The sequence below is a fragment of the Arachis ipaensis genome, chromosome B7, assembly GCF_059453495.1.
Source record: "Arachis ipaensis isolate K30076 ecotype BB chromosome B7, ASM5945349v1, whole genome shotgun sequence".
NCBI classification, from domain to species: Eukaryota; Viridiplantae; Streptophyta; class Magnoliopsida; order Fabales; family Fabaceae; genus Arachis; species Arachis ipaensis.
The window spans coordinates 109,537,718-109,609,806 of record NC_142442.1 but is presented as its reverse complement, the minus strand read 5'-3'; the positions used below and the strand labels follow the sequence as shown (position 1 = coordinate 109,609,806).

At 39.2% G+C, this 72,089-nt stretch overlaps 1 protein-coding gene and 3 non-coding genes across 4 annotated transcripts; 3 read left to right on the top strand and 1 right to left on the bottom strand.

Moving 5' to 3' along the window:
- The first annotated feature begins 4,489 nt into the window (after window positions 1–4,489).
- On the top strand, window positions 4,490–6,630 carry LOC107608324 (uncharacterized). Its single transcript, XM_088492878.1, has 5 exons — window positions 4,490–4,566; window positions 4,758–4,887; window position 5,503; window positions 5,801–5,944; window positions 6,464–6,630. The coding sequence occupies exons 1-5, from the start codon at window positions 4,490–4,492 to the stop codon at window positions 6,628–6,630; spliced, it is 519 nt and encodes a 172-aa protein (XP_088349004.1).
- Window positions 6,631–16,592: 9,962 nt separating this feature from the next.
- On the top strand, window positions 16,593–16,700 carry LOC148553703 (small nucleolar RNA R71). The gene has a single exon (XR_015893768.1). It is a non-coding gene; the product is annotated as a small nucleolar RNA R71 (small nucleolar RNA).
- A 30,779-nt stretch (window positions 16,701–47,479) lies between these two features.
- Window positions 47,480–47,583, bottom strand: LOC148553702 (small nucleolar RNA R71). Its single transcript, XR_015892880.1, has one exon. It is a non-coding gene; the product is annotated as a small nucleolar RNA R71 (small nucleolar RNA).
- Window positions 47,584–52,182: 4,599 nt separating this feature from the next.
- Window positions 52,183–52,289, top strand: LOC148553701 (small nucleolar RNA R71). The gene has a single exon (XR_015892752.1). It is a non-coding gene; the product is annotated as a small nucleolar RNA R71 (small nucleolar RNA).
- The last annotated feature ends 19,800 nt before the right edge of the window (window positions 52,290–72,089 follow it).

The following is a 72,089-nucleotide window of genomic DNA, read 5'->3' as shown; positions in this document are numbered from 1 at the left end:
TTTGTTTCTTCTATATATATATTTTTTTTATTTCTTTTTCTTACATACTCATATATACACATAAAAAATTTTTCTTCTTTTTGGTCCCCTTTTCCTTGGGGTTTCATGTACAAAGGTTTCAATGCATATGGTTCAATCATTCAATACATGAGTATGTTTCCAAATCCCAGAATTTTCAATTTCAATTACAAATATACACCTTTACATCTACCCAAGTTCCCAAGTACACCCTCCATTGAATGATACACACCTCTACTTACCTAATTTAATCAAGGATCCAAATCTAGGGACATTCATTGTTTTTTGCTTGGGGTTGTTGATGTGCTCTATTTAAGAATAAAAGGGGTTTATCATGGGCTCAAAATTGGTTAGCAATGGTAGATAAAAGGGTTAAGGCCGTTTGGGAAAAGTGTCTATTGAAATGATGGCCTCAATCATGTAAATGCATTCATACACAAAGTAATGGACATATAAAATCAGACAAATCAAGGATTACAATAATAGATAGAGAATAATGCACACAAGAATGGGAAATAGTGGTTAGAAGAGGTAACCACACAATAGGCTCAAAACTCACATGCTTGTGTTCTTAGCTCAATCACTATGTTCCAAAATACATTCTCGAAGCAAGTTTACCGCAAAATTTTTTTTTTCAAAATTGGTAGGGTACCCCAAAATTACAGTTTCTTGGGGAAGAAGTCATTATTTTGACCAAGTAACTCTATAGGAACTAACTATCATGCAAGGGGTGTTTACAAGCAAGACTAACTACACATGCAATGTACTAACTACTAAGCAAAAGGTAAATCCATGGGTGTTGAAAGGAAGAGATTGTTACCTATGGAGATCGGTCGAACGACCTCCCCACACTTAGAATTTAGCACGGTCCTCCGTGCTACCAACAATGCGCAAGGGACGGTCGGGACCGAAATATTTACTATTCCCTTCATCAGAGCTTCCATCACTTAGCTTTGGGGTGCATGTGAATATTTCAGGTTCCTCCATGCTAGGGGTAACACAACGCCGAATCTTCTTGATGTAAGTATATCGGCGTTGGTTGCGCCACTCATATCTATCAATCTTCCGATGTAGATCTTCTATCCTTTGATGGGTAGATCTTTGCTGTGGTTGTGATGATGAGGTGGAAGGAATAGTAGATGAAAGGGCTATGTCAAGGCTTGGGTTGTTCATAGGGAGATGTAAGTATTTTCCGCTTGGGACCACATCGCCCTTAGCCGGAATTATAGCCTTCGTATCCATGTCTTCCCAAGGAACACCCACAGTAGCAACTAAATTAGATACCAATACTGGAAATGGCAAATTATCCCGGGTGTGGACTTGACCCATCGCTTGCTTGATAAGAAGCGGAATGTTCACCGGTCTTTTCGTGAGAACACACCAAACAAGCAAGGCGAGATCCGCCATGAAGGATGACTTGTGGGTGCTAGGTAACACATATTGGGATAGGATTTGGGCCCAAGCTCTAGCTTCTACAGTGAGAAAACGTGCGTCAATACACTTGGGCCTCATCCGTAGTCGACCATGGATCCAAAATGCCTCTAGTTCAGCAATGACTCGGAGAATCGAGTCCCAATCAAACCCAAACTTTTCTCGCTGATGTAAGACCTCTTGGTAGCCATCCATGTCACTTGGTACTGGTAAGACATTAAGCACTTGCTGAATAGCCTCTTCTGAAACTGATACTTGCTTCCGGCGCACGTATACCGCTAGAAGAGAGGGAAGATGGTAGTTAGTGTAGAATTCTACCACCAATGAGAGGTTGACCTCTTGTGGTTTTCTCAGAAGAAACTCTCATCCTCGCCGTTCAATGCGGGATAGAATACAAGGAGCAACCTTGTCCGACGGGATGAGTAGATGCTCAGCATGATTGTTCCTCTCAACCATGGCGGGGAACACAAGTTCACAGAAGCGGTTGGGGAACCTTGAAGAATCCTTTGCCAGTTTGCTCTTCTCGTTTTCATCAATAGGAGCGGGTGCCTTCGCCTTCTTAGATAGGGGTTTAGCTCCGAATGAAGAGTGCGCCTTAGAGTTTGACCTTTGCGGTGCCCTCTATGCGGCCGGTTTCCTTGAAGCTTTCTCCTTGCCTTTCTTGGTGGCCATCCTGAAAAAGGAAGGGAAAGAAGGAAAGCATTAAACCTAAAGAATCATCTCGACAAAAATATGCATGTGAAAGATAGTGCCCAAAACAAATATGGCAATAAAGTAATCATAGAGACATGGATCACAACACTTGGCATGGGATTCAAAAGGGAGTGAAGCATGCAATATGGCATGAGAAGAATAATCTCAAGCATCCATAACAAAGAGCATAAATGAGTGTCTAATTAGCAATTAATAAGCAACGTGGACTCAATGCACTCAGAAGGGAGCAAGTGAATGAGGAGAAAGCACCAAATTGAAGATACATGATTAAAATAAACCAAAATGGCATTCGTGTATTTCCTCAAACACTTGGCGTGCAATTATCAAGCAACGAGCAATTATGAGATACTCAACCAATTAGAAGCTCAAAATGAAATATCAATCATCACACAACATCACTTACTGACAAAGATAATGAAAAACAATCAAGAAGATCTATTAAAGCAAATGAAAACTCAAATCACTACAAGAAAAAAGGTCTATGGCCACGCTTTTATGAGGGTGGCGATAAAATAAAGATTTGGCCACGTTTTTTTTGCTACGCTTCAAAAGCGTGGCGAAAGGTGTCAATGGCCACGCTTTTATGAGAGTGGCAATTGATGTGAGATTTGGCCACGCTTTTATTTGCCACACTTAAAAAGCGTAGCTGTAGAGAGAAAATTTGTTATTGCGGCATTCGAAAAGCATAGCCGTTTCCTAGAAGCCTTTTGGCACGCTTTAAAAGTGTGGCCAAAAGGTTCCCTCGGAAAAAAAAAGGTGGGGATAAATTAAAAAATCCCTTCTTCGTTTAAAGACTCAGTTCACTTAGAGAAAGAGGTTCATTGTGCACTGCCCTAACCCCTTCTTGTTCGTGCTCTGCCCTAACTCCTCCATCAAAAGCCCCAACGCGATGAGACACTCACTGCCCTAACTCCTCCTCCTTCATTGTGCCTCGCCCTCACTCGCCGTGGATGCTCCCCTTTGCCGCTGCTCCCTTATGTCGCTGCAAAACCCTAACCCCCTAACCCCTTCCGCGCCGCTCCCTTCCTGCTTCTTGCTTCTTTGTAAGTCCTCTTCTTTTATTTCTTTTCCTATTTCACCTTACCCCCTCTCACTCCCTCCCCCCCCCCCTTTCTGTTCATTTATTTTTTACTTTTAATTACCTGATTCGTTGAAATCAGGATGTATTGAAGGCAATCTCGTTGAAGCAGAAGTGGGATTTGAACGATTTGCGGGTTCTTAATTCGGAATCTATTGGGAACAGGTTCAGGTTCGAAATGTTTCAGAACTTCGAGTTAAGAATTGGTTTTGGGAAAAAGAGCAATTTTTCTGTGAAATTCCCTTAGTCACAGGCACTGCAGAAGTAGAACGCGGTCACCACCGAGGCGCCGCACAAGGCACAGAAGCAGAAGCACTTCGTCGCCCTCTCCTCCTCCTCCTAAATCGCGCAGTCCCAGTGTCGTTGCGAACCATCACAAGCTCAAAAAAGACGAAGAAGAAAAGAGAAGGTAACTGATTTTTGTTATTTATCCCTTCATTTATTTATCTATTTTGTAGTTTGTGTTCGTGATTTTTTTCCTGAATTGGTTGATAATTTAGTGTGTAATATTGGTGAGAAAATGTGAAACGAAGAGAATTCTATTGGTTGAGACTAGCAATTTTTGATTCGTGCTTGCTAGTTTTAACTTTAATTTATGAAGAATGCATCGCACTGGAAATTGGGTATGTTGAAAATGCGTGATAATTTTAGCAGTTATTCGATGTATTTTAGCTGTTATTCGATGCTTGCTAGGTTTTTGGGGACCTCAAATATAATTTCGAGAGGGTGAGCCTTTGTATTTCTATAGTTAACATGAATATGAAGATATAAATCTGATAGCAGTTTGGAGATTATGTATGTGTGCAGATTAAAATAGGGGGAATAAATTTTCATGGACTTAATTTATGTAAATTTTTTTCTCTTACTCTTAATACTATTTGTTCCTTTGTCAATAATGTTTAATCCCTTCGTCCCTCTGCCTTCGTCCCTCCGCCTTCGTCCCTGCTGGTAATGTATTCACTATCAGTTCTATTAGTTAAAAAATAATGTTAAATAAAATGTTGAAGTAAAACAGACCTAGAAGAAAGTCACATTGAATAAGATGTTGAGTCGAATGCAAGGTGTTTGGTTTTGGTTTTGGTTGATTGCCCTGTTATGAAATTAAAGCAACATTTCGTGCTATGTATGTTGGTTTTGGTTGACTACCCTATTATGAAATTAGTGTAGCGAGTGGTATGTGACTTGAGGGAATAGAGGTCGTTTAAATGTGTATTGCATTTGGAGGCAGGTTGAGAAAAAAAAAAGGACATGGCGTTCCTAGCAGCAGTTTTTATTCTTCCTGCAGGCACTCTTTTCATTCTCTCAGGCCTTATTGTTAACGCAATTACAGGTAATTAATTAAGATCCAATCTGCAAATCGCATTGTTATATATCCAAATATGTGTTGACTTTATTTAACTATTGTCTCAGCTGACTTCTTTAACTATAGCTTCATCTGTAAAATATGTATTTAAGCTTCTTCTTTGATGGATTTATGTCATGTTGATTCATATTCTGTTTTGGTGCCTGTCCTTTATCAGATTCAAGAATCTGACAAAGCAAGAAAGAAGTTCTCAAATGCAATATCTCTTTCTTCCTCCCAATTTCTTGGAGATCAGAACAAAGCTGCAGACGTGGCTGCTCAAGCTACTTTGTCAAAGTTTTCAGTATGTATTTTTTTCATTAATGAATTACTCGTAATTTTGTGAATCTACACATTCAGGTAGATAATAATAAGACATGCACATTGAAGACACAATTGTGTTCTAGGGAGCACGGTTTTCTTTTCAATTTCTTTTTGGCCATTGCAAATATAGTTCTCCATTCCGTGTTTGAAGGCATGAAAATCATTAGTCAGATAAAAACAAGGCAGGACAAAAAATAATTTCTCAACAGCCTCTTGCTAAAACTTTCCAGTGTTTTAGTGTTGAAATCCACCGTCCCAGTGTAAATTGAATAAGTTGGAATCCATTTGTTTGTGTTTTATGTTCAATTAGTTAAGCCATTTGCTATCAATACTAAAAAGCAAGCCATAAAGTTAATACATGGAAATGATGGATTTTGACATATAGTACCAAAAACCCTTAATCATGTCATAAAAAGGACAACAATGGCTAACAAAGAGGCCTGAATAGCTTTTATGCTTTATCAAAGTGCATTATGGTTTAATATAGTTAAGATGAGGTTTTACTTGTCCATAGATTATCAAATTCCTAACCTGATATTTTTTAGGAGATATTTACTTTTGCTTTTTGGATTTTGGTACACTAATAATATAAAAGGGTGTAACACTGTTATCAATCATATACTAACATTAGCAAATTCAATATCTTATATTATCCTTTCAAAACAGGGGCCTTTAAAAGTTGATGTTTAACAAAGTTTATCGTCTTCTATTTTCAGGGTTCATCTGCCATCTCCAGTGCTGTTCATACCCTCGTTTGTGTTTTTCTTCTACTTCTTATTATTATCCTTTATAAACTGTTTGCATTGCATTCATATATATATATATATATATATATATATATATATATATATATATATATATATATATATATATATATATATATATAATTTCAGGATTTCCCGAGAGTTCTGAGGCTGGTGAAGCTGAGCAACAATGGTGTTGTGCTCTTATGCAAGAACACGGGTTTTTCTTTCTCTTCCCTCAAATGGAGGAACCTTCTGGGAGGACATGGTTCAAGCCGTGGTGTTTTTCTTTGTGTTAGTTTCTTAATCTACATCTGCTATTGTGCTTTTAGATATTCTCTCTTGTCAAAGTTGGGTTGTCCCAGAATTGATGAAAAATGAGTAATTGCTTACAATTAGCCTTTCTAGATTGTCTTACAATTCCTGTGCTTTTGGTTGCAGGCATATGTGGAAAAGGTTCACAAGGCCTAGTGAATGCAGTTTAGAAAATTTAGCCACCTAATTTGTGGATTCTATTTTAGGAATTGTTATTTATTGTCTTAGATGTGTATTATGTTTCCTTACACCCAGATTTTTGTTTTAGGATGAGGACATTTTCCTTTGGGATGAGGACCTTGGAGTTTAAGAGTTCCACCGAGATAAGAATGTTGAATACCATCTCTGATTTCTGAAAATTAGAAAAAATATAGTTTGATGCTCTTAGATTGTTTAATTAAAAACAAAATTGGTGGAGATTACTTCTGTTTTATTTTTTTTAAAATGGGCACTCCTATAATGTTACAAAATCTTAATGATTCTCAAATGATTTTTCAGTTATATATCTATCATTAAAAATGAAGGGCTGGAGATTTCACAACCAGCACTTGATCCTTAACTTTCTGAAAGGTCTTGCTGTGGAGATTTCACAACCAGCTCTGGAGATTTTTCAGTTACTTACTATGCTTAGAATTGGGCTTCGACTTCCTTGGTATCCAAATTGAAAGGTCTTACTGAGAGAAAAAAGCTAGAGGACTTGACAATTGGTCCAGTTCTCACTGTAAGTACATGTCTTTCATTTTCTTGAATTTAAAATTAAAATAAGTGTTGGCAGCTTCATACATTTGTGTATTATTCTCCCTAAGATATGATTTGTGGAGAGAGAACTACTCTTGAGTGTAGTAAGTGAGAAGATATGAACGAATTCTAGAGTTAATTGAAATAAGTTATACATAACTATTCTAGTGTTCATATCCATGCTTTTGATTGATGATTAAAAAGGAGTTTATCTGGTGGGGGTGGGAGCTACGAACAATTTGCTGCTTTCAGGTTAAACACACATTCCAAGTTTGTGCCCTAGTTGATATAGGTGTGCATTATTTATTTGTTTGACATTATTGGTAATGGTAAACTGCAGACTGTGGAGTCATATATCCAATAGTATATTAGTTGTTTGATAAATAATTACTCGGAGGTTCTTTTTAATTTTCTTACTTTATTTCACTTCTTTTTTTATTTTTTTTTTATTTTTTATGTGCAGTTTACAACTGAATCAATGTTGTAAATAGAGAAAATTAAATAAAAGAAAAGCATAGCTTAACGAAAAGCTTTTGAAGAGGCATATACTCACAATCATGTTCTTACATACTTTTGGTTGTTATGCTTGCAAGGAGGACATACAAAATTGGAGGTTGTGATTTGAGCAGCACTGCTCCTTCTTGTACCAGGTAAAGTTTTGGTAATAAGCAATTCAATTGGCTTTCTCTTTACTTTCCTAGACTTGACGGAAGATTATCTATTTTCTTCAGGTGGATTAAAATGATGGCTCATATTTTCTCAAGAGCTGCATGGCATTGCGTTTGGTATATGATCCAGGTGGATTGAAATGATGGCTCCTGGATTAGTAATATGTAATTCTAGGATGGTAGCTTGCTTAGAATCTTCATTAGCTTGGGTACTAGTAGTGTTTTTTTGTTTCAGTAAAAACTAGTGGTCTCTTTTGTAACTTCCTATTGATTCTAAAATTTTTTCTCTTATGTAATAATATGTAAAGCAAGTAGATAATGTAATAGTTGTTGTAATGATTTTGATTTTTGGTATTTTGTTAGAGCATGTCATGTGATCAATCACACTATATTTGGTGACAAATTTATAAAGATTGGATTAGTTGATTTAAAATTAATGGTCATTCTATAAATTTTACAATTATCTATGAATTTTACAAGATTCTATTACAAAAATTAGAAAAAGAACAATAGAACCTGAACAAAGTTATAGCTACGCTTTAAAAACGTAGTCATATAGTACAATAGTTATCAACAGCTACACTTTAAAAGCGTAGCCATATCTCTTGTTACTGGCACGCTTTAAAAGCGTAGCCATATCTTTTGCTACTGGCACGCTTTAAAAGTGTAGCGATATCCCTCACTATTGGCACGCTTTAAAAGCGTAGCCATATCTCCAGCTATTGGGACGCTTTAAAAGCGTACCGATATCTTTCACATATACCACGCTTAAAAGTGTGGCAATAGATAAAAGCGTGGCAACAGAAAAGCGTGGCCATAGGTCACCAAAAGCGTGGCGATAGAGCAACCGGCACGCTAGCAGTTGTGACCCTTTCAAAAGCGTGCCGGTAGCTCAAAAAGCGTGGCGAAAAGCTATCGCTACGCTTTTTTCAACTTTTTCTGGTTTTCTTGTAGTGAATTCAACATCCATGGAAAACCAAGAAGAAGGAAGAGGTAAATAGACAAAAAGTAAGTAGTATAAGCATGCAACTAAAAGAGAAAATAAGTGAATTAACAAGAAACATCTAACTAGAAAAGGAGGATATGCAAAGAAAGTAAAAGAAGTGATGTAGAAGCAGTAGAACCTTGAGAAGTGTAAAAGAACAAGGTAGAGTTTTCTTGTTCTGAAAATGAGAAAGGAAGAAAGAGAAGAGATGTAGGGCCACCAGAAGTGGTGGCGGTCGCCGGTGAGTGGCCGGAGACGGTGGTGGTAGATTGTAGAAGAGAAAGAAAAGAAGAGAGGTGATGAGGAAGGAAGAAGAAGGAAATAGGAAAGAGGGTGGGAGAGGGACAGAACAGGGCGCGCCAGCTTTAAAACTGGTTCGCGCAACCGACGCGTGCGCGCACGGTGCGCTAGTGCATCGGTGAAGGTGAGCGAGGGACGTGTACGCGTCATTGGCGCATACGCGTGAATATAGTTGGGTTTCTGGCACAGAATTAGCACAAAGTAGGCCTAACTCTTGGTTTTCTTGTACCAGAGTTGTCATGCAGCACAGGCGCGCGGACGCTCATAGTGCACGGATGCGTGCCTGATGGGGTTGGTTACCGGCGAGGACGCGTGAACTGCGCGGACGCGTCGGTGTGGGCACAGACTAGGCAGAAGTATGGCACAACTCTCTGGCTTTTGTACCAGAGAGTTCATATTACACCATCAGTGCGCGCACGCACAATGCGCTTGTGCGTCGATGGCCAAGTTGCAAGGGGCGCGCAGGCGGCATGCACGCTGGCGCGTGGGTGCCTAGCACGAAATGGGCACAAGGTGGGCATGACTCTCGGGTTTTTGGCCCAGGAGTAAGAAATGCACCACCGGCGCGCGCGCGTACAGTGCGCTCATGCGCGGATGCCCTTTTTCCTCTTCTCTGTTTTTTTTTTACAACATGGAGAGTGCTATTCTAACACATTCTTGGCAAGTGTATAAGCTAGTAGTCAAGAGAACACTTCACAAATTCATGCACTATTCAAAACATAGCATTCTCTCTACTTCAACAATTCATCCATACCAAGATGATGAAATCTATCAAAATATCCTAGTTATCCAACAAAAACAATAAAACTAGTATTCCTAAGCAATCAACAACATCAAGAAGTCACAAAATTCACAAGAATCTAAGGCTAAAAGCAAGAAGGTATACACAAGGAAGATCTTACCATGGTGGGGTGCCTCCCACCAAGCACTTTTCTTTAACGTCCTTAAGTTGGACGCTCAGTCGCTCAAGCTTCTCCTCCTCTAGGTCCATCCATTAGTAGGAACACCTCTAGCTCTTTTGGGAGCTTGTAGCCATGGTATTTCTTCACTCTATGTCCATTCACCTTGAAAGTTGCTTCACTTTTAGGATCAAACAATTCAACTACTCCATTGGGCTTTATCTCCTTTACCTTGAAGGGTCCTTCCCATCTAGAACGGAATTTACCAGGCATGAATCTAAGCCTCGAATTGTAGAGGAAAACCTCATCACCTTCTTGAAAATCCTTCTTCCGGATGTGATGATCATGAAATGCTTTAGCCTTTTCCTTGTAAATCCAGGCATTCTCATACGCTTCGTTCCTCAAACACTCGAGCTCCTCTAGCTGTAATTTCTTGGCCACTCCCGCCTTGGTTGGATCCATGTTGCACTGCTTTACCGCCCAATAGGCTTTATGCTCGATTTCCACCGAAAGGTGGCATGCCTTACCATAGACAATCTGGAAAGGACTCATCCCTAACGGAGTCTTGTAAACCGTCCTATATGCCCATAGTGCATTGGTGCACGAAATTGTGATCATCAATGGCACCAACATCATGGTACGCATAATTGTAATTTCAACTCTTTGTCACAACTCCGCACAACTAACCAGTAAGTGCACTAGGTCGTCCAAGTAATAAACCTTACGTGAGTAAGGGTCGATCCCACGGAGATTGTCGGTTTGAAGCAAGCTATGGTCATCTTGTAAATCTCAGTTAGGCGGATTCAAATGGTTATGGAGAATTGATAATTAAAATATGAATAAAACATAAAATAAAGATAGAGATACTTATGTAATTCATTGGTGAGAATTTCAGATAAGCGTATGAAGATGCTTTGTTCCTTCTGAACCTCTGCTTTCCTATTGCATTCTTCTAATCATTCATACTCCTTTCCATGGCAAGTTGTATGTTGGGTTTCACCGTTGTCAATGGCTACCTCCCGTCTTCTCAGTGAAAATGTTCCAAATGTGCTGTCACCGCACGGCTAATCAGCTGTTGGTTCTCGATCATGTTGGAGTAGGATCCATTGATCCTTTTGCGTCTGTCACTACACCCAACACTCGCGAGTTTGAAGCTCGTCAGAGTCATCCCTTCCCTGATCCTACTCGAAATACCATAGACAAGGTTTAGACTTTCCGGATCTCAGGAATGGCCGCCAATTGATTCTAGCCTATACCACGAAGGTTCTAATCTTAGATTATAAACCCAAGAGATACACATTCAAGCTTGTTTGCATGTAGAATGGAAGTGGTTGTCAGGCACGCGTTCATAGGTGAGAATGGTGATGATTGTCATGGATGATCACATTCATCATATTGAAGAATGAATGGATATCTTAGAACAGAAATAGGCTTGAGTTGAATAGAAAAACAATAGTACTTTGCATTAATTCATGAGGAACAGCAGAGCTCCACACCTTAATCTATGGTGTGTAGAAACTTCACCGTTGAAAATACAAAAGTGATAATGGTGATCATTGGCTTTGGCCCCAGAGAGGGAACTAGAAGAACCAAGATCAAAAGTATGATAAAGTGTGTAAAATACAATAGCAAAAGGTCCTATTTGTAGAAAACTAGTAACCTGGGGTTTACACAAATGAGTAAATGATGCAGAATCCACTTCAGGGCCCACTTGGTGTGTGCTTGGGCTGAGCGTTGAAGCTTTCACGTGTAGAGGCTTTTCTTGGAGTTAAACGCCAGCTTTTGTGCCAGTTTGGGCGTTTAACTCCAGCTTTTATGCCAGTTCTGGCGTTTTGACGGCAGAATTTCTATGCTGACTTGGAATGCCACTTTGGGCCATCAAATCTCGTGCAAAGTATGAACTATTATATATTGCTGGAAAGCCCAGGATGTCTAATTTCCAACTCAATTGAGAGCGTGCCAATTGGGTTTTTGTAGCTCCAGAAAATCCACTTCGAGTGCAGGGAGGTCAAAATCCAACAGCATCTGCAGTCCTTTTTCAGCCTCTGAATCAGATTTTTGCTCAGGTCCCTCAATTTTAGCCAGAAAATACCTGAAATCACAGAAAAACACACAAACTCATAGTAAAGTCCAGAAATGTGATTTTTATTTAAAAACTAATAAAAATATAATAAAAACTAACTAAAATATACTAAAAACATACTAAAAATAATGCCATAAAGCGTATAAATTATCTGCTCATCACAACACCAAACTTAAATTGTTGCTAGTCCCCAAGCAACTAAAAATCAAATAGGATAAAAAGAAGAGAATATACTATGAATTCCAAAAACATCTATGAAGATCAGTCTTAATTAGATGAGCGGGGCTTTTAGCTTTTTGCTTCCGAACAGTTTTGGCATCTCACTTTATCCCTTGAAGTTCAGAATGATTGGCATCTATAGGAACTCAGAATTCAGATAGTGTTATTGATTCTCCTAGTTCAGTATGTTGATTCTTGAACACAGCTACTTTATGAGTCTTGGCCGTAACCCTAAGCATTTTGTTTTCCAGTATTACTACCGGATACACAAATGCCACAGACACATAACTGGGTAAACCTTTTCAGATTGTGACTCAGCTTTGCTAGAGTCCCCAATTAGAGGTGTCCAGAGCTCTTAAGCACACTCTTTTTTCTTTGGACCACGACTTTAACTGCTCAGTCTCAAGTTTTCACTTGACACCTTCACGCCACAAGCACATGGTTAGGGATAGCTTGGTTTAGCTGCTTAGGCTAGGATTTTATTCCTGTGGGCCCTCCTATCCACTGATGCTCAAAGCCTTGGATCCTTTTTATTTTACCCTTGCCTTTTGGTTTAAAGGGCTATTGGCTTTTTCTGCTTGCTTTTTCTTTCTCTTTTTTTTTCTCTCTTTTTTTTCGCCATTTTTTTTGCATATTTTTTTTTGCAAGGTTTTCACTGCTTTTTCTTGCTTCAAGAATCAATTTTACGATTTTTTAGATTATCAAATAACATTTCTCCTTTTCCATCATTTTTTCAAGAGCCAACAATTTTAACATTCATGAACAACAAATTCAAAAATATGCATTGTTCAAGTATTCATTCAGAAAAACAAAAAGTATTACCACCACATCAAAATAATTAATCTGTTTTAAAATTCGAAATTCATGTACTTCTTTTTCTTTTTCAATTAAAAACATTTTTCATTTAAGAAAAGTGATGGATTCATAGGACGTTCATAGCTTTAAGGCATAGACACTTAGACACTAGTGATCATGTAATAAGACACAAACATAAATAAACATAAAGCATAAAAATTCGAAAAACAGAAAATAAAGAACAAGGAAATTAAAGAACGGGTCCACCTTAGTGATTTCAGCTTGTTTTTCCTCTTTAAGATCTTATGGAGTGCTTGAGCTCCTCAATGTCTCTTCCTTGCCTTTATTGCTCCTCCCTCATGATTCTTTGGTCTTTTCTAATTTCATGGAGGAGGATAGAATGCTCTTGGTGCTCCACCCTTAGTCGTCCCATATTGGAACTCAATTCTCCTAGGGAGGTGTTAATTTGCTCTCAATAGTTTTGTGGAGGAAAATGCATACCTTGAGGCATCTCAGGGATTTTATGATGAGGAATTTCCTCATGCTCTTGTCCATGAGTGGGATCTCTTGTTTGCTCCATCCTTTTCTTAGTGATGGGCTTGTCCTCATCAATGAGGATGTCTTCCTCTATGTCAATTCCAGCTGAATTGCAAAGGTGACAAATGAGATGAGGGAAGTCTAACCTTGACAAAGTAGAGGATTTGTCTGCCACCTTGTAGGGTTCTAGGGATATAACCTCATGAACTTCTACTTCATCTCCAATCATGATGCTATGGATCATGATAGCCCGATCTATAGTAACTTCAGACCGGTTGCTAGTGGGAATGATTGAGCGTTGGATGAACTCCAACCATCCTCTAGCCACAGGCTTGAGGTCATGCCTTCTTAGTTGAACCGGCTTCCCTCTTGAATCTTTCTTCCATTGAGCGCCCTCTTCACAAATGTCTATGAGGACTTGGTCCAACCTTTGATCAAAGTTGACCCTTCTAGTGTAGGAGCATGCATCTCCTTGCATCATGGGCAAGTTGAATGCCAACCTTACATTTTCCAGACTGAAATCTAAGTATTTCCCCCGAACCATTGTAAGCCAATTCTTTGGGTCCGGGTTCACACTTTGATCATGGTTCTTGGTGATCCATGCATTGGCATAGAACTCTTGAACCATTAAGATTCCGACTTATTGAATGGGGTTGGTGAGAACTTCCCAACCTCTTCTTCGAATCTCATGTCGGATCTCCGGGTATTCACCCTTTTTGAGCTTGAAAGGGACCTCGGGGATTACCTTTTTCTTGGCCACAACTTCATAGAAGTGGTCTTGATGCACCCTTGAGATGAATCTCTCCATCTCCCATGACTCGGAGATGGAAGCTTTTGCCTTCCCTTTCCTCTTTCTAGAGGTTTCTCTGGCCTTAGGTGTCATAAATGGTTATGGAAAAACAAAAAGCAACGCTTTTACCACACCAAACTTAGAAGGTTTGCTCGTCCTTGAGCAAAAGAAGAAGGAAGAGAGTAGAGGAAGAAGAAATAGAAGAGATGGAGGGGGTTAGTATTTTGGCCAAGGGGGAGAAGTAGTGTTTAAGATATGTGAAAATGAAGGGGTGAAGATGTGTTTATATAGTAGTAGGGAGAGGGTAAGGTTCGGCCATGTATGGGTGGGTTTGGGAGGGAAAGTGGTTTGAATTTGAATGGTGAGGTAGGTGGGGTTTATGATGGATGGATGTGGATTGGTGAAGGGTTGAGGGTAGGATTTGATAGGTGAAGGGTTTTTGGGGAAGAGGTATTGAGGTGATTGGTGAAGGGTATTTGGGAAAGAGTATTATGAAAAGGTGTGAAGAAGAGAGAGAGAGTGAGTTGAGGTTGGTGGGGATCTTGTGGGGTCCACAGATCTTGAGATGTCAAGGATTTCTCATCTCTGCACCAATTAGGCCTGCAAAATGCCCTTTACTGCCAATCTTGGGGTTAAACGCCAGTCTGGTGCCCATTTCTGGCGTTAAACGCCCAGAATGGTGCCAGACTGGGCGTTTAACGCCCATTCTGCTGCCCTTACTGGCATTTAAACGCCAGTAGGTTTCTCCTCCAAGGTGTGCTATTTTTCATTTTGTTTTTTAGTTTGTTTTTGCTTTTTCAATTATTTTTGTGACTTCACATGATCATCAACCTACAGAAAACATAAAATAACAATGGGAAATAGAAATTTAACATAGATAAGTAAAATTGGGTTGCCTCCCAACAAGCGCTTCTTTAATGTTAGTAGCTTGATAGTGGTCTCTCATGGAGCCTCATAGATACTCAGAGCATGATGATGGCCTCTTAACACCAAACATAGTGTTTGGTTGTGGCCTCCCAACACCAAACTTAGAGTTTGAATGTGGGGGTTTTGTTTGACTCTATATTGAGAGAAACTTTTCATGCTTCTTCTCCATGGTTACAGAGGGAGATCCTTGAGCTTTAAATACAAGGGACTCCTCATTCACTTGAAGGACCAATTCTTCTCTGTCAACATCAATCACAGCTTTTGCTGTGGCTAGGAAGGGTCTGCCAAGGATGATGGATTCATCCATACACTTCCCAGTATATAGGATTATGAAATCAGCAGGGATGTAGTGGTCTTCAACCTTTACCAAGACATCCTCTACAAGTCCATAAGCCTATTTCCTTGAATTGTCTGCCATCTCTAGTGAGATTCTTGCAGCTTGTACCTCAAGGATCCCTAGCTTCTCTATTACAGAGAGAGGCATGAGGTTTATGCTTGACCTAGGTCACACAGAGCCTTCTCAAAGGTCATGGTGCCTATGGTACAATGTATTGAGAACTTTCCAGGATCTTGTCTCTTCAGAGGTAATTTCTGCCTAGTCAAGTCATCCAGTTCTTTGGTTAGTAATGGGGGTTCATACTCCCAAGTTTCATTACCAAATAGCTTGGCATTTAGCTTCATGATTGCTCCAAGGTACTTAGCAACTTGTTCTTCAGTAACATCTTCATCCTCCACAGAGGAAGAATACTCATCAGAGCTCATGAATGGCAAAAGTAAATTCAATAGAATCTCTATGGTCTCAGTGTGAGCCTTAGATTCTTATGGTTCCTCATTAGGGAACTCCTTGGAGGCCAGTAGACGTCCATTGTGGCCTTCCTCAGTGGAGATCATTGCCTCTTCCTCCTCTCCAGGTTTGGCCGTGTGGGTTATGTTGATGGCCTTGCACTCTCCTTTTAGATTCTCTTCTGTATTGCTTGGAAGAGTACTAGGAGGGAGTTCAGTAACTTTCTTACTCAGCTAACCCACTTGTGCCTCCAAATTTCTAATGGAGGACCTTGTTTCAGTCATGAAACTTTGAGTGGTTTTAATTAAATCAGAGACTACAGTTGCTAATTTAGAGTGGTTCGCTTGGAATTCTCTGTTTGTTGTTGAGAAGATGATGGAAAGGTTTGCCATTGCCAAACCTATTTCTTCCACCATTATTGTTGTTGAAGCCTTGTTGAGACCTCTGTTGATCCTTCCATGAGAGGTTTGGATGATTTCTCCATGAAGGATTATAGGTGTTTCCATAGGATTCTCCCATGTAATTCACCTCTTCTGTTGCTGGGTTCTCAGGATCATAAGCTTCTTCTTCAGATGAAGCTTCTTTGGTACTAACTGTTGCTACTTGCATTCCAGACAGACTCTGAGAAATCCTATTGACTTGCTGAGTCAATATTTTGTTCTGAGCCAATATAGCATTCAGAGTATTAATTTTAAGAACTCCCATCTTCTGAGGCATCCATTGTTCACAGGATTCCTCTCAGAGGTGTACATGAATTGGTTATTTTCAACCATTTCAATGAGTTCCTGAGCTTCTACAGGCGTCTTCTTCAGATGAAGAGATCCTCCAGCAGAGCTGTCCAATGACATCTTGGACAGTTCAGACAGACCTTCATAGAAGATACCTATGATGCTCTATTCTGAAAGCATGTCAGAAGGACACCTTCTGATCAATTGCTTGTATCTTTCCCAAGCTTCATAGAGGGATTCACCTTCCTTTTGTCTGAAGGTTTGGACTTCCACTCTAAGCTTGCTCAATTTTTGAGGTGGAAAGAACTTTGCCAAGAAAGCATTGACTAGCTTTTCCCAAGAGTTCAGGCTTTCTTTAGGTTGTGAATCCAACCATGTTCTAGCTCTGTCTCTTACAGCAAAGGGAAAGAGCATAAGCTTGTAGACCTCGGGATCAACCCCATTGGTCTTGACAGTGTCATAGATTTGCAAGAATTCAGCTAAGAACTGATGAGGATCTTCCAATGGAAGTCCATGAAACTTGTAATTCTGTTGCATTAGAGAAACTAATTGAGGTTTAAGCTCAAAGTTGTTTGCTCCAATGGCACGGATTGACATGCTTCTCCCATAGAAGTCAGGAGTAGGTGCAGTAAAGTCACCAAGCACCTTCCTTGCATTGTTGGCATTGTTGTTGTTTTCGGCTGCCATGGCTTCTTCTTGTTTGAAAGTTTCTGTTAGGTCTTCTATAGAGAGTTGTACTTTAGCTTTTTTTAGCTTTCTCTTCAAGGTCCTTTCAGGTTCAGGATCAGCTTCAACAAAAATGCCCTTGTCCTTGCTCCTGCTCATATAAAAAGAGAGGAGAAGAAAATATGGAATCCTCTATGTCACAGTATAGAGATTCCTTGAGGTGTCAGAGGAAAATAAAAATAGAAGGATGAGGTAGAGAAGAGAGAATTCGAAATTGCTGATAACGGAGAAGTGTTAGTCCTTTAAATAGAAGGATTTGGGAAGAGGGGAAGAATTTTCGAAATTAAAGTAAAAGATTTTGAAATAATTAAAAAAACTTTTGAAAATTTGGTAAATGATTTTCGAAAACTAAGATTGGGAAAGAAATTAAGTGATTTTTGGAAAAGATTTTGAAATTATAAATAAAAAAGATATGATTGAAAATCATTTTTGAAAAAGATGTTATTGAGAAGATATGATTGAGAAAATATGGTTTTAAAAAGATATGATTGACAAACAATTAAAAATATTTGATTTTTAAAATTAATGCCTTGGCTAACAAGAAATTTGAAAGATATGATTCAAACATTCAATTATTGAACCTTTCTTAACAAGGAAGAAATTTTTGAATCACATCTCTAATTGTTAGCAAGGATTTTTGAAAATAGTAAAAAAATAAAAATGGAAAGAAATTGATTTTGAAAAGATATGATTGAAAGGATATGGTTTGAAAAAGATTTGATTTTGAAAAATTATGAAAATTTGAAAAATATTTGAATTGAAAACAAAATCTTTCCTCTAGTGTCCTCCTGGCGTTAAACGCCCAGAATAGCATCCATTCTGGCGTTTAACGCCAAAAATGCTACATTTTTGGGCGTTTAACGCCCAGCCAGGGTACCTGGCTGGCGTTTAAACGCCAGTTTTCCTTCCTCACTGGGCGTTTTGAACGCCCAGCTTTTTCTCTGTAATTCCTCTATTGCATGTTTTGAATCTTCAATTCTCTGTATTATTGATTTGAAAAGACATTGTTGGAAAACTAAGATTAAACAAATAATGCATGCAGGACACCAAACTTAGAAGTTTGTATACTAAGGACTATAACAATTTGAAAATGCATATGAGAAACAACAAAAGACACAAAATAAGAGAATTTAAAGATCAGAGCAAGGAAATCATCAAGAACAACTTGAAGATCAATGAAGAACATAATGCATGTAATTTTTAGAAGAATGCAATTGACACCAAACTTAAGATTAGACACTAGACTTAAACAAGAAACATAAAATATTTTTGATTTTAAGATTTTATAAATTTTTTTTGTAATTTTTTCGAAAATTAAGTGGAAAAAAGAGAAAAAAGGACTTCAAAATTCTTAATGAGAATTCCAGGAATCATGCAATGTTAGTCTAAAACTCCGGTCCAGGAATTAGACATGGCTTACTAGCCAGCCAAGCTTTCAGTGAAAGCTTCGGTCCAAAATACTAGACATGGCCAATGGCCCACCAAGCTTTAGCAGATCATTACTTTCAGCAGCAAGATTGATAGAAATCAACAAGCTCTTGTGATGATAAGTTGAAACCTCGGTCCAAAAGTTTAGACATGGTTTCACAACCAGCCAGACTTCAACAAATCATCATGAAACTCTAGAATTCATTCTTAAAAACTCTGAGGAACAAAATAGAAATAATTTTTTTTTGAATTCTTTGAAAAAAAAAAAGCCAAAAGATTAAACATAAAATAAAATTGCCTAATCTGAGCAACAAGATGAACCGTTAGTTGTCCAAACTCGAACAATCCCCGGCAACGGCACCAAAAACTTGGTGCACGAAATTGTGATCATCAATGGCGCCAACATCATGGTACGCACAATTGGAATCTCAACTCTTTGTCACAATTCCGCATAACTAACCAGCAAGTGCACTGGGTCGTCCTAGTAATAAACCTTACGTGAGTAAGGGTCGATCCAACGGAGATTGTCAGTTTGAAGCAAGCTATGGTCATCTTGTAAATCTCAGTCAGGGGGATTCAAATGGTTATGGAGAATTGATAATTAAAATATGAATAAAACATAAAATAAAGATAGATATACTTATGTAATTCATTGGTGAGATTTTCAGATAAGCGTATGAAGATGCTTTGTTCCTTCTGAACCTTTGCTTTCCTATTGCCTTCTTCCAATCATTCATACTCCTTTCCATGGCAAGCTGTATGTTGGGTTCACCATTGTTAATGGCTACCTCCCGTCCTCTCAGTGAAAATATTCCAAATGCGCTGTCACCGTACGGCTAATCAGCTGTTGGTTCTCGATCATGTTGGAATAGGATCCATTGATCCTTTTGCGTCTGTCACTACGCCCAACACTCGCGAGTTTGAAGCTCGTCAGAGTCATCCCTTCCCTGATCCTACTCAGAATACCACAGACAAGGTTTAGACTTTTCGGATCTCAGGAATGGCCGCCAATTGATTCTAGCCTATACCATGAAGGTTCTAATCTTAGATTAGAAACCCAAGAGATACACATTCAAGCTTGTCTGCATGTAGAACGGAAGTGGTTGTCAGGCACGCGTTCATAGGTGAGAATGATGATGAGTGTCACGGATCATCGCATTCATCATGTTGAAGAATGAATGGATATCTTAGAACAGAAATAGGCTTGAGTTGAGTAGAAAAACAATAGAACTTTGCATTAATTCATGAGGAACAGCAGAGCTCCACACCTTAATCTATGGTGTGTAGAAACTCCACCGTTGAAAATACAAAAGTGATAATGGTGATCATTGGCTTCGGCCCCAGAGAGGGAACCAGAAGAACCAAGATCAAAAGTATGATCAAGTGTGTAAAATACAATAGCAAAAGATCCTATTTGTAGAAAACTAGTAACCTAGGGTTTACAGAAATGAGTAAATGATGCAGAATCCACTTCAGGGCCCACTTGGTGTGTGCTTGGGCTAAGCGTTAAAGCTTTCACGTGTAGAGGCTTTTCTTGGAGTTAAACGCCAACTTTTGTGCCAGTTTGGGCGTTTAACTCCAGCTTTTATGCCAGTTCTGGCGTTTTGACGCCAGAATTTCTATGCTAACTTAGAACGCCGGTTTGGGCCATTAAATATCAGGCAAAGTATGGACTATTATATATTTCTGGAAAGCCCAGAATGTCTACTTTCCAACGCAATTGAGATCACATCAATTGTGGTTCTGTAGCTCCAGAAAATCCACTTCGAGTGCAGGAAGGTCAGAATCCAACAGCATCTGCAGTCCTTTTTCAGCCTCTGAATCAGATTTTTGCTCAGGTCCCTCAATTTCAGCCAGAAAATACCTGAAATCATAGAAAAACACACAAACTCATAGTAAAGTCCAGAAATGTGATTTTTATTTAAAAACTAATAAAAACATAATAAAAACTAACTAAAATATACTAAAAACATACTAAAAACAATGCCAAAAAGCGTATAAATTATCCGCTCATCATGCATCTCCTAACCGGAGGTTCCAATCCTTCCTTTGTGGATTAACCACTTTCTCCAAGATTCTCTTAATCTCCCGGTTGGACACTTCCGCTTGTCCGTTGGTTTGTGGGTGATAAGCAGTGGCAACCTTATGCAATACCTCATAGCGCTTGAGCAGCGCCTCTACTTTCCTGTTACAAAAGTGGGATCCTTGGTCGCTCACGATTGCTCGTGGCGACCCGTAACAGCACACAATGTGATTTCTAATGAAGGAAATGATGGTATTAGCGTCGTCAAGGCGGGGTAGGTATTGCTTCTACCCACTTTGACACGTAGTCAACCGCTAACAGAATATATAGATACCCACTTGAATTGGAAAACGGTCCCATAAAGTCAATGCCCCATACGTTAAATATCTCACAGAACAACATAGGTTGCTGAGGCATCTCATCCCTTTGGGACGTGTTTCCCGACTTCTAACACTGATGGCAAGACACACAGAACCAGTTAGCATCATTGAATAAGGTTGGCCACCAGAATCCACAATCCAACACCTTTTTAGCTGTCCTTTGTGGGCCAAAGTGGCAACCACATTCGGACGAATGGCAAGCTTCAAGAATAGGTTGAATTTCAGATTCTGGCACACATCTTTGAATTACTTGGTCCACGCCCCTCTTCCAGAAGTGAGGGTCATCCCAAATATAGTATTTGGAGTCACTCCTCAACTTGTCCCTTTGGGTTTTAGAAAAGTTTGGAGGAAAGATTTTTGCAACCAAGTAGTTCACCATTGGGGCAAACCAAGGAAAGCTATCCGACACAGCATACAAACTATCCAATGGGAATGAGTCATTGATCGGAAATGGGTCAAATTTTAAATTCTCAAGGTGGCATAAATGATCCGCAACTAAGTTTTGAGACCCACTCTGGCCCCTAATCTCAATGTCGAATTCTTGCAAAAGCAAAATCCAACGTATGAGTCTAGTTTTTGACTCATTCTTTGTCAATAAGTACTTTAAAGCTGCATGATCCGTGTATACCACTATCTTGGACCCTAGCAAATAAGATCTGAATTTATCTAAAGCATGAACAATGGCTAGGAATTCCTTTTCCGTAGTGGTTGATGCCAGGGCATCATGGCCTGTTTTTCTATGCTTTTTCAGTAGATTTTAATTCAGTTTTCATATAATTTCTGCTGATAAAGGAGCAAAAGCATGATAAATCTCTGCATGAAACAAAATCCCAAGCATAGGTGAATTTTAGTTAATATACATGGTAAATATGATGAAATAGATCACACTAAGTGAAAGTATGATTTTGAGCATTAGTAGCACACTTAGTATAGTAAAGTTTATCTTGTATGTTACTTTGATACACTTTGTTTGTTTGATTTCAGACCAAAAGAAACAGAGAAGAGCCACGTTAGTGGCTATGTTAGCGCCACTAACGTGGCCATTAAAGTGGAAGGAAGGAAAGCTTGGAAAGCTAGTGAGAACGTTAACGCCACTAACGTTAGCAAAAGGCAAGAAGACCCACGTTAGCGACCCCGTTAGCTTCACTAACATGGGCACTAACGTGGAAGAAAAGAGAAGCCCCAACGTTAGCGAGAAAGTTAATGGCATTAACTTTGAAGAAGGAAAGGGAAACGCCTACGTTAGTGGTAAAGGTGAGTGCCACTAACGTTTGCGAAGGCTAGAAGACTCACGTTAGCTTCCACGTTAGTTACATTAACGTGGGGACTAACCTGGAAGGAAAGGGAAACGCCAAAGTTAGTGGAAAACGTAAGTGCCACTAACGTTGGGAAAGCAAAGGAAGACCCACGTTAATGGCCACGTTAGTGTAGTTAACGTGGACATTAACGTAGGCAAAAATCTCACCCGGCAGCCTGACCATGCCTTCTTCAAACAAGAATAACTTGAGCCACAAAGCTCCAAATGAGGTGATTCCAGTGGCATTGGAAAGTAGGATTCCAGAGGTTTCCAAGCATATATGGCACTACATGGTGGACACTAAATTTGAGGGATAAAATCTGCCCCGAATGTGCAAAGATGAACATGGTATCAACCTGTAGTCAGGCCAGCTGACCTCTTCACCTTCCAAGAAGTATAACTCGAGTTTTAGACCTCCAAATGATGCGCTTCCAAAGGCGTTGGAAAGTAGACATCCAGGGCTTTCCAAAAATATATAATAGTATGGGGTGGACATTAAGTTGAGCTTCAGAAACTGGCAATTTTCAGCCCCTGATCGCGGACGTTATTGGCACTCACGTTTGCCAATAACGCCAGCCACTATGCCAGCAACCCTGTCCCCTTCAAAGGAGCATAACTTGAGTTACAGAGGTCCAATTGAGGTGATTCCAGTTGCGTTAGAAAGCTGACATTCAGCGCTTTTCAACGATATATAATACTCTATAGTGGAAATGAAATTGGAGCACAAACCAGAGGCATCTTTTAAACCCCAAAACACCAACTGGGTAGCAAGTGTGTCGTTAGCCACACTAACTTTAGCACTAACGCCACACTTGCAGCGTTAGTATGGCTAACAGCAGCAATAACGCCAAGTCATCTTGGACCTCAATTTGATTAACTTCTCTCTCAAGTCCACTTCAAAGCTCAAGCAAGCAAGCCCACAAGTGTCAACCAATCAAGGCCACAAGAAGCATCTAGAATAGAAATTTTTATTTCATTGTAATTTGCTTTTAATTTCATTTTGTAATTTAGTAGAGTCTATATAAAGGCCTTAGTTTTTACATTCTGATATACTGGAATGGAGAATTGAAGGAAGGGGGAGAGAGTGAAGACCAATTCGAACTTCTGTGAATTGGCACACTCCAAGGGGAGTGGGTCTTCGGACCTCCCCTCCTACACTTTTCTTTCTTTTCTCTTCTTTTCTTCCTTAGGAGTAGTTTTGTTTTCTTTGTACTTTTTATTTATGAATTTTGAAGTTTCAATTTTAGTTTTAATCTTCATCTTTACTTTTCTGCACTATCTTTCTTTTCTATTTTGGTAGAGCAATGATCACCTAACTCTTTTCATTGGGTTAGGGAGCTCTGTTGTAATTTGATGGATCAATATTAGTTTTCATTATTCTTCTTCTATCTTTTCTCTTGATTTTACTAGAAAGCTTTCAATCTTCATCCAATTGAGTAGTTATCTTGGAAAAGAAGCTATTCATTCTTAGATCTCTTCTGAACCTTGGAAGAGGAATGAAGAGATCATGCTAGAAATGCTTTCTCATGTTGGACCAAATTGGGGTTGGATGGGTATGTGACTATAACCCTACCAACACTTGATTTGAAAAAGCATGTGGTATAATCAGTGACCATACTTCATCTCTTCTCATGAGCAATTGACCAAGGAATTGGCTATTGATCAAGATTTGAGAGATTGAATTACAAGGAATTGTAATTTGATCACTTAAGATTTCCATGGAGATCAATGAACGCAATGATTGAGGAAGAGATGAGAATGAACTTGATCCGGAGGATTGCAATATCTCTTGATCCTAATGTTCATTTTATTTTTAGTTCTTACATTTACTTTTCTTGTCATTTTACTTTTCTGCACTTTATTGCTTTCTTTACTTTTATGCCATTTACATTTCCTTGTTGCTTATCACTCCAATCTGATTCGTCTAACTAGGATAATCAATTAACCATTGATTGCTTAATCCGTTAATCTCTGTGGGATTTGACCTCACTCTTTTGTGAGTTATTACTTGACGACAATTCGGTATACTTGCCGAAGGAGAATTTGTTGAGAGACAAGTTTTCCGTGCTATCAAGTTTATGGCGCCGTTGCCGGGGATTAATTGTGATTAACAAACTACCGGTTGGTTGATTACCTAGATTAGACATTTTCTTTTGTTTTGGTTTGTTCATGTAATTATTTTTGTTCTTTGTTTTCTATGCTCTGCAACTGTTTGTGTTAATGCCTCACCAAGAAGCCCCTGTTCGTGACAGCTCTGGCTTTTGGTGATTTTGTTAGTAATACAACAATTCCTTTTACTTAGCTTCTTTTCAAATAAAATTGGCATATGATCACATTCTAAGTTTGGTGTTGCCCTGCAACAATCTGTTTTCAATCTATCTGGATACTTGCATCAATTCTAAGAGAAAGTGTCACACTAAGTTTGGTGTGCCACTTATTTTTCTATGCAATGTATCCAGCAACACCACTTGTTTGTACAATCATAATGCCTTTGCTTCTTTGGCCTGCAGTGTTATCCTTAATTTTTGCTTGCTTAACCGCATACATCACTTACATTTCAGTATGTAAGACGTTCATGACCTATCATAGACCCCACCACCACTATTTTATTTGCTGCTTGAAGACAAGCAATTAGTCTAAATTGGTGTGGAAAGGGAGAAAAGTAGGAGAAAAAGGGCAACAACAATGAAGATGAACTACAAGGTGGTAAAGTTCCTTTTTCCTCTTACTTATTTCCAGTACATTCAATTGCATGATTGTATTCTAATTTCTTTGTATGTATGTGTGCTTGCTCCTCATGAATAAGCATAGTTTGATTCTTGAATTACAATATGTTGCTGTAACATTATGATTGCCATCTTGAATTTTTGTGAGTCCAAAGCAATGAAGTTTCATGATCATAAACAAACAAGGTCATTTAAGAAGAAGTTGGCATGAGCATATAAGTATTGGGAAGCTAGCATGACTATTGTTGCTCAATTACATTTGAATTTATTTAATTGAAGTTTTCATCTAGGATATTTTATGAAATTTTTGAAATCATGAAAACCTTGAAAAAGCAATTGCAAATAAGGCAAGAAAAGAAAAGGGAGAGAATGAAAAAGTTGAAGGCTCTGAGTACCAATGACAATTCAATTGTTAAGTGCTTGTGGTGTTTATGTATCAAGCAAAAAGCTTGAAAACAAAACATTTAGAGTCAAGGCTAGGCTCAAGTGCAAAAGCACTCCCTCAAAGCTCAAGGCTCTGAGCATCAATGATTAGAGAATCAAGAAGACAAGAAAACAAAATGAGCTAAAAGAGTCCTCTGATTAAATGCTTGTGGTGCTTATGTATCAAGTGGTAACACTTGAAAATAAAGCATTTAGAGTTGTAGCTTTCAAATCATGGTGCAAAGCACCTGAGAAGATAAGATAAAAAGAGAATGACAAGCTTGTTCAAGGAAGAAACATACAGAAAAGATTTCATAAAATGAGCTAGATAGAGGCATCAATCATCTGAATTTCTTTTGTGATTGTTGCATGCATAGAAAGCTAGCTAACCATGAACATTACACTGCTACTCTTCTTACCTTGGATGTCAAACCTTATTGCATGATTCTCTTCTTGCTTGGGGACAAGCAAGCTTTAAGTTTGGTGTTGTGATGCCAGGGCATCATGGCCTATTTTTTTATGCTTTTTCAGTAGATTTTAATTCAGTTTTCATACAATTTCTGCTGATAAATGAGCAAAAGCATGATAAATCTCTGCATGAAACAAAATCCCAAGCATAGGTGAATTTTAGTTAATATACATGGTAAATATGATGAAATAGATCACACTAAGTGAAAGTATGATTTTGAGCATTAGTAGCACACTTAGTATAGTAAAGTTTATCTTGTATGTTACTTTGATACACTTTGTTTGTTTGATTTCAGACCAAAAGAAGCAGAGAAGAGCCACGTTAGTGGCTACGTTAGCGCCACTAACGTGGCCATTAAAGTGGAAGGAAGGAAAGCTTGGAAAGCTAGTGAGAACGTTAACGCCACTAACGTTAGCAAAAGGCAAGAAGACCCACGTTAGCGACCCCGTTAGCTTCACTAACGTGGGCACTAACGTGGAAGAAAAGAGAAGCCCCAACGTTAGCGAGAAAGTTAATGGCATTAACTTTGAAGAAGGAAAGGGAAACGCCTACGTTAGTGGTAAAGGTGAGTGCCACTAACGTTTGCGAAGGCTAGAAGACTCACGTTAGCTTCCACGTTAGTTACATTAACGTGGGGACTAACCTGGAAGGAAAGGGAAACGCCAAAGTTAGTGGAAAACGTAAGTGCCACTAATGTTGGGAAAGCAAAGGAAGACCCACGTTAATGGCCACGTTAGTGTAGTTAACGTGGACATTAACGTAGGCAAAAATCTCACCCGGCAGCCTGACCATGCCTTCTTCAAACAAGAATAACTTGAGCCACAAAGCTCCAAATGAGGTGACTCCAGTGGCATTGGAAAGTAAGATTCTAGAGCTTTCCAAGCATATATGCCAGTACATGGTGGACACTAAATTTGAGGGAGAAAACCTGCCCCGAAAGTGCAAAGATGAACATGGTATCAACCTGTAGTAAGGCCAGCTGACCTCTTCACCTTCAAAGAAGTATAACTCGAGTTGTAGAGCTCCAAATGATGCGCTTCCAAAGGTGTTGGAAAGTAGACATCCAGGGCTTTCCAACAATATATAATAGTTTGGGATGGACATTAAGTTGAGCTTCAGAAACCGGCAATTTTCAGCCCCTGATCGCGGACGTTATTGGCACTCACGTTTGCCAATAACGCCAGCCACTATGCCAGCAACCCTGTCCCCTTCAAAGGAGCATAACTTGAGTTACAGAGGTCCAATTGAGGTGATTCTAGTTGCATTAGAAAGCTGACATTCAGAGCTTTTCAAATATATATAATACTCTGTAGTGGAAATGAAATTGGAGCACAAACCAGAGGCATCTTTTAAGCCCCAAAACACTACCTGGGTAGCAAGTGTGATGTTAGCCACACTAACTTTAGCACTAACGCCACACTTGCAGCGTTAGTATGGCTAACGGCAGCAATAACGGCAAGTCATCTTGGACCTCAATTTGATTAACTTCTCTCTCAAGTCCACTTCAAAGCTCAAGCAAGCAAGCCCACAAGTGTCAACCAATCAAGGCCACAAGAAGCATCTAGAATAGAAATTTTTATTTCATTGTAATTTGCTTTTAATTTCATTTTGTAATTTAGTAGAGCCTATATAAAGGCCTTAGTTTTTACATTCTGATATACTGGAACGGAGAATTGAAGGAAGGGGGAGAGAGTGAAGACCAATTCGAACTTCTGTGAATTGGCACACTCCAAGGGGAGTGGGTCTTCGGACCCCTCCCCTCCTACACTCTTCTTCCTTTTCTATTCTTTTCTTCCTTAGGAGTAGTTTCGTTTTCTTTGTACTTTTCATTGATGAATTTTGAAGTTTTAATTTTAGTTTTAATCTTCATCTTTACTTTTCTGTACTTTCTTTCTTTTCTATTTTGGTAGAGCAATGATCAACTAACTCTTTTCATTGGGTTAGGGAGCTCTGTTGTAATTTGATGGATCAATATTAGTTTTCATTATTCTTCTTCTATCTTTTCTCTTGATTTTACTAGAAAGCTTTCAATCTTTATCCACTTGGATAGTTATCTTGGAAAAGAAGCTATTCATACTTGGATCTCTTCTGAACCTTGGAAGAGGAATGAAGAGATCATGCTAGAAATGCTTTCTCATGTTGGACCAAATTGGGGTTGGATGGGTATGTGACTATAACCCTACCAACACTTGATTTGGGAAAGCATGTGGTATAATCAGTGACCATACTTCATCTCTTCTCATGAGAAATTGACCAAGGAATTGGCTATTGATCAAGATTTGAGAGATTGAATTACAAGGAATTGTAATTCGATCACTTAAGATTGCCAAGGAGATCAATGAACGCATTGATTGAGGAAGAGATGAGAATGAACTTGATCCGAAGGATTGCAATATCTCTTGATCCCAATGTTCATTTTATTTTTAGTTCTTACATTTACTTTTCTTGTCATTTTACTTTTCTGCACTTTATTGCTTTCTTTACTTTTATGCCATTTACATTTTCTTGTTGCTTATCACTCCAATCTGATTCGTCTAACTAGGATAATCAATTAACCATTGATTGCTTAATCCGTTAATCTCTGTGGGATTCGACCTCACTCTTTTGTGAGTTATTACTTGACGACAATTCGGTATACTTGCCGAAGGAGAATTTGTTGGGAGACAAGTTTTCCGTGCTATCAGTGGTATAGTTGGATTATGTTGTATCCAGTGTTTTAGAAGAGTAAGCAATGACATAAGGGAGTTTACCATCGCGCTGTGCAAGCACGACACCTACAACATGGTTTGACGCATCGCACTTATCTCGAATGGCAGCGTCCGGTTGGGGCCTCGCACAATCGGTGCTGTGGAGAGAACTCTCCTTAACTCTTCAAACGCTTTCACACATGCACTGTCAAACTCAAAGTCCATATCCTTTTGGAGTAGGCGCGACAATGGTAAAGCAATTTTGATGAAATCTTTGATAAAGTGCCTGTAGAATCCTGCATGTCCCAAAAATGAGCGGACCTCCCTCACAGATAAGGGGTGAGGTAAAGTGGTGATAACATCGACCTTGCCCGGGTCTACAGAAATGCCTTCACTAGATACCACATGTCCTAACACTATGCCTTGTCTTACCATAAAGTGACATTTTTCAAAATTCAAGACAAGGTTAGTGTCAACACATCTAGCTAAGACCTTGGTCAAGTTCTCTAAGCAACAATCAAATGAAGTTCCATAAACACTGAAGTCATCCATAAAGACTTCCAGACAATTCTCCATTAGATCGGAAAAGACACTGGTCATACACCGCTGAAAGGTAAAAGGTGCATTACATAGTCCAAATGGCATCATTTTGTAGGCAAAGGTGCGAAAAGGGCAAGTGAATGTGGTCTTTTCTTGATCTTCAGGAGCAATGTGAATCTGGAAGTAACTAGTGAATCCATCAAGAAAGCAATAATGGGATTTACACGCCAAACGGTCCAACATCTGATCAATAAAGGGCAAAGGGTAGTGGTCCTTCCTTGTAGCGGCATTCAATCTTCTATAATCGATGCACACTCGCCACGCATTTTGTACTCTCTTGGTAACCACTTCACCATCATCCTTTTTAACCACAGTGATGCCCGATTTCTTGGGAACAACCTGGACCGGGCTCACCCACTCACTATCAGAAATTGGGTATATGATACCCGCATCAAGTAGCCTAGTGACCTCTTTCTTTACCACATCAAGGATGGTCGGGTTGAGCCTCCTTTGCGGTTGCCTGACCGGCCTAGCTCCCTCTTGGAGAAATATATGATGCATGCACTTGCGAGGGTCAATCCCCACAATGTCGGCTAGGCTCCAACCAATTGCCTTCTTGTACTTTCTTAGAATATCTAGGAGCTTCCCTTCTTCTTCACTAGAAAGCTCACTAGCAATAATGACCAGAAATTTTTGGTTGTCCTCTAAGAAAGCATACTTCAAATGAGATGGAAGAGGCTTCAGTTCACTCTTTGCCTCAAGTTGAGGTTCCTTTTCATTAAGCTCACGGAGTTCATTCTCAACAACTTTCTCATGTTCACCCTCTTGGTCATCCGTTTCTTCAACAATAGGGTAGCATAACTTGTTGTGGTCTTCTTCTCGCACTTCCGCTACCACTTCATCGATTACATCACATCGGAGAACGGAATACTCTTCGGGAGGATGCTTCATGGCTTCTTCCAAATTGAACTTGATAGTCTTGTCTCCAACCTCAAAGGAATATGTGCTGGTGAAGGCATCTAACTTGAATTTAGAGGTCTTGAGGAAGGGTCTACCAAGTAGAACGGAGGATGAGCTTCTATTTTCTGTTGGAGGCATTTCAAGGATGTAAAAGTCAACTGGAAAAACCAAGTCCTTAATTGCCACAAGTACATCTTTTGCTATTCCCATCACAGTGATCACACTCTTATCGGCTAAGGCAAACTTTGCCGCTGACTTCTTTAATGGAGCTAAATTCAACCGCACAAAGATAGAAAGTGGCATGATGCTCACGCAAGCTCCTAGATCACACATACAGTCATGAAAAGTGCGCCCGCCAATACAACAAGACACCAAACAAGGTCCAGGGTCACCATATTTCTTTGGAATAGGTTCCATCAAGGAAGAAATTGAACTACCCAAGGATAATGTCTCCAACTCTCCTATCCTATCCTTGTGTGTACCAAGTCTTTCAGAAATTTTGCATACTTTGGAATTTGTTGGATAGCATCAAGAAGTGGTATGGTTACCTCAACTTTCTTGAACACTTGAAGCATGTTCAAATCAAATTCCAGAGTCTCCTTTGCTTTCTTTACCAATGAAGAGAATGGGATAGGAATGGACTCATCCATTATAGCTTTCCTCTTGGGTTCCTTAAGGCTTACTCCTTCTTCATCATGCCTTTTGTCTATCTTCTCCTCTTCATGTGGAGCTTCAACGACCACCTCTTCTTCATGGATGTCTTCCATGACCCTAGGAGGTATCTCCTCTAATGTAGTCCCCGACGGTAGAGTTATGGCATTGAGACCGCCCTTGGGGTTTGATTGGGGTTGGGAAGGAAGGCTAGAAGAGCTTGAGGGTTGGTTGGTGTTGTCGGAGGAGGACATGGACATCTTCGAAATCATGTTAGTGATATTGGCCAATTGAGCACTCATGGCCTCGAATTGAGCCTTATAGCCCTCGTCTCATTTATCCACAGTGGCTCTAAGCTCATCAACATGACTGGTGGAAGATGAAGAGGATTGGTTGGATTGTTGTCTATGGTGTGGTGCTTGGTACTTGGTGTAGTTATTTTGGTTTTGGTTGTGGTGATTTTGGTTGGCTTGGTTGTTGTTGTTGTTGTTGTGGTGGTATTGAGATGAAGATTGGTTATTGTTGTAATAAGAAGAAGAGTTATTCCATCTTTGGTTTTGATTGCTCCCTTGTGCATTATCCCTCCACCCTTGATTTTGATTACTACTATGAGAGTAGTTGTTTTGGCTTTGAGAAGGATAGGACGGACGATTGTTATAATTCACATTGGCCACGACAAGGGCATGCTCCTCTTGAATTTGATGGCATCGATCGGTGTAATGTGTGGTGCTAGAGCACAAACCACAAATTCTAGGAGGGCCTTCAAGTTGAGCAACTTGAGGTGGGGCTTGGATGGCTTGGATGGAGAAGTATTCCTTTTGATCTTTTTGTATTTGCGTGAGGATAGTGGTCATGTCCCCAAGCGCCTTGGTTAAGCTTGCTTCGGAAGGGGAAGGTTCTACCACACCCTTGAGAGGATTACTTCTCACCCTTACATGTTGTGTAGCCTTGGCAACATCATTTATCAATTTCCAAGCTTCTCCCTCCGTCTTGTTCTTTGAAAGGGAACCACCACTAGAAGCGGTGAGCAATCTTCTATCTTCCGCACAAAGACCTCCGGTGAAGTAACTAATGAGCAAGTGAGTGTTCAATCCATGGTGTGGACAAGATTCCAATAGCCTCTTGAACCGAGTCCAATACTCATACAAACTCTCTTGGTCCTTTTGCATTATACCCGAAATCTCCTTCCGGATGTAGTCGGCCTTCTCCGGTGGGAAGAATTTATCTAGAAACTCTCTTCTCAAGAAATCCCAATTGGTCACAATCTCATCTGGTTGTAAATAAAACCACATCTTTGCTTGCCCTTCAAGAGAGAAAGGGAAGGAAAAAACCATAATAGCCAACTCATCGGCTCCATGCCTTCGAGCCGTAGAACAAGCAACTTGAAAGTCTCTTAGATGTCGGATGGGGTCCTGACCCGGCAACCCATGATACTTAGGAAGTAGATTTATCAAGCTACTCTTCAACTCAAAGTTTGGATCAAGGTTGGGATACCTTGCTTGCAAAGGTTGAAGTATGATATTCGGAGCTCCTTGCTCATGCAAAGTGATCCGTCGTGGCTCCACCATGTATGGCTCACCTGTAGGATGCAAAGATGTATTAGTAGTGCCAACAGAAGAATAGGAAGTAGCGGACTCCAAGTCATTCTCGGTACCGTCTAGTGATTCGGTATGTTCCTCAAGAAAGGCCGAAGCACTAGTCGTATAATCCAACCGCCGTCTAGCTTGCTGAGTGTGTAACAAGGTTCTTTCAATCTCAGGGTCAAACTTGGCTAATCTAGAATTCAGTTGAGACCGAGTCATCAAACTTAGGAGTCATAGCACACATACAAAAGAAATCTAAACTATAGCTAAGTATTTAAAGAAGGTAAACTGTCTACAATATTCACATATTCACATAACCAATATCAAGGCATATGTTGCAACCATTCCCTGACAACGGTGCCAAAAATTTGATTGAGCACGAATACCGTCGATAAGGAATTTCACAAGATTTTTCGCGTTGCAAGTATAGTCCTCTACCGAGAAATATCCCGCAAATCAAATTTAGAAGGAATTGGTTGTCACAAGTTCAACCCCAATAAAGTAACCAAAGTATTCAAACCTCGGGTCGTCTCACAAAGAATGGGCAAACATGTGCATCAACATTGGTTAGAATTCCGGGGTTGCAAGTCATGAGCAAGAAATTAAACTAGGAATCTTAATAAGCAAGTAATCTTGAAACGCAAGAAACTAATTCAAATAACTAAAGCAAGAAGTGAGCAATTCCAAACTCATAAGATAACTTACAATATAATTCTACTCTAAAACTAAACAATACTATAGCTAAGGCAAATCAATTAGGAATTTTGGGTTTTCAAATATGAATGATAAAAGTAACTCTTGGCTAGACATGGGAATTGGGGTCACTATCCTTGTCTAATAACCATATCTTGACAATTATGAGGAACCAAACTCATTAAGTCTACTTCTATGCTTGAAGTATGTTAAATGGTTTAGTCAACATCAACCCATAAGGTCCAACCTAACTACTAATTAACTTAGTAGTAGGCTAGTGTCAACGGCTATCAAATTGACCACTAAGGGTTCCCAAATCATCAAATCCATTAGACCCAATGACTCAAGTTTACCCAATTCCCTTAGCCTAGGCCAAGAGTAAAGAGAACTACTCCATAATCAAAGGAAACATTTCATCAAACGCATGGTAAGCATTAATAAAAGACCTATTCAAATTGCACTTAAATTGGAACTAACAAGTACCCACTAATAATTATCAACATACAATCACTCAAACAACACAATTAATCATGGAAATCATCAATGCAATAATAACAAATCAAGATCCACAAGATTCATGAAATGGGTATAAAATGACAAACAACAAGGAAACATAAAACTAACACAAGATCTAAACAAAATTATACTAGAGAATCTAAATTAAACAATTAAAACTAGTAATTAACAAGATCCAATTCAGAATTCAACAAGGGAAGATCAAATTAAAGCTAGATATAGAGAGGAACAAGGGTTTCTCTCTCTAGAAGAACAAGAACCAAAAACTAGCTAAAAATTGTGTCTAAGTGTGAATGAATGATCCCCCCCTTTCACCCTAGCATCCTAGGGTCTTTTTCATGTAGAACCAGCTTGAATTTGGGCCTCTTGAGCCTCAGAAATTGCCAGACACGATTTCTATTAATGAAGTCACGTGCAGCTTTCCGCGCATACGCGCCATGTGTGTGTGAGCGTACGCGCCGCTTCCAGCTGTCCTCATCCACGCGTGTGCGTGAGGTGCGCGCACGCGTCCATGCTGAAGTTCCCAAAATCCAGATCTTCATGTTCCTTCCTCTTGTGCATGCTTTTTTTTCTCTCTTCTAGGACATTCTTGCCCTATAAATTCTGAAATCACTCAACAAACACGTCACGGCATCGAATGGTAATAAAAAAGGATCAAAATATAGCAATTTTATGGCAAAAGAAGCATGTTTTTCATCATGGAGCAATATTAGGAAGAGAACACAAAACCATGCATTTCTTGTGAATAAGTGTGAAAAATATTGACAAAACCCCCCAAATTCTACACAATATAAACCACAAAATTGGGGTTTATCATATAACTACTAAAACTAGATGTATCGGAACACTTATAAAAATATCTCTAAAAATCCTTTTCTGAGCTACTAGTATAAATAACACTAGTAACATATTTATTATAAGAATAGAGAATGTATGAGGAGGCCTTAGCATTGCTGAAGTCATCAGGGAGTGCTGGTGCTAAGCTGCACCAGTAAACTATGAACCCGGTTAAACCGATTTTCTGTTTTTAACTAAAACAGACCAGGTAACCTTATAATATCATTCAAGCATCTTCTAATACTAATGTAATGATAATATTATACTATTATCTCTCTTCTATCATGAATTGAGTCCGGTTCATCAAACTAAGACTACATACGAAAATCAGAATTAAAACTCCTAATCGGTACGGTTCAAAAACTAGGTTCTTCGTGATTGCGTTATTGAGCTTGCCTTAGAAAAGGTTCTAGCTTAAGGATGACATAATGATAATGAGGATCGAGATACTTGTTGATATAGAAGAGGTGTTCCCTTTACTGATCTTCCGGAGGATTCTGTGCCTTCAGAAAAGATCGCGCATACTCAAAAATCAGGGTTGTTACAGTCTCTGATCCTCTATCTTCACCTTTTTACACGTCAGACAATTGGACACAAGTGTAGCTACATCTTTCTTCATCCCAAGCCACCAGAACATCTTCTTTAAGTCATGGTACATCTTCATGATTCCAGGATGAATAGAGAATCCGCTCCTATGAGCCTCTTCTAATAATTCTTGTCTCAAACTCCCAACGTTTGGCACACAAATCCTCGCCTTATATCTCCATATACCTTCTCCATCCTTGGTGACGTCTCCTTGCCAATCTTTTCCAATCAACTTTAACATTCTCTGAAGCTTTTGCTCATCTTGTTGGGTCCTCTGAATTTCAGTCTTAGATGTACTTGAGATGTGCAATTGATTCAAACAAGTCTGCCCGTTTACTTCCCCAATACTTAACTTAAGTCCTGCAAACTCATTTATCAATTTTCCGCTTTGATCCTCATCCAATCAATTGTCAACGACTTCCTACTCAATGCATCTGCTACAACATTAGCCTTCCCAGGGTGATAACTCAATTTAAAGTCGTAATCCTTTAGTAACTCTATCCATCTCCTTTGGCGCATATTGAGCTCTTTCTGATCATAGATATACTTGAGACTATTGTGATTAGAAAATTCTCTGAACTTCACTCCATACAAATAGTGCCTCCAAATCTTCAACGCAAACACAACCGCCTTCAATTCCAAGTCATGAGTTGGATAATTCACCTCATGTGGTCTTAACCGACGCGAAGTATAAGCCACCACATTTCTGTGTTGCATTAACACACAACTTAAGCCTTTCGACGAGGCGTCACAATAAACTTCAAACGGCTCATGTGGTTCCGGTAAGATTAAGATTCGCACTGAAGTAAATTTCTCCTTCAAGGTTTGAAAACTTTCCTCACATTTTGACGTCCACACAAATGGTGCATCTTTCCGAGTTAGCTTTGTCATTGGCAACGTGATTTGCGAAAAAAATCCATGAATGTATCTTCGGTAGTATCCAACTAATTCCAAGAAACTTGTAATCTCTATTACTGATGTCGGTCATCCCCATTCCATCACCACTTCAATCTTTGAAGGATCCACTGTTTTTCTCCTCTACTCATGATATGGCCTAAAAACTTTGCCTCCTCCTTCCAGAATTCACACTTTGACAACTTTGCATAAAGCTTCCTCACATTTAAAATTTGCAATACTATCCTCTGATGCTCCTCATGCTCTTTCATCATCTTTGAATAAATCAAGATATCATCCATGAACACCACCACAAACTTATCTAAAAAGGGACAAAATACTCTGTTCATGTATCCATGAACACAGCAGGTGCATTCATCAACCCAAAGGACATCACCGTATATTCATAGTGACCATAGCGTGTTCTGAATGCAGTTTTTGGAATATCCTCCTCCTTCACCCTTATTTGGTGATAACCTGACCTTAAATCGATCTTTGAGAACACTCCAACTCCTTGTAACTAATCCATTAAGTCATCGATCCTCGGTAACGGATACTTGTTCTTTACTGTCACCTTGTTCAATTGTCATTAGTCCACACAAAGTCACATTCCTCTATCTTTGTTTTTCACCAATAAAACTGGCGTTCCTCATAGAGACACACTCGGTTGAATGAATCTCTTATTCAGAAGCTCTTCCAACTGAATCTTAAGTTCAACCAGCTCTATCGGAGCCATCCTATACAGTGCAATTGAAATTGGACCTGCTCTTGTTACCAAGTTTATCACAAATTCGATTCCCCTCTGAGGTGGGAATTCAGGAATAACTTCAGAAAACACTTCGGGAAACTCCTTAGCTACAGAAATTTAATCTAATCTCTGCTGATCGCCCGATGCATTCATAGCTAACAGAACATAACCTTGACATTCTTTCTCACTACAATTTACCACCACAGAATTCAGGTAGTAACCCTCAGCTACAATTGCTCTTCCTTCTCCTTCCAACATAAAATGAATCGATTGCTCGAAGTAATCCAACAACACTCGGTTCTTTGATAACCAATCAAATCCCAAAATTATCTCCAATCTAACCAACGACAAACAGATTAGGTCATGAACAAAGGCCTATTATCTATTTGGAAAGGTAATTGCTTACAACCTAACCTAGTCACAATTGTTTAAGATGCAGTATGCACATGCAAATCAAAGTTCAAGTCTGAGATTTTATATCCTAGCTCAACAGCCTTATCAAATGCAATGAATGAGTGTGAAGTGCCCATGTCATAGAATGCAGTTAATGTCTTATCACCAAATATGCATGTATCTCTCATCAGAGGTTCTGACCTAGTCGCATCAATGGCATTCACAGCAAACACACAGCCTTATTGTTGATTTTGACCCACATTCGAATTCCTTCCACGAGGGCAATCCTTGGCAATGTGTCCAAGTAATCCACAAGTAAAGTATCCACCTATACCCAGCTTGCATGAATCATAAGGATGAAAATGTCTACAACGGTCACAAGTTAAATCCGGAGAAGTTTTACTCTGTTTAACTCTTCCTTTCGCTTGGTGATACTGGTCATAGTTAGTCTTTCTGAAGTTCCATTGACCTTGAGGATGATGAGGGGCATGTCATCCCCTTCTGAAGTTCTAGCCTCTAGGTGGAAAATACTTCCCACGACCTCGGTTGTTGTTGCCTCTACAAGTATCCCTCGCCAAAGCCACTTTCTTGGCACAATCTTCTACAACTCTAGCTTTGTTCACCAGTTCAGAAAACTTTCGAATCTCCAATGGAGCCACAGAACTTATTCTCCTTCAGCCTTCTGATGGGAGGGATTATCATTGGTATAGAATTTTATCAATAGAAAATCATGTCATAGTATAGTCCTAAACCAACAAGTAATTCTCTTGGTCAAATTTTGATATGGTTGTCACAAGTCAACCCCAATAAAAAGTAACCGAGAGTATTAGTCTCAGGTCATCCTCAAGAGAATGGGCAAACATGTGTATCAATATTGGTTAGAATTCCGGGGTTGGAAGTTATAAACAAGAATTTAAACTACTAAAGCTTAGCATGCAAGAATCTTAAAGTGTAAGAAACTAACCAAGCAATTAAAGTAAAGTAAAAGTAAATGCAATCTAGCAAAGAAACATATAAATCTATTTCTACTCTAGAACTAAGTAAACAACTAAATTAACTATAACAAGAATCAAGAAATGGGGATTTTTGGGTTTCAAATATGAATTATAAAAAGGACTCTCGGCTAAGGCATAGGAATTGGGATCACTATCCTTGTCTAATAACCATATATTGACAATTATGAGGAACCAGGATCATTAAGTCTACTTCTACAAGTGAAGTACGTCAAATGGCTCGATCAATTTTAACTCATAAGTCCCAATCCAACTACTAATTGGCTTAGTAGTAGATTGGTGTCAATGGGTATCAATTTGACCACTAAGGGTTCTCAAACCACCAAATCACTTAGACCCAATGATTCAAGGGGTTGATGTACGGAAACTTATCCTTTAACAAATCTCCCTCAGCAAGTATACCGAATTGTCGTCAAGAAAAAACTCACAATAGAGTGAGGTCAAATCCCACAAGGATTGATTGGTCAAGCAACTTTAATTGGAAGAATGTTCTAGTTGAGCTAAGCAGAAATTGGGTTGAGAATTGTAGGAAATTAAATGGCGGGAAAGTAAATTGCAGAAAATAAATGACGGAAGGTAAATTGCAGAATCTTAAATGGGGAAGGGGAGTTTAGCATGAAAGTAAATATCAGAAAGTAAAGAGAATGGGTAAGATCAGAAATGGGGAGTTCATTGGGCTTAGGAGATGTTGCATTCTCTGGATCAAGTTTATTTTCATCTCTTCCTCAATCAATGCATTCATTGATCTCCTTGGCAATCTTAAGTGATTGAATTCCAATTACTTGGTAATTCAATCTCTCAAATCAGATCAATAGCCAATTTCTTGGTCTAATTGCTCATGAGAAGAGATGAAGTGTGGTCACTGATTATACCACATGTATTTCCAAATCAAAGTATTGGGAGAATTATATGTCACCATATCTGCCCAAACCCCAATTTGGTCCAACATGAGAAAGTAATTCTAGCATGATCTCTTCATTCCTCTTCCAAGGTTCAGAAGAGATCCAAGTATGAATAGCTTCTTTTCCAAGATAACTACTCAATTGGATGAAGATTGAAAGCTTTCTAGTAAAATCAAGAGAACAGAGAGAAGAAGGATAATGAAAACTATTATTGATCAATCAAATTACAACAGAGCTCCCTAACCCAATGAAAGGGGTTTAGTTGTTTATAGCTCTGGGAATGAAAAGCATAGATGGAGAGTACATTTTGAGAATTAAACTGAAAGTTGCAGAGAAAGTAAAATACAGAGAGTAATTCTAATAATGCCAAAAGCTCCCTTCTAGTTCAAAGCTCTCCCTATTTATACTATTCTTCTGATCTTCTAGTTGGCTCTTCAAGTCTTGGATATGGGCCTTTAGATCTTCAGTTGAAGCAGTTATCTTCTTCAATGGGCTTAGCTTTACTTGCAGAGAGAAAGTGTGAAGTAGGCAGGGATTCTAGCTTAGGACGTTAGTGGCGTTAACGTTAAGTGAAAGTGTGGGTTCGAGAACGTTAGTGACAATCACCTTTTTCACTAATGTTCCTAACCCAAGGATGCTCCACGTTAACTTCAACGTTAGTGGCATCAACGTGACCACTAATGTTGCCTCTTGGTCCTTCGTACACATTATTGGGACTTACTTTTTCCAATAACATTGAGAATCCTCCTTTCTTCCTACGTTAGAGTTCACGTTAGTGTGGCTAATGTGACCTTTAACGTAGGCTTGCCACATCTTCGAGAACGTTAGTGACACTTACCTTTGTCACTAACGTTCCAAAATGCCCCTATTTCCCACGTTAGAGTTCACGTTAACTAGGTTAACATGGCTTCTAATGTGGTATTGCTAGCCATCTCCAACGTTAGTGACAAAGGTGAGTGTCACTAACGTTGGTTCATCATCCCTTTTACTCACGTTAGCTTCCATGTTAATGTAATTAACGTGGGAGTTAACGTGGCTCATAGTGGCTCATCCCAACGTTAGTGACAAAGGTGAATGTCACTAACGTTGGCGATTCTTTGCTCCCTCCATGTTAGAGTCCACGTTAACTGAGTTAACGTGGCAACTAACGTGGCTCAAAGTGGCTTAGCTCAACGTTAGTGACTAAGGTGAGTGTCACTAACGTTGGTCATTCTTTTGTTTTCCCACGTTAGAGTCCACGTTAACTGAGTTAACGTGGCTCTTACCGCGGCCAATATGAGCTTGGTCCAACGTTAGTGACAAAGGTGAGTGTCACTATCGTTGGCTTTATTTTCTTCTTCCACGTTAACTACCACGTTAATGTAGTTAACGTGGCAATTAACGTGGGCTATGACGGCTTCGAGGACGTTATTGGCGATTACTTTTCTCATTAACGTTGCAAGCTAGCTCCCCTTCCACGTTAGAGGTCATGTTAGTTAGACTAACGTGGCTGCTAACGTGGTTCTTCCTTGCTTCCTTTGCCCTGAAATCAAGCAATAAAGTGCATCAAAGTTCTAGTCCAAGTTATGAGACATGCATCATCCAATTTGTCATTTAATTCATGCATAATTCTCATGAATTCATATAAAAATCACAATGTTAGCTTGAATCACGATGTAAGTGAAATTCTACCCAAAACTTGCTTATTTCCTAAGAAAGTGCATGAAACTACCCTAAAACCATAAAGAAAAGGTCAGTGAAACTGGCCAAAATGCCCTGGCATCAGAGGTCACCCAATTCCTTTAGCCTAGGCCAAGAGTATAGAAAACTACTCCATAATCAAAGGAAACATTTCATCAAACACATGGTATGCACTAACTAAAGACATATTTAAATTGCAAAATTAATTGGAAATCACAAGTACCCACTAACAATTATCAATATAAAATAACTCAAATAACACTATCAATCATAGAAAACATCAATGTATTATGGGGTTTCATGCATAGCAACTTAGGTTCATTCCTTTACTGGCTTTCAGACCTTTATCATGCCTTGGAATACTCACTTGATTGCACCCTTTGAGACTTTTATTTATTGATCCCTTTGTCTTTCCAAGGTTCATTTCTTCCTTAGGCTAAGTGTTCTGTGAGGGGGCGACTTTTTAAGATAAGTTTTTAGCCAACACTCCCGAACCAGTTGGTTCAAGGTGCTAGGTGTTGAAACACTCCTAAGGACTTACTCCCTCAAGTCTCTCTCCCCCATACATGCACACCACAGGCACATGGTTTGTTATTTTCTTCCCTTGAGGTCTTGGTGTCCAACACCTCTTTGGGTTACTAAATGTTTTGTAGCAAGGTTGCTCTTGATAGTGGATTTTCAGTTGATAATCCCGGGTTAGTTAACCCAAGTTACCAAGTGATGAAGCACTCCTAAGAACTTATTCATCCAAGCAGATCCTTGGTACAAGAGCACCACAGACACATCCCTCAAGATTCAAGCCCTTGGTGCCTAGCCTTATTCTTTATTAACTTTTCTTTCTTTTTCAACTCTTATTGTTCTTTTCCTTTTTCTTATTAGGATCTTATTATTTAGCTAGTCTCATGGGGTGTGTTTCAAGCATATGATTTAGGACAGATAGTTGCCTTCTGACCTTGTTGGTGAACCAACTTAGCTAAGTGATTACTACACCACAAATCTAAGAACTTACTCCAGAAATTGAACTTCACTCTGGTCTTTCATAATATCTCTTTTTATTTAGCTTAAAAAGAACAAGCATACAATAAGCAAGATGGAATTGAAAACAGGCAATTTGACTAGCAATCATAGACCTAAGCAAGGAGAATACTAAAAATAGAATTGAAAATTCTAAACTACCATGGAAGCATGTTCTATTTCATACATGATTTTCCTTATTTAAAACTTGAAAAAGATGGGACAATGAGGGAACTCCACCACCTTTTAATCATGGGGTTGTCCATGCTCTCCTTTTTGTTTGTCCTCTTTGTGTTTTTCTTGAGTGCTTGCACTCCCACTTCCCTTGCTTTTTCCAATCAACTTCTTCCAGAAGCCAGCGTCTTCCATCTTCTTCTTCAGTGTTTTCTTCTGCTGTTTCACCTTCCTTTCCTCTTGTTCTGTTAGCTCTTTTTGGACTTCATCATACCTGGGGATTGCAGAGTGTAGATTATGCATATGACTAGACATATAGTTCAACTTGGCTTGAGTGTTTATGTAGAACTCCTCCTTATGTAGTTGCCGTCCTTTATTGAGTACGCTGAACTCATTGAATGCCTTCGCCTGAGCTAGCTGTCGTTGATTGAGTTCTTGAAGGCGCTTGTCTTGTCGCTCTTGTCTTTCAGTCACTCGATTTATGGCTTGAGTAAGCTGGGAATAGTGTTCCATTTGCTGTTTTTGCCATTCTCCTTGTTGATTCATCCAATTAGAAAGGAGCTCTTCTTGACGATCCATCCTTTGAGCTTGAATGTGCAATTGTTGTTCTTGTCCCTCCATATAACTCCTTGCTAGTTCCTCAATGGCTCCGTGAATGTGATTCAGGTTTATGTTGGTTGGGTCATAATATTCTCTTTGTTGCTGTTCTTCCTGAGGAGACTTTTCTTGGTGAGGTCCTTCTTTTGGTTTTCACTTCCCTATTTGAGGTCTTCTTTGTTGTTGGGCAGGTGTCACATAAGTTAGGCACTGGAGCGTAATTAGCCTCCCAGGGTTTACCCAATCTGGATTGCTATCCTCGAAGACTACCTTGGCCTTCGTACACAGTCTGAGGATGGTGCTGGGGTACCAAAGCCTGGCACCCGAATCAATCTTCTCAGCTGACTCTTGAATCCCCTCAGCTATAAGTTCATGCACATTAATATCTCCACCCTGTACTAAGCAATGTACCATAGTTGCTTGAGTAACGTTGACCTCGGAATTGTTCACGGCTGGTAGGATAGATCTCCTCACGAGTTCAAACCATCCCTTGGCTTCCGGGCTGAGGTCTCCTCTCTTGATGAATCGGGGTCTCCTATTCGCATACCTTTCCCAGTCAGCTCCTATAACACATATGTCAGTCACAATTTCTTCGAGTTCATCATTGTCAGGGCTCTTACTTATTCTTGCATGATAACTAGGCTCATCAAAATGTAGTGATTTCAGCTGAAGAGTTCTTGTTGTCGCATTGGGGCTGAAGTCCACCTCTTTTCCTCTTACGTAACTTTTGAAGGTGGGGGCCTTAGTTTTGTCTTCTCTGACCACATTTCCATAGAACTCTTTGATGAGGTTTGCATTTATCTTTGCTTCTAGGTTCGTGAACCTTTGCCAACCCCTTTGTTCAATCTTCTTTCGAATCTGTGGGAACTCTTCCTCATTGAGTTGGAATGTTAACTCAGACAGTATCTTTTTGAGCTTTATTCATTCAAATTCGAGTTTATGGAATGCCGTTTTGAATCTCCTTTTATCGAAAGGAATGCTCTCCACCAGTTCCTTCCTCTTTTGCCTCTTGGAGCTTGATGATGCCATGAGTAGGAGTTGATGTGTGAAGGTGGTGGAAGGTATTGATAGATGGAGGAATTCGGTTGGGTTAAGATTGGGTATAGTGAAGGGATTTGAGTTCTGGAGGTGTGGAGTATAAGGAATGGGAATTGGAAGTGGAAGGGTTATAAACTAAGAACCACTTATATAGAGAAGTGGTGAGTGAATAGAAGGTGTGGATTGATGGGGTGGTTGTGTGATAGACGGATGGGGTTTAGCATGGGATGAGCACAAGGATCATCAACTTTATGATGGTGTTGGTTCAGTTTCCAAGCTTGTTCTTTTTCCAATGTTGCATGGCAACAATTCCCAATGCAATCCCCTTGGAGATACGTGTACAGTCCTCTCCTTTTGTGGTAGCCGAACCCTTCAACTGTCCCATCAATTCTCCTACAAAATAAAAGAAATGTGATTAAAAGAAAACTTGTGGAAAGTGGCGGCAAAATTAAAAGAATAACTACTTTTTAAAGTTTTTGTTTCTAACTACTAAGTGTTGTTCATGAGTGGACACCAACTGACTAACTCAACATCCATGTATGCAACATTGGCAACACCAAACTTAGTTTGGTGCCATGTGGTGTAAAAGATTTGTTCAAGGCCCCTAAGAGTGACATGATATGGGTTACATTTATGTTCTCTTAGTGTGCCTTGAACACCAAACTTGTTCCTCACTATATGTTGCACAAAAGGATTCATTCAAGTGCATGTCAAGTTGAGTTGAAATCCCTGAACCTTACTTTATTAACTACTTTTAAAAGCATGTAAAACATGGGTTGCCTCCCATAAAGCGCTTCTTTAGCGTCACTAGCTTGACGTTCTGCCTTTGTCATGGTGGTTGGTAATGCTTCAAATCTTCCCCTCTTGCAGTAAACCTATATCCATTGGCTTCATCAATGATCTCCACATGTTCTAGGCAGAGAACTTTGTTGATGGTGAAAATCTTAGGTAACTGAGATAGGATGGTGATGCCAGGGCATCTTGGCCAGTTTCACTGACCTTTTCTTTACTGCTTTTAGGGTAGTTTCATGCATTTCTTTAGGAAATAAGCTAGTTTTGGGTAGATATTCACCTACACCTTGATTCAAGCATACATTGTGTATTTTACATTATTTCATGAGGATTTTACATGAATTTAGTGACAAATTGTATGCTGTATTACCCATGACTTGGACTAGAACTTTGATGCACTCTGTTGCTTGATTTCAGGACCAAAGGAAGCAAGGAAAGGGAGGTAACTTGCAAGGTTAATGAGAAAAGTTATTGCCAATAACACTCTCAAAGCCATCATTGCCCACGTTAAGAGTCACGTTAACTAAGTTAACGTGCACCCTAACATGGAGAAGGGAGGTTAAGCCAACGTTAGTGACACTTAACATTGTCACTAACGTTGGCAAACACTCATGAGTGGCCAAGTTAGAGCCCACGTTAACCTAGTTAACGTGGCCTCTAACGTTAAAGGGGGAAGAGAAGCCAACGTTAGTGAAATTCAATATTGTCACTAACGTTGGCCTAAGGATGCAACACACCACGTTAACTCCCACGTTAACTTGGTTAACGTGGGAGCTAACGTAAGAAGTGAGAGTTGTCGACAACGTTAGTGACACTCAACATCGTCACTAACGTTGGAAGCAACCACACAACCCCCCAAAGAGCCACGTTAACTTCCACGTTAACTTAGTTAACGTGGAAGCTAACGATGAGGAATGAATGATGAGCCAACGTTAGTGACACTCAACATTGTCACTAACGTTGGGATGGCTAAGAATGGCCACCTTAGAAGCCACGTTAACCTAGTTAACGTGGACTCTAACGTGAGATCTAGGGGCACATTGGAACGTTAGTGACAATGTTGAGTGTCACTAACGTTCTTGAAGTTTGGCAAGGCCACGTTAGAAGCCACGTTAACCTAGTTAACGTGGGCTTTAACGTGAAGCAAAAAGGGGCACACTGGAACGTTAGTGACAATGTTGAGTGTCACTAACGTTCCCGAAGTTTGGCAAGGCCACGTTAGAAGCCACGTTAACCTAGTTAACGTGGGCTCTAACGTGAGGCAAAGGGGTACATTGGAACGTTAGTGAAAATGTTAAGTGTCACTAACGTTCTCGAACTTATACTTTCACTAAATGTTAACACCCCTAACGCCCTGAGCTAAAGTCTTTGCCCACTTAGCACTTTCTCTCTGCAAGTAAAGCCAAGCCCAAATGAAGAAAAGAACTGCTTCAAACTCAAGATCCAAAGGCCCAAGACTTGAAGAGCCAACTAGAAGCTGAGAGAAATAGTATATATAGGAGTAGCTTTGAATTGTTAAGGAGTTCTGGAGGCTGGAAAAAGGGAATTACTCTCTGTATTTTACTTTCTTTGCAATTTCTAGTTCTATGATGTATTCTTCATCTTTGTTTTCATTTTCAAGAGCTATGAACAACTAAACCCCTTTCATTGGGTTAGGGAGCTCTGTTGTAATTTGATGGATCAATACTAATTTTCATTATTCTTCTTCTATCTTTTCTCTTGATTTTACTTGAAAGTTGTCGATCTTCATCCAATTGAGTAGTTATCTTGGAAAAGAAGCTATTCAAACTTGGATCTCTTTTGAACCTTGAAAGAGGAATGAAGAGATCAAGCTAGAAATGCTTTCTCATGCTGGACCAAATTGGGTTTGGATGGGTATGTGACTATAACCCTCTCAATACTTGATTTGGGAAATGCATGTGGTATAATCAGTGACCATACTTCATCTCTTCTCATGAGCAATTGACCAAGGAATTGGCTATTGATCAAGACTTGAGAGATTGAATTGCAAGAAATTGTAATTCAATCAATTAAGATTGCCAAGGAGATCAATGAGTGCATTGATTGAGGAAGAGATGAAAATGAACTTGATCCGGAGAATTGCAACATCTCCTAAGCCCAATGAACTCCCCATCTCTGATCTTACCTATTCTCTTTAATTTCTGCCATTTACTTTTATGAGCAAATCCCCCATTCCCATTTACAATTCTGCAATTTATTTTCAGTCATTTTTTTGCAACTCTCAACCCAAATTCTGGATTCCCTCAACTAGAACATTCTTCTAATTAAAGTTGCTTGAACAATCAATCCCTATGGGATTCGATCTCACTCTATTGTGAATTTTTACTTGACGACAAATTCGGTACACTTGCCGAAGGGAGATTTGTTGTGAGACAAGTTTTCCGCGCATCAAGTTTATGGCGCCGTTGCCGGGGATTGATTGTGCATCAACAATGATTAAATTGGAAGATCACTAGATTGAGCATTTTTATTTTGTGAATTTCATTTTCTGTTTAAGTGATTTACTTTTTGTTTTAGTTAAACTTCTTCCCTTCCCCTTCTACTCTTTTGTTTTTCTTTGTTATTTTCAATTCTATTTGCTAACCCACTAACTGTTTGATATATTGCATCACCCACAACTAACAATAATTCTGACACAAATACTTTCTGCACCTAGCTTTTCTTGCTTGCACTTGATGGTTGTATGACAGGGAGAAGAAGCGGGGCTTCTACTTCCTTTGATTCTGAACCTGAGATGACCTTCCTTAGATTAAGGAGGAAGGCAAGAGGAAAGAAAGTGGTTGGTGCTGAGGAAGAAGAGGAATTCTTTGAACCAAACATGGAAGACAACATGGAAAACCATCATGAAGAAGAAGATCACAACCATGGGGGAGGAGGTAGAGCAAATCATGCTGGGGAGGATAGAAGAGTTTTGGGCTCTTACATCAATCCAAACCCAGGCAATTGTGGAAGTAGCATCCAAAAGCCAACAATCCATGCCAACAACTTTGAACTTAAACCACAGCTCATCACCCTTGTTCAGAACAACTGCTCGTTCGGAGGAGGTGTTCAAGAAAACCCCAATCAACATCTAACCACCTTCCTGAGGATATGTGACACAGTGAAGTCTAATGGTGTTCATCCTGACACCTATAGACTGCTCTTGTTTCCATTCTCACTTAGGGACAAAGCAACCAAGTGGCTGGAATCTTTCCCAAGGGAAAGCTTGACAACTTGGGAAGACGTGGTGAATAAATTCTTAGCAAGATTTTACCCTCCTCAACGAATCAATAGGCTGAGAGCTAAGGTCCAAACTTTCAGGCAACAAGATGGTGAGACTCTATATGAAGCATGGGAGAGGTTCAAGGACTTAACAAGGAGGTGTCTACGTGACATGTTCAACGAATGGGTGCAGCTGCACATTTTCTATGAAGGGCTCTCTTATGAGTCAAAGAAGGCCGTAGACCATTCATCCGGAGGATCTTTGAATAAGAAGAAGACTATTGAGGAAGCCATAGATGTTATTGAAACAGTAGCAGAGAACGACTACTTCTATGCTTCCGAAAGAGGGAACACAAGAGGAGTAATGGAGCTAAACAATGTAGATGCTCTGTTGGCCCAAAACAAGCTCAATACCCAGCAGCTGGCTGACCTCACCAAGAAGATGGAGAGGAACCAAGTAGCAGCAATCTCCACTTCATCAACAACCCAAGAAGGAGTGAATGAAGAAGCAGAGGGTAGTCAGGAGCAAGATCAAAACCAAGACCAGAGACGTACAACCCTGGATGGAGAAACCACCCAAACTTTGGGTAGGGAAGTGAGCAAGATCAAAACCAAGACCAGAGACGTTACAACTCCAACAACAACACTTCTCCACACGCCTATCAAAACCAAAACAGCACATCTGCTCCGAATCACCCATCAATTGATGACAAGCTCTCTAAGATCGAAACCTTAATTGAAGGAGTATGCAAAGACATTCGAAACAGTAAAGCATTCAGAGAGGAAGTGCAGTCAAACATGCAGAATCAAAATGCTGCCATCAAAAAACTGGAGACACAAATCAGCTATCTGTTTAAGCAGCTTCCTAACCACAACTTTTGCTATGATGCTCATTCAAGCAAAAGGGAGGAGTGTCAAGCTATCACACTTAGGAGTGGGAAGGAACTGAAGGAATGTCCCCAAAAACCACAAGAAGAAGGCTCAAATGAAAAGGGAGAAGAGCAAGATGGAGTTCAACCTCCCACGCCAAGTCTGCAGGAAGAAAAAAGGATACCACAACTGAACATCTCAAGAGCTCCATATCCCCAGCTATTGAAGAAAAGGGAAGATGACAACCAGTTCTCGAGATTTTTGGAAATCTTCAAGAAGCTACAAATCAACATACCCTTTGCTGAAGCCATAGAACAAATGCCACTCTATGCCAAGTTTTTGAAGGAGCTAATGACTAAGAAGAGAAGCTGGAAGAACAATGAGACTGTGATACTAACTGAAGAGTGCAGTGCTATCATTCAGCATAAACTACCTCAGAAACTGAAGGATCCTGGGAGTTTTCAGATCCCTTGTATTATAGAAAAAATCACAGTAGAGAATGCTCTTTGTGACTTAGGGGCCAGCATCAATTTGATGTCAGTAGCTATGATGAGAAAGATGAAAATTGAGGAGGCTAAACTAACAAAAATGGCCCTACAACTGGCAGACCGATCGTTCAAATTCCCTCACGGGATAATAGAGGATTTTCTAGTAAAAGTGGGAGATTTCATATTTCCAGTAGATTTTGTGGTGCTGGACATGCAGGAGGACGCCAAGACCTCCATCATCTTGGGAAGGCCATTCTTGGCCACTGCTGGAGCTGTCATTGATTTGCAGAAGGGTGACCTCACCCTGAGATTACACAATGAAAAGATGACATTCAATGTGTTCAAGGCCATGAGTTACCCACCATAACAATTGGGGGAATGCATGAGGTTAGATGCACTTGAGGATGAAGTGCAGGAGAATTTTGAAGAAGAAGAACCTGAAGAGGACGAGAGATTAGTGGAGGAAGAATCTGAATCAAGTGAAGAGGTGACCACAGCAGAAACACATATACCAGATGAACCAAAGGAAGGGAACCAAAAGTCAGAAGCACCCAAACTTGAACTCAAAGCACTGCCACCCACTTTCAAATATGCATATCTAGGAGAAAATGAAAACTACCCAGTGATCATAAATTCATCCCTCAGTCAAGATCAAGAGGACGAGCTATTCAAGGTGCTGCGGGAGCATAAGGATGCCATTGGATGGACCCTTGTTGACTTGAAGGGAATCAGTTCAGCCATATGCATGCATAAAATACTGTTGGAAGATGATGCTAAGCCATCCATTCAATCCCAGAGAAGGCTGAACCCAATCATGAAGGAAGTGGTACAGAAAGAGGTTATAAAGCTTTGGCAAGGAGGGGTCATATACCCAATTTCGGACAGCCCTTGGTTAGTCCCATACATGTTGTGCCCAAGAAGGGAGGAATCACTGTGGTTACCAATGAGAAGAACGAGCTCATACCTACAAGGACCGTCACAGGATGGCGGATGTGCATAGACTACAGAAAACTCAATGAGGCTACACGAAAAGACCATTTTCCCCTTCCATTCATGGATCAGATGTTGGAAAGACTTGCAGGGCACGCATATTATTGTTTTCTCGACGGTTATTCAGGATATAACCAAATAGTGGTTGATCCCAGAGACCAAGAGAAAACTTCATTTACTTGTCCGTATGGAGTGTTTGCCTATAGGCGCATGCCATTTGGGCTATGTAATGCACCTGCAACTTTCCAACGCTGCATGCTTTCTATCTTTTCAGATATGATAGAAAAATTCATTAAAGTTTTCATGGATGATTTCTCGGTATTCGGAGATTCCTTTCCTAGTTGCCTACATCACCTCGCCTTGGTATTGAAAAGATGCCAAGAGACCAATTTGGTCTTGAACTGGGAAAATTGCCACTTCATGGTGACAGGAGGAATAGTCCTTGGTCACAAGGTCTCTCACCAAGGCATTGAGGTTGATAGAGCTAAAGTAGAACTTTTTGAAAAACTACCCCCACCCAGTGATGTCAAGGCAATTAGGAGTTTTTTAGGGCATGTTGGTTTTTACAGAAGGTTCATTAAAGATTTTTCAAAGATAGCCAAGCCCTTAAGCAATCTCCTTGTATCTGATACACCATTTATCTTTGATGAAACATGCATGCTAGCATTTGCACATTTGAAATGAGGTTATCCTCTGCTCCTATCATTTCCCCACCTGATTGGAACCTACAATTTGAATTGATGTGTGATGCATATGATTTTACAGTTGGGGCAGTGTTAGGACAAAGGAAAGATAACCTAGTTCGTGTGATATACTATGCTAGCAAAGTCCTTAATAAAACACAAAGAAATTATACCACTACTGAAAAGGAGTTGCTAGCAATAGTTTTTGCATTTGACAAATTTAGATCATACCTCATTGGTGCTAAAGTGATTGTCTTTACAGATCACACAACACTTAAATATTTGTTTGCCAAGCAAGAATCAAAGCCAAGACTAATAAGGTGGATCTTACTGTTGCAGGAATTTGATATTGAAATCAGAGACAAGAAAGGAGTGGAGAACAAGGTGGCAGATCACCTATCCAGAATCCCTCATAATCAAGGTGGAGAAAATGATACAAATGTGAACGAGCTCTTCCCTGATGAGCAGTTGATGACAGTTCACAAAGCACCATGGTTTGCAGATATTGAAAATTTCAAGGCAACTGGGGCATTACCCCCAGGGATCAATAAACATCAAAAAAGGAAGCTCATGAATGATGCAAAATACTTTATCTGGGACGAGCCATATCTCTTCAAGAAATGTTCAGATGGAATCCTTTGAAGATGTGTTTCGGAAGAAGAAGGAAGAGAAGTCCTGTGGAATTGCCACGGTTCATGTTATGGCGGGCACTTTGGAGGGGACAGAACTGCAGCAAAGGTGCATAGAGCCTCAGCAACTCTTTCTGCGTAATTGTGGTTTCCTGAAGATTTTCTTCCTGCTTTCCTGGTGATGTATCTTCAGATTGTTTTGATGGTTTGTTCAGCTCTTCCTCAGTCTCCTTATCACTTATAGTAACCATCTTGCAATCTTCCCATCTGACTTTCTTTGCTTCACCTCTCGGATTTTTCTCTCTGTCACTTGGGAAGCTATCAGTAGGTTTGGGAATCTTCTCAGATAGGTACCCCACTTGAAATTCTAGTCTCTTGATGGTGTCTCCCTAATTCTTGATATTGGCTCGCACCTCCTCTTTGAACACCTTGTTATCTTGAATTTCCTTGCATATGCCTTCAAGTAGGGTTTCAATCCTGGAGAGTCTTTCTTCAGATGATGGTGAGTTAAGATTGGAGGGGTGAGAAGGGCCATTTTGACTTTGGTATGGATATTGAGGTGTGTTGTTAGGTGGGTGCTGATATGATCTCTGTGTGGAATGTTGGTGAGTTGCATTGTTGCTGGGGTTGTGGCGTCTCTGATCTTGGCCTTGATCCTGTTAATTTCCCCACCCAAAGTTTGGGTGATTCCTCCAACCAGGATTATATGTTTTGGAGTATGGGTCATGGTGCTGCCTGGGTAAATTTCCAATGTAGTTGGCTTGTTCCTGATCACCCTCTGCCTCTTCATTCACTCCTTCTTGAGTTGCTACTGAAGTGGTGATTGCTGCTACTTGATTCCTCTCCATCTTCTTGGTGAGGTCAGCTAATTGCTTGGTAATCATCTTGTTTTGAGCTAGCAGTGCATCCACGTTGTTCAGCTCCATCACTCCTCTAGTGTTGCCTCTTTCAGAAGCATAGAAATAGTCATTCTCAACTACAGTCTCAATGACATCTATGGCTTCTTCAATGGTCTTCTTCTTGTTCAGAGATCCCTCGGATGAGTGGTCTACTACCTTCTTTTATTCATATGAAAGACCTTCATAGAAAATGTGCAACTGTACCCATTCATTGAACATATCTGGCGGGCATCTTCTTGTCAGGTCCTTAAAACTCTCCCATGCTTCATATAGAGTCTCACCATCTTGCTGCCTAAAGGTTTGTACCTCAGCTCTCAACCTGTTGATCCGTTGAGGAGGATAGAATCTTGCCAAGAATTTATTCACCATATCTTCCCAGGTTGCTAAACTCTCATTTGGAAAGGATTCCAGCCATTTAGATGCTTTGTCCTTGAGTGAGAAAGGGAACAGAAGTAGTCTATAAGTGTCAGGATGAACACCATTAGACTTCACAGTATCGCATATCCTCAGGAAGGTGGTTAGATGTTGATTGGGGTCTTCTTGGACACTTCCTCCGAATGAACAATTATTCTGAACAAGGGTGATGAGCTGTGGCTTTAGTTCAAAGTTGTTGGCATGTATGGTTGGCCGTTGGATGCTACTTCCACAGTTTCCTGGGTTTGGATTGATGTAAGAACCCAGAACTCTTCTCTCTTGCCCAGCCTGATGTGCTGGACCTTCTCGGCCATGGTTGTGAGCCTCTTCTTCTTGATGATTCTCCATATTCTCATCCATATTTGGTTCAAAGTACTCCTCCTCTTCCTCAGCACCAACTACTCTCTTTCCTCTTGCTTCCCTCCTTAATCTAAGGAAGGTCCTCTCAGGTTCAGAATCAAAGGAAGTTGAAGCCCCTCTTCTTCTACCTGTCATACAACCAACAAGGCAAAAGCAAGAAAGATAGATGCAGATAGTAATTTCTACAGAAATGCTGTTAGTATGAGTGATGCAATATATCAAACAGTTAGTGGGTTGGTGACTGAATTGTAAACAACTAAGAAAAATGGGTAGGGGAAAGGGAAGAAAATAACTGAACAGAAAGTAAATTACTCAAATGAACTTAAATCAAACAAAATAAAAACAAATGCTCAATCTAGTTATCCACCAATTTAATCATTATTGATACAAAATCAATCCCCGGCAACGGTGCCATAAACTTGATGCACGGAAACTTGTCCCTTAACAAATCTCCCTCGGCAAGTATACCGAATTGTCGTCAAGTAATAACTCACAAAAGAGTAAGGTCGAATCCCACAGAGATTAACGGATTAAGCAATCAATGGTTGATTAATTATCCTATTTAGACGAATCATATTGGAGTGATAAGTAATCAAGGAAATGTAAATGGCATAAAAGTAAAGAAAAGCAATAAAGTGCAGAAAAGTAACTTTAGCTACAGAGGTCTAAACGACACGGTTCTAGTTGCATTGGAAAGCTAACGTCTGGGGCTTCGATTTGATATATAATATGCCATAGTTGACCTGACGCTAGGTGACGCGACCGCGTGCTCCTTGCGGACGCGTTGCAGTGATGGAAATTCAGCATGTTTGAATTCGCAACCAGCGAATTCTGGGTTGTTTCTGACCCAGTTCTCGGCCCAGAAAACACAGATTAGAGGCTATAAAGTGGAGGGATGCATCCATTCATAATCATGCTTTCATAATTCACAATTTTAGTTTTAGATGTAGTTTTTAGAGAGAGAGGTTCTCTCCTCTCTCTTAGGATTAGGATTTAGGACTTCTTTTAGTTTTAGGAGTGACTCTCAATCCCAGGTTCAATGTTCTTTTATTTATTTTCCTAATTTAATTTATGGATGTCCATGTCAGATTTAAGTTCTTTTGTGAATGCAATTCGAGGTATTTTCAGATTTAATTTTGCTTTGCTTCATTTATAAATGTTTTTAATTTAATTTAGATATTTTCCCTTTTGGCTTTGGTTAAATAATTGGAGACTCTTGAGTTATCAAACTCATTGTTGATTGAAAATTGGAATTCTTCAAGAATTAATTCGAGTTCCACTAACTCTAACTTTTCCTAAGGGAAGACTAGGACTTGAGGAATCAGAATTAATTCATCCACTTAACTTACTTTCATAGTTAGAGGTTAACAAAGTGGGAGAAAAATCCAATTCTCATCACAATTGATAAGGATAACTAGGATAGGACTTCTGAATTTTCGTACTTTGCCAAGAGTTTATTTTATAGTTATTATTATTTTATTTTACTTGTCATTCAACTAACTTTTTACCTTAATCCAAAACCCCAAAACACACTTTTTCATAACCAATAATAAGAACACCTTCTGCAATTCCTTGAGAAGACGACCCGAGGTTTAAATACTCGGTTATCAATTTTAAAGGGGTTTGTTACTTGTGACAACCAAAATGTTTGTACGAAGGGATTTCTGTCAGTTTAGAGACTATATCTACAACGCGACTGTTTTTATGAAATTCTTTACTGGCAAAAATCCTGACGTCAAAATGGCGCCGTTGCCGGGGAATTGCAAACGTGTGCCTTATTATCGGTTATTGTAAATATTTGCTTTTTACTTGTTTATTTGTTTTTATTTTTGTTTTTATTTTCGCTTTTTTTCATAAATTAAGAGATTATTGGTTTTTATTTAATTAAAAAAAATTTCAAAAATTTTTTTTTCTCGGTGTTCATCTTGATCTTCAAGTTGTTATTCGTGTTCATCTTGACCTTCAAGTTGTTCTTAGTTGTTTTCTTCGTTTTGATCTAAAAATTTTTAAGTTTGTTGTCATTTTATTGTTTTTCTCTTTCCTTATTAAATTCAAAAATTCAAAACTTAAAAATCAAATTCCAAAATTCAAATTTAAAAATTTTCAAAATTCAATTTTAAAAATTTTTTCAAATTTCAAAATTCAAATTTCAAATTTCAAAAATTTAATTTTCAAATTTCAAAATTTAATTTTTAAATTCAAAATTTAAATAACCTTTTAATTTAAATTTGTTTTTATTTTTGTTTTTAATTTTTATTAGCTACCATGAATTCTCACCCCCTCTCGCTTTGAGTTTGGTTCTAAATCTATTGAAAGGAGTGGAAGCTATAACAGGAATATGCATCAAGGTCTAAGCAATCAAAGATGGATGGAGCCAAGAGGATCTGATCAACCCTTTAGGCAACAACACCCTCCAAGATATCATGGGCAAGGACCACTCTACAATGCATGCCAAGCTGATAGATATGGTGGACCCCCTTGTAATTACCAACAAGCCCCACCCTGTGCTTATGAACCACCTCCCCAACATACATTTGAACCACCAAACTCACAAGCCCCTTTACACCATTCACCTCCATATGACCGTAACCCACATCCACCATACCAACCATCCTATGAACCAAATGAACCATACATAGATCCACCCCAACCTCCATTAGATAATAATACGCTCATCTCTAACATCATTGGTCTCACCTCTACACTCCAAAATCTTATATCCCACATGAACCAACCCTCTACCTCCAATATTCAACCCTCAAGCTCTAGTGCACTTCCTTTTCAACCACATAATGATCTTTTCATCCCATCACCACCCTCCATGGAAGAGCACCCACATCCATCAATCCAAGAGCAATATGATCCCAATTATGCTATTGATATAGAATAGGAAAGAAGGAATCATCTTCGCGAATCCATACTTCATAAAGAGCTAGAGGAGGCCCTACGGGTAAAGGTAGGAAAGACCCTTCAAGATGAAGGAGTAGTTGAAAGAAGTTGTCATGGAAAGAAAATCATCGAGGATGAGTACGATTTTGTACTTAAAAAACTGGACAAGGCAGCAATTATTAAAAAGGAAGAAGTGGTTGCAGACTTAAGAGATGTTGTACCTCCATTGGAAAGTCTAGTCACAGATTCTCCTTCCAAGACGGTTGCATTTGATGTTAAGGTACAACCTCCAAGGCAGATCATGGTTGAAGACTTTGTAGAGGTTGATCAAGAGATGGAGATTAAAGAAGAAGAAGCACAGCCTCCCATGCCCTTGGCGAGCAATGAAAAAGAGATTGAATTGGAAGAAGGCTACCAAGAGGAAGAGGTTGATATTGAAGAAGCTTGCAAGGAGATGGAAGTTGTCAAAGAGCACAAGGGAGTGGAGCTTGGAATCACCTTGCCGAAGTTATTGGAGACCCCTCCCCCTAAGTTGCCATCATCCTTCACAACATTCAAGTGGGTAAAATTCATATCCCTTAGCTTTCTAATTCCACTTGAATATGGGCTACTGGAGACGGATGGTCAACTTAGAGCTCTTTGTGGCATTAAGAGTAAGAAGAAGATGGTCAGTGGCAAGAATTATCCTGCAAGGTTCATTATGGTTGGAAGCTTTAAGTTTAAACACAAAGGTTGGTATAAAGCTCAACTGAATGGGTCTAGAAAGCTGTTTGGATGTCTCAGTGTGAATTCCGACTGTTCACCACCCACGTGGAAAAATGATGATCAACAAGAAGATGGGTGCAAAGGCAAGGTCTGGGACCCCGGAATTCAATCTAGAAATCAGCACCCTTGGGGCCTTGTCACTTGCTTTAACTTACTTGAAGGCTTTCTGCACCTAGTTTGGGATCCCGGAGGATACTGGAATTACAAACATTGGTGGAGATTCCTGGATGAATACAAGCATAAGCCACCATAACAGGGAGCTCACCAAATGTCCAACTTAAGGACTCTAACTAAAAGTGCTAGGTGGGAGACAACCCACCATGGTATGATCATTCCCTTTTCAGTTTTAATTTTATTTCGTTTTATTTGTTTTTGAGTTTTATTTTATTTTATTATATTGAACCTGGAGTTTTGCATCACATTCATATTAACACTGCATTCTGCATTTTTTTTTCAGATTATATATAAAAAAAAAAGCACGCACGCGACGCGGCAGCATCGCTGACGCGTCCGCGTCACCAGTGCAATGGGAAGAAAAGAAAACGAACAGAAAGTCACGCGAGAGCGTGGCTGGAGGCGCGCCTTTAGCATAATTTGACCCACGCGACCGCATTGCTGACGCGTCCGCGTCATGTGGGAAAAATGCCTCCCCACACGTCCGCGTCACCCACGTGACCGCGTGGCCCTGTAAATCGACGTAAAAAGGTGTATGGCCGAAAGTTGAGCTGGAATTGGGCTGGACTCGTGCTGGAAGCCCAAGCCCCACCATGCGACCGCCTGCCCCACGCGGCCGTGTCATTTTGAGAAAATGGCCACTCACGCGATCGCATGACCCACGCGATCGCGTCACCCAAAATTTGGCAAAATAAGATTTTGAACAGAGAGTTGTGCGAGCGCGAGGCTGCCCTCGCGCCAGTAGCATAAAACGTGTCACGCGACCGCGTGACCGACACGACCGCGTCGATTAACTTAAAGCACAAGTCACGCGACCGCATGCCCCACGCGTCCGCGTCGCTTGCGCCGCACAGCCTATCCTAATTTGCCAAATATCTTATCTTTTCTTCCCCAATCCTAATTTTTCCTCCCTCCTTTCTTACTTACTTCTTCTTCCTTTCTTATTTTCTTTAAACTTCTCATCTTCTTTTCCTTCATTCTATTTTACTTAATTTATTTTCATATTTCATTCATTGCATTTTAATTTTGTGCATATTTTTATTTTCTAAATTTATTATTGGTGTTCAAATGTTCTTATTCAACTGTTATATCTTTTCTGGTATTATCTTGGTGCTTCATGACTTGTTTTATTCTAATTGGGTATTATTATTCATAAATCAATGCTAATTTTTATAATACTGATATTCCTTTTGCATTGATATATACTTACACTATTTTGCATTATCCATACCCTCTTTCCCCATTGTTTCAAATCTTGCACCACTGGCATGCCATGGCTTCTATTATTTTCTCACGTATATGTTGTATCTACCATGTAAATGAGACCCTTATCATTTGGCATTAACCCAACCATACTTCATTTATTTTCTTATTTTTTATTTCTGGGTTACTTTTCTTCCCTTTTTCTTTCCGGATGGCCACCCGAAAGAGAACCGGAAGACGTTTACATGGGGAGACAAGACAAGTCCACCTGCACAATCTTTGGAGAAAAGCATCAGTTGGAATAACCCGTCCACTTGCACATCTTTGCATGCACCGAGGACGGTGCAATCTTTAAGTGTGGGGAGGTCGATACCGATCTCCATGGGTTAGTTATTTTCTTCTCAACACCAATATTTTATTTTTCTTGTTAGTTGTTGCATTTGCATATTTAATTGCATGTTTATTTGATTTTGTGCATTTAGTTACTACTTGGTTGAAATAATATTTTCTTTTTCAAGAAATTTTTATAGTATTTCATTAATTTAAATTAAAAAAGAAAACTTTTCTATTAAAACTTGTTTGGAAGTTGTATTTGGAACATGGTTTTTGAGCTAAAGAACACACAACCTGTGAGATTTGAGCTTATTTACATGGTTACATTATTTAACCATAAATTTTTATTCTTGTGTGTTTTATTCTTTATGATTGCAATCTTTGCTTTGTTCCATTCTATATGTCCATTATTTAGTGTATTTACATGCTTGCATATGATTGAGGCCATTATTTGAATTTTTACTCACTTATCCCAAATTAGCCTACCTTTCACATCACCTTTGTTAGCCCCCTTGAGCCTTTAAATCCCCTCTTATTCTATAAACCACAATACTAGCCTTAAGCAGAAAAACAAAACAAAAATCCCAAGTTGAATCCATAGTTAGCTTAAGATAGAAAGTGTGTATTGTTTAAGTGTGGGAAACATATTGGGAACATGGATGATAAAAACAAAGGGTAGAAAGTTAAAAAGAATAAAATAATTCAAAATAAAAATTTTAGGAAGCATGCTCATGTGAAATCAAAATAATTAAATCACCATGTGCGTTGAAAAAAAAATATATTAAGTAATTAAATAAGGGGATACAAAAAAAAGAGAAGAAAAGAAAAGAGAAGAAAAATAATATTGCCCCAAATGCAAAATAAAAAGAATCAATGCACATGGGACAAAATTCAAAAATAAGTTTGATACATGAGCATGTAATACAAAAGTGGGAAAAATTTGGGTAGCTAGATAAAGTATTTTAAAATTATATAAAGTATGTATATGTTAGGTGAGATCTTAGACTAATCAAGGATTCACTTTATAAAGCTCACTTGGCCATACATATACCCTTACCTTTACCTCAGCCCCATTACAACCTTGAAAAGACCTCATGATGTTTGTATTGGTATACTAAATTTTGTTGATTGGTTAGATGAAGAACAAAGTTTAGAAAGCATGACTAGAGAAGAGTAGAGTGAATTACCCTATACACTTGAGAGACTAAAGTGATATACACTACCAGTGAGGGTTCAATGCTTGATTCTATGTTCCCTGCTTTCACGAGCTATCTTCTTACAAGTTTATTTGCTTTTTATTGTATGATTTGAATTAGTGAAATCTGATTTTTGTTTGTCTTGAAGAGCTTATTTACTTTTAACCGAGTAGGTAGAAACATTTTGCATGTAGTTACATTCATACAGATAGGTAGCATTTTATACATTCTACCATTCCTCTTCATTCCTTTATAGCTTCTCTTGAGCTTAGCATGAGGACATGCTAATGTTTAAGTGTGGGGAGGTTGATAAACCACTATTTTATGGTTTATCTTGTGCTTAATTGAGTGGATTTTATCAATCTTTACCCACTTATTCATACTATTTGCATGTTTTACATTTTCCTTCCTGATTATGTGCTTTGATTGAAAACATGCTTCTTTGGCCTTAAGTTCCCTATGTTAATCCTCTCTTATTACCATTAGATGCCTTGATATGTGTGTTAAGTGATTTCAGAGATTACAGGGCAGGAATGGCTTAGAGAATGGAAAGGAAGCATGCAAAAGTGGAAGGAATACAAGAAGTTGAAGGAACTGCAAAGATGTCCAATCTGACCTCTTCGCACTCAAACGGCTATAACTTTAGCTACAGAGGTCCAAACGACGCGGTTCTAGTTGCGTTAGAAAGCTAATGTCCAGGGATTCGATTTGATATATAATATGCCATAGTTGCCCTGACGCTAGGTGACGCGACCGCGTGCTCCATGCAGACGCATCGCAGTGACGAAAATTCAGCATGTTTGAATTCGCAACCAGCAAATTCTGGGTTGTTTCTGACCCAGTTCTCGGCCCAGAAAACACAGATTAGAGGCTATAAAGTGGAGGGATGCATCCATTCATAATCATGCTTTCATAATTCACAATTTTAGTTTTAGATGTAGTTTTTAGAGAGAGAGGTTCTCTCCTCTCTCTTAGGATTAGGATTTAGGACTTCTCTTAGTTTTAGGAGTGACTCTCAATCCCAGGTTCAATATTCTTTTATTTATTTTCCTAATTTAATTTATGGATTTCTATGTCAGATTTAAGTTCTTTTGTGAATGCGATTCGAGGTATTTTCAGATTTAATTTTGCTTTGCTTCACTTATAAATGTTTTTAATTTAATTTAGATATTTTCCCTTTTGGCTTTAGTTAAATAATTAGGGACTCTTGAGTTATCAAACTCATTGTTGATTGAAAATTGGAATTCTTCAAGAATTAATTCGAGTTCCACTAACTCTAACTTTTCCTAAGGGAAGACTAGGACTTGAGGAATCAGAATTAATTCATCCACTTAACTTTCCTTCATAGTTAGAGGTTAACAAAGTGGGAGAAAAATCCAATTCTCATCACAATTGATAAGGATAACTAGGATAGGACTTCTGAATTTTCGTACTTTGCCAAGAGTTTATTTTATAGTTATTATTATTTTATTTTACTTGTTATTAAACTAACTTTTTACCTTAATCTAAAACCCCAAAACACACTTTTTCATAACCAATAATAGGAACACCTCCCTGCAATTCCTTGAGAAGACGACCCGAGGTTTAAATACTCGGTTATCAATTTTAAAGGAGTTTGTTACTTGTGACAACCAAAACGTTTGTACGAAGGGATTTCTGTCAGTTTAGAGACTATATCTACAACGCGAGTATTTTTATGAAATTCTTACTGGCAAAAATCCGGACGTCAGTCACCTTTGAAGCAACATTTATTTTCTAGCATTTTTCTTTTCTTTTTGTATCTTGGCCTCGACTCTAGGTATCATGTCTCAAAGCGGCTTTTTAAGATAAGCTTTCAATCAATACTCCCAAACCAGTTGGTCTAAGGTATTAGGTGTTGAAGCACCCCTTAGGATATACTTGCTCAAGCCTCTCTCTTTGACACAAATCCACCACAAGCATTTAACGAGGACAATAACTCTTTGAGTTCTTTTTTCTTTCTTTTTCTTCCTAATAATTGATGCTCAGAGCCTTGGGCTTGTTCTTTGTTTTTCTTTCTTTTTTTATTTTTGTTGCAGCTTCTTGGATCAATAGATGTTTGAGAAATTCCATAATACTTCTCTAAATTTCATTTCCTGTCTATGAGCTCCATGCAAGTTTTCACAAACATGCAACCTCAAGACACCATCATACAATCAGAACCTCCACTCCTCTTAATCTTTTGCTTGCCCCAAGATTTATAAAATTCTTCAACATTTTCCTTTCAAAAGAATGATTTCCTTGTTGCATTCTTAGAGATATTGGGTGCAAGTAAAATTCAAGATGATAATCATGATATCATAGCAACATGTTACAAATCAAATATCAAATTATGCTTATTCACAAGGAGTAATCACACATGCATAAATAGAAGACAATCATGCAATTTAAAGTGCTGGAAATAAGTAAGAGGAAAAAGGAACTTTACCACCTTGTAGTTCATCTTCTTTGTTGTTGTCCTTTTCCTCCTATTCTTCCCCTTCCCACACCAAACTTAGAATGATTGCTTATCCTCAAGCAACAAGTAAAACAGTGGTGATGGGGTTTATGATGGATCATGAATGTCTTAGAATAAAGTGTGAGTATGCATGTATTTCAGCAAGCAAGATTAAGGATCACAATAAAGGCACAAGAACTAAAAACAGCAACATTGTGATGGCATCAATAAGTGGTGTTGGCATGGTACTTTGCATGAAAGTTAAGTGGCAATACCAAACTTAGTGTGACACTGTCATTTTAGAATGATGCAAATACCTAGTGAAGATTGAAAATCATTTTGTTGCATGGCAACACCAAACTTAGAATGCAATCATATGTCAAATTATTGAAAGTAAACTAAGCAAGGAAAGAAAATGTTACCTATGGTTGGGTTACCTCCCAACAAGCGATCTTTTAATGTCATTAGCTTGACATGTTGTTCATGAATTTCGTCCTCTTCTTCTAGTTTGTTAAGAGGAATGACCTCAAGAGGAAAGAGGAGCCAGTTAATGCCCCTTGTTTTGAGTTCCTCTCTCCAGCAAGCCTTCTTCTGTTGTTTGCTTGAGTAAACTTGCTTGTTGGGGTAGGGGTAGGATGGCTTTTGGTTGACCTTTTCTTTTTCATGGATATTGTCCTTCTTTTCTTGGTTACCATCCTCTTTTTAGTGCTCATGTTGATTGCCTTCACCACCTTGATTTCAGGACTTGGGTGTTGTATGATGGTTGGAGCATCCTCTTTATCAAGATCTTCTTGAATTGGTGGTTCAATGAACTTACCGTTTATGCAACTCTCTGTTTCATTGGAGTGTGGGTTCCCTTGATTGACTTCCTTCCTTGTTCTTGACCTTTGAATGAACTTCTCTGTTTCTGGAGAGAGTGAAGTGGTCTCTCTTTGTGATCTCATCTCTTCAATGAATTGTTCTTCAGAATAGAGTTGTGCATTCTGTCTCAATTTTTCTTCATGGTCCCTTTTTGCTCTTTTCTCCCATTCGTTTGTCTTTATTATTTCTTCAAGGAGGAGTTCTATCCTAGCGGGTCTCTCTTCTTTTCTACTTTTTTTGAGTTCTTCAATGATGAGTTCCATCCTAGCAAGTCTATCTAAAGGAGGTTGGGTAGGTTGTAATGGTTGGTCGGGGTTGGCTTGTGAATGGAATTGGTTGTTTTGTGGTTGTGTGTTCTGAAAGTGGTATGACTCTTGTGGGTAGTGGATTGAGTTTTAAGGATGGTGAAATGAATTGTATGGATTTGGGACAGAATTTTGTGCTGAGGCATACTCAAATGATGAAGAATTTAGGCATGTAAAACTTGGAGGTGAGGTTGGATAATTGAGAGGTGATGGCTCTTGATGAATGGGGTATGAATGAGTGGAATCTCTTTGATTTTGATCTTCCAAACCACAACCTGAGTAGTGATCAATTTCACCAAAATATGGACCATTTTGTGGCTCTGGAAAGTACTCTATTTCATGTTCTTGATACTCCCACCCACCATGAGCATAGTAAAGTGAATCATTCTGTGGTGGTGGAGAGTTTCCCATGAAATTTAATTGACTAAAATATGATGGATGCTCCTTTCTTTCTTGCAGAAAGCTCTGTCTCAAACAATAATCACCAAAAGAAATTGGAATCTCCATTGTTACAGATGAGGAAATTCACAGTGAGGCAATATCACAAACAGTTAGTTAGCAAAAGAAAATAAAGAAACAAAAGAAAACAAATACAAAAGAGAAGTGTCTAATCTAGTAAATCAATCAACCGGTAGTTTGTTAATCACAATTAATCTCCGGCAACGGCGCCATAAACTTGATGCACGGATACTTGTCCTTTAACAAATCTCCCTCGGCAAGTATACCGAATTGTCATTAAGTAAAAACTCATAATAGAGTGAGGTCGAATCCCACAGGGATTGATTGGTCAAGCAACTTTAATCGGAAGAATGTTCTAGTTGAGCAAAGCAGAATTTGGGTTGAGAATTACAGGAAATTAAATGGCGGTAAAGTAAATTGCAGAAAATAAATGACGGAAGGTAAATTGCAGAATCTTAAATGGGGAAGGGGAGTTTAGCATGAAAGTAAATAGTAGAAAGTAAAGAGAATGGGTAAGATTAGAAATGGGGAGTTCATTGGGCTTAGGAGATGTTGCATTCTCCGGATCAAGTTCATTTTCATCTCTTCCTCAATCAATGCATTCATTGATCTCCTTGGCAATCTTAAGTGATTGAATTCCAATTCCTTGGTAATTCAATCTCTCAAATTAGATCAATAGCCAATTCTTTGGTCTAATTGCTCATGAGAAAAGATGAAGTGTGGTCAATGATTATACCACCTGTATTTCCAAATCAAAGTATTGGGAGAATTATATGTCACCATATCCGCCAAAACCCCAATTTGGTCCAACATGAGAAAGCAATTCTAGCATGATCTCCTCATTCCTCTTCCAAGGTTCAGAAGAGATCCAAGTATGAATAGCTTCTTTTCTAAGATAACTACTCAATTGGATGAAGATTGAAAGCTTTCTAGTAAAATCAAGAGAAAAGAGAGAAGAAGGATAATGAAAACTATTATTGATCCATCAAATTACAACAGAGCTCCCTAACCCAATGAAAGGGGTTTAGTTGTTCATAGCTCTGGGAATGAAAAGCATAGATGGAGAGTATATTCTGAAAATTAAACTGAAAGTTACAGAGAAAGTAAAATACAGAGAGTAATTCTAATAATGCCAAAAGCTCCCTTCTAGTTCAAAGCTCTCCCTATTTATACTATTCTTTTGATCTTCTAGTTGGCTCTTCAAGTCTTGGATATGGGCCTTTGGATCTTGAGTTGAAGCAGTTATCTTCTTCAGTGGGCTTAGCTTTACTTGCAGAGAAAAAGTGTGAAGTAGGCAGGGATTCTAGCTTAGGACGTTAGGGGCGTTAACGTTAAGTGAAAGTGTGGGTTCGAGAACGTTAGTGACAATCACCTTTTTCACTAACGTTCCTAACCCAAGGATGCTCCACGTTAAATTCAACGTTAGTGGCATCAACGTGACCACTAACGTTGCCTCTTGGTCCTTCGCACACATTATTAGGACTTACTTTTTCCAATAACGTTGAGAATCTTCCTTTCTTCCTACGTTAGAGTTCACATTAGTGTGGCTAACGTGACCTTTAACGTAGGCTTGCCACATCTTCGAGAACGTTAGTGACACTTACCTTTGTCACTAACGTTCCAAAATGCCCCTACTTCCCACATTAGAGTTCACGTTAACTAGGTTAACGTGGCTTCTAACGTGGTATTGCTAGCCATCTCCAACGTTAGTGACAAAGGTGAGTGTCACTAACGTTGGTTCATCATCCCTTTTACTCACTTTAGCTTCCACGTTAATGTAGTTAACGTGGGAGTTAATGTGGCTCATAGTGCCTCATCCCAACATTAGTGACAAAGGTGAGTGTCACTAACGTTGGCGATTCTTTGCTCCCTCCACATTAGAGTCCACGTTAACTGAGTTAATGTGGCAACTAACGTGGCTCAAAGTGGCTTAGCTCAACGTTAGTGACAAAGGTGAGTGTTACTAACGTTGGTCATTCTTTTGTTTCCCCACGTTAGAGTCTACGTTGACTGAGTTAACGTGGCTCTTAACGTGGCCAATATGAGCTTGGTCTAACGTTAGTGACAAAGGTGAGTGTCACTATCGTTGGCTTTATTCTCTTCTTCCACGTTAACTACCACGTTAATGTAGTTAACGTGGCAATTAACGTGGGCTATGATGGCTTCGAGGACGTTATTGGTGATTACTTTTCTCATTAACGTTGCAAGCTAGCTCTCCTTCCACGTTAGAGGTCACGTTAGTTAGACTAACGTGGCCGCTAACGTGGTTCTTCCTTGCTTCTTTTGTCCTGAAATCAAGCAATAAAGTGCATCAAAGTTCTAGTCCAAGTTATGAGACATGCATCATCCAATTTGTCATTCAATTCATGCATAATTCTCATGAATTCATATAAAAATCACAATGTTAGCTTGAATCAAGATGTAAGTGAAATTCTACCCAAAACTTGCTTATTTCCTAAGAAAGTGCATGAAACTACCCTAAAACCATAAAGAAAAGGTCAGTGAAACTGGCCAAAATACCCTGGCATCAGTGGTCACCCAATTCCCTTAGCCTAGGCCAAGAGTATAGAAAACTACTCCATAATCAAAGGAAACATTTCATCAAACACATGGTATGCACTAACTAAAGACATATTTAAATTGCAAAATTAATTGGAAATCACAAGTACCCACTAACAATTATCAATAGAAAATAACTCAAATAACACTATCAATCATAGAAAACATCAATGTATTAATAGAAATTCAAAATCCACACATTTCATAAAATGAGAAGAAAATGGGAAAATGACAACAAAACACAATTCCAACGCAAGATCTAAACAAAATTATAACTAGAGAACTCAAATTAAGTAATTGAAACTAGAACTAACAAGACCCAATTTAGAAATTCAACAAAGGATGATCAAAACAAACTAAATTTAGAGAGAAGTAAGAGTTTCTCTCTTTAGAAAACAAGAACCTAAAACTAGCTAAAATTATGTGTATGGTGTGAATGAGTGAGTCCCCCACATTCCCCCTTAGTTCCTTGGGTCTTTTAATGCAGAATCAAGTTGGATTTGGGCCTGGAGCCTTGCAGAAACCGCCAGCCATGATTTCATTAATGAATTCACGTGCTGGGCATCACGCGTGCACGTCGGCCACGTGTGCGCATCGGCCACGCGTGCGGGTCATATGAGGTCTGCGAGCCATGCGTACGCATCGAGCATGCGTGTGCATCGGTAGGATTTTGCATCACCACGCGAATGCGCCAGCTTATGTGTGCCATTCTCAACTATATGCATCCATGCGTGCGCGTCAACCACGCGTGCGCGTCGCCACCAAATTTCCAAAGATTTATTCTTCAAGTCCCTTCCACTTGTGCATGCTTCCTTTTCATCTTCTGGACCATTCTTGCCCTATAGATCCTGAATCCACTTAACAAACACATCACGGCATTGAATGGTAATAGAAGAGGATTAAAAATTGGCATTTTTAGGGTTAAAAAAGCATGTTTTAAACCATGAAGCAAAAGTAGGAAGGAAACACAAAACCATACAATTTATATGAATAAGTGTGAAAAATATTGATAAAACCCCCCCAAATTCTACATAAGATAAACCAAAAAATTGGGGTTTATCACCCTCCTTGGTACTTAATATATTTCTAGCTCTCATAGGACTTAGGAGCAACCTAACAAACCCTAGAGAACCTACAGAGCTCCTCAAACTTGCTAGTGTACTCAGCCACTGACATGGATCCTTGCTTCAGCTACATGAGCTCCAACTCTCTGGCCTCCCTGACTGACTTATAGAAGGTACTTCAAAATAGCTCCCATGAAATGTTCACATTCTGTAGTTGTAGCAATCAGCACTCTCCTTGCCACCGGTGCTGAGCTTCTCCCATTAGTTGATAAGTCACAAATCCACGAATTGATTGTCCTGGACATCCTGAGTTTGTAGTGCACACTCCATGGCTTGGAACCAGTTATCTGCTTTAGTGGGGTTTGTTGTTCCCTTGAAAGTCAGGGGGTTAACTTTCAGGAAAGAATCTAACGTCATCTGAACACCACCTAAGTTATTCCCAGCCCCTTCTCATTTCTGTTTCCATTTTTGGCTGGTTCCCCTATCCTTTCCATAGCTTATGTCATCGTAGCAGCACTCACTTGCATTAAATTGGCTAGGTTAGTCATTGCCGCCATAAACTCGGCATGGGGGTTAGCGGGTGGGTTATCCTCATCCTCTCTTCGAGTACATGATCGACCTTGTCCACGAGTTGCCATCAGGGCCTGTCCACACCAAACAATTGATATCAAAGAAATTGTCACGGCTTTAGACACACTCCAATGCTACCGCGCCAGCACTCGGACTTACTCAACCTCTTGAGTTAAGACCAAGTCAGCCTAAGCCTCAGTATTTAGCAAGTAAACTAAGAACACGAGAGAAAGGAAGCTTTAGTGGAAAGAACACTTTATTTCTCAAGTCGTATGTGAGTCATTTGTAACAGTCTCAATACCTCAAGCTCAATGCTTCAATTATCCCAAAAGGCAATCACAAACAAGCACACTATACATATCAAACAGATATCCTAAATAGTACAAAACAAAAATAACCCAGAGTATGCAATGAAGCACAATCAGTCCATTCCTCATGTTTACGAGGATGAACCACTCAAATACTACTAAATGTAACACCTTATCACCCAAAGCCTTATCTTTAGTCGTAAAGCAAAAGATGACAAAGCGTCATGACAATTCTAAAGCTCCATACAATAGTATATAACAAAGAAATATTAGGACTAGAATCCCAATGAAGGAAAAGAAGACCAAAGACGTATAAAAAAATATGCACAATGTGAAACATTCACACATGATAACTAAAGTGCATTAGCACAAAAGGAACCAAACATGATATATAAAACCTTATAAAGTGCTCTAGGATACACAAGGTAGTTAACATAAGATAAACAAGTTATATATATATACAGTATCAAAAGGAAACTAGCTGCAGCCCGCGGAGTTTAAGCCGACTAGTTTAATGAAATATACAATAGAGTTTTTGAGAATAAAACAACTTATATCCTATCTCTCAAGGTTTTCAGAAATAAATCCTCTAATGCAAAAAGTTTACAAAAGTGAGAGACTACAACAAAATAAAACAAAAGTAAGCTGAGCCATCCTCTGCTCTATCACCATCTGCCAACTTACCGAGGTGGGTTGTGACCTGTATCTGAAAAATAACAACAATATATGGTATGAGAACCGGGAGTTCTCTGTATGGTAACAATGCCCAATAGATAAGATATAAGGTTCTGGGAATCCGAAGGCAATCCTAGAACTTCAAACCGATATAAATTTAACTTAAAATAAACTCTTAAACCATAAAGGGTTATCTAACTGGATTTTCTATTCTACAGAACACCGCTGTCCCACAGCCTTCGCCAACCTATCCTCCATGCGATCTCATCGCCTCCACCTACCGAGCCTCCTCAATCTCAGCAGAAAACACATATAGATTCAAGCAAGTAAAGCACAATTATGCCGCAAGTAATTCAATTAGCAATTAAACATGTTATACAAGTTGGCACAATGTAAGTAAACAAAGCAAGCAAACACTTAAGAATGCATATGATGAATGCCTGTCATATTGGCCGTGATATACTTGTCGGTTCAACTGCCAACCCAACATATCCCCTCGAGAAGTCACCATTTTCTCACGAATATATAATTGCGCCTTGGGATATAGTGCCCTAGCACACTCTTACGGGATATAGTGCTTGAGCACACTCTTGTGACCAGAAAGGATGTGAGCGTGAAACACTACCTCAGACCTCACATCTCAATGTAAGCGGGATTAACCACCGTCCTTACACCAGCACCGTAACCTCGACAAGAGAGATTAACCACCATCCTTGCCAGGTGCATAGCGACTTACCAATCATAGTATACCAGAATATATGTCCAGTTCAGTGATCACCTTTCATTCTCATCAGTTTCAACAACCTTAATCTTTTATTCTTTTGAATTCATTATCAACGCCACACTTCGCCAATTCACTCTAGTTATTCCATCTACTGAACTTCCCAAGGCTAAGTCATTGTTGCACGCCGGATGTCAGTTAGGAATTTGGCTAATTGAAAGAATGAATTTGTTATAGGTATAGTGTAGCACCCCAATTACCCTAAGCTTTACCTCTAGCCATAGAGCGAAGGTTAATCAAGGGTTACGACAATTCTAAGGCTTATACATATTTATATATAGAAGGAAATAATATATTCTAGAAGCCCGATGAAGGATTTAGCCCAAAGACAGAATTACAAAAGCATGAAACATTCGTATGAAGCTAACGCATAAGATACGAGGTATAGGTATAAGAGAATAAAACATATATAAATATAAGAATATAATAATCATAGAGAACTAGCCGCAGCTTGCGGAGTTTAAGCCGACTAGTTGCAAATAGAAAGATACAGAGTTTTAGAATTTAAACAGCTTATACAACCTATCTCTCAAATAAGTCTCTAAGGCCATACAGATAAATATACAAAAGGTGAGAGAATACTATGACGAAAGTAAAATAGAAATAAACAAGGAACGAACCATATTCCGCTCTGCCACCATATCCGTAATCTCACGGAAGTAGATTACGACCTGCATCTAAAAAACAAAAACAAAGTATGGAATGAGAACCGGAGGTTCTCAATATGGTAACAGTGCCCCATGATATAAGATGTAAGGCTCCGGGACGCCGAAGGCAATCCTAGAACTTCACATCACATACAGATATTCAAGCTTAGAACAAAATAAATAAATATATAAAGAACTTAAACCATAAACTGGGTTATCTAAACTTAGGGGATATCTAACTAGAACTAGTCACACCGCTGTATCCCACAGCCTTCGCCACTCTAACCTCCGTGCGATCCCATCGCCACCACCTACCTAACCTCCTCAGCACCAGACAAACACGATTAATGCAAACAAGTAATACATAGGTAATAATCATATATAACAAGTAATTCAAGAAGCAAGTAAGCATATTATACAATTAGGCAAACTCAAGTAATCCAAGCAAACAAGCATATAAAAGATGCATATGATGAATGACTATCCTATTGACTCGTGATATCACTTGTCGGTCCATAAATGCCAACCCGACACATCCGAGGATATAGCGCTTTGCATGCTTTCGTTCTGAGGATATAGTGTCTGGCACACTATCGTTCCGAGGATATAGTGCCTGGCACACTTGCATGCTCAATCCGAGGATATAGTACCTGGTACACTCTTGCGGCAGAGAAGGAAAAAAACAACAACATATATTTCATCATAAATCGTTCCAAGGATATAGTGCCTGGGACACTATCATTCCAAGGATATAGTGCCTGGCACACTATCCACATGTAACAAGTCCATCAACCTCACATCATCACCAGTCTTCACCAGTTCTCATTTAAATCCACTTTTATTTATCAATTCTCAACATTCCAAGGATATAGTGCCTGGCACACTCTCTTTCAATCATTATCATTCCAAGGATATAGTGCTTGACACACTCTCAACATTCATCAGGATCATTCATTCCTTTTTGAGTCCTCAACTCATCACATCCATCATCAATTCATAATTTTCCATTCTGAACTCATCAGTTCATCAGTTTCTCAATTCATTGTCTGCCATCACCCAGTTCACTATCCTTCCTTCTCTCTCAACCAAACTCATCCTCAATACACCAAAAACCTAAACCTCCGTTCACTAACTTTTCAAAGAATTACCAAATAAAATCCTCCTAAGACCATTTCCATGTCCGATATCCGAAAATAAGCCCAAGAGTCTTAAAATGGTGTCACAGAAGTTTACAAGCCTAATTCTCCGTCTCTAGACTCAAAACGGAAGTATCCTATAGATTCGAACCCAGTTGAAATATTTTAGTTGAATAAAACAAAAAGGAAAACCATCTCTCTTGCAAAAACCGATTTTAAGTTTGAAATCTCTGCACCAAGACAGCAAGCTACCCTGTTCCTAGAAAATCCACCAAATATCATGTTTTCATTTGATGTATCTGAAATTTTCCTGAAATAAACTAGACTCATAGAGCTTTAAATCAGTCAAAGTCGCATAGAAAAATCATTTTTCTGGAGAGAGTTATACTAATTACAAGTTTACTTTCAAAAACTAGTTTTGTTGTCAAAATAGCTAAGAGCTCTATTTTTAAAACGAGCACAACTCCTTCTACAAACTTTATAATAGTCTAAAATTTTGATACAAACAAGAAAATAGTCCAGGTCTCGATTTTCTTTTGGTCCCACTCAAAATTATGGTCAGGATTGGGAGATATAGGCTTGGAAAGTTGCTGGTTTGATTATGTAGCAGCAAAAAATCAGTTTTAAAGTAACAAACTTCAAAAATTTATATCTCCTAATCCAACCATTAAATTTTAACCAAAATTTCCAGGATTTTTTTACACATCACATTCGTGAAAAATTAATCCCATGCAATTGTGATGGTTAGATCGTTCCCAAAAAGTGTCCGTAGCTACTGCCAGAAAATAGATTATGCAGAATTTTGTCAAACCTCAACTTTCAAAATATTTCAACCAAAAATCAAACCAAAACCATACCCACTCCAATTTACCTCATAACTCACCCTTTGTGTCACAGTCTACCATTCATACCAAATTTTTCATTCACCTTTCAATATCCTCAACCTCAATATCAAATATATAGAACT

Excerpts from the sequence above, each read along its gene's own strand:
- LOC107608324 (XM_088492878.1), top strand. The coding sequence starts at position 4,490 with ATGGCGTTCCTAGCAGCAGTTTTTATTCTTCCTGCAGGCACTCTTTTC. Across the intron at positions 4,567-4,757 it reads GGCCTTATTGTTAACGCAAT|TCAGATTCAAGAATCTGACA; the intron begins TACAGGTAATTA and ends GCCTGTCCTTTA. Across the intron at positions 5,945-6,463 it reads GCCGTGGTGTTTTTCTTTGT|TTATATATCTATCATTAAAA; the intron begins GTTAGTTTCTTA and ends ATGATTTTTCAG.